The following is a 70,997-nucleotide window of genomic DNA, read 5'->3' as shown; positions in this document are numbered from 1 at the left end:
CACAGAATGAAACAGACCAGAAAACCCTACAACATTTTAAGGCTCTTAAAAAAAAAAAAGTTGAATGTCTGACAAATCATAATTCCAACAGCACAGGACAGGCTGGAAGGAAAATTGCATTTAGCAACTTCATAGAAATATTTAGAATGATAGAATAACTTGGGTTAGAAGGGACCTTAAAATTAATCTTGTTCCAACCCCCTGCCATGGTCAGGGTCACCTTTTTGCTAGACCACATCTCAGAGCCCCATCCCACCTGGCCTTGGGCACTGCCAGGGATCCACAGCTGCTCTGGGCGCCCTGTGCCAGGGCCTCACTCCCTCACAGAGAAGAATTTCCTCCTTTTATCTCATCTAAACCTACTCCTGTAGGAGCGCCTTACCAATTCCCATGTGAATAACAGCAGAGAGACAGGGATTGTAATTCTGACATGATGAGGGCTGAGTATTGCCTGCCTTAAGCCTCTGACCAGTCTGATGTACAGGAAAATGGCAAATGTTTCTCTGGTGTTTGTAGGAAATTAATTTACAGAATGTTCTAGGAAGCACATTTTGAGGTGTGGCATTTTGAGTTCTGCTTAGGCTGATCTGTAAACAGTATTAAGTGGAAGAAAGAATGTTGCAAATTAAATGTATTTATCATAAAGCTTTGCAATAACCAACAAATAAACAAATTTTCCTTTTCTGAGCAAGTGTGGACAGTATACATCCACCCTTCAAAATGCTGCACATAAAGAAAAGCACACTTTGCCTTCTGGCCTCTTGCTTTCTGACTGCATAACTTCTCTCTCTTTCTCTCTCTTTCTCTCTCTTTCTCTCTCTTTCTCTCTCTTTCTCTCTCTTTCTCTCTCTTTCTCTCTCTTTCTCTCTCTCTGTCATTTGCAGAGGGAGAAACTCTTCTGCAATATTTTTTCCATCAGTCTCTTTTGATGATTCATTTTCTTATCATTTAACTCTCTGTTGGTGCATCAGAGGTTGAGCTTGATGAAGGTTTTGGAAAGTGATTTTTTTTCTAGTAGCACGATGCTATCAGGATCACTTTCTCCTTTGTCATATAATTTCTCTGAAAAGGTCAGCATGACCCTATCTTCTGGGCAGAATTCATGAAATTATAAATATGTTCATCTAGTTTTAAAATCAAAATCTTGTTTGACAGAAAAAGCCTGACCTTAACAATCACCTTGTTGGGATCTGAACATGGGGGCTTATGTAAGTATGAATAATATGGGCATTAACTTTGAAAAATCCACATTTAGAAAGCCTCTTTCAAGTTACAGACAACTTTTGCATTTGTTTTTTATCATTTTTGGAAAATATTCTCCAGTAAACACAGAATGCCTGTGGATTTACTGGTAGCAAAATGAAGGAGTGAGTCAGGAATGTAAGCATCACAGTTCTTCTGGCTGCAAGCCACCCTCGTTTACACAGTCAAGGAACAGATTTCTGCTTTTAAATGAGCTGTGATTTTCCTTTCTTTTCAATATATTAATTTTTTTAAAATGCAAGGTTGCTAAATAGCACAACTTTTGCAACCTGATTCTGAGAGTGCTTACCTTATTTAGGTATTATTCTTTAAAATTACCACCAAAAGTGAGACACTGGAAAGTGTCCCTTGGTCTTTTCACATCCACAAACAAGCCTTTCTCCTCAAAAGTATTTTGACAAATAAATCTGCTATTTCATATGCTCCAGTATTTACTGTTGGACATTTGCTATGTTGACACAGCAAACACTGTTCTTTTCAGTGCAGAGAATAATAAGAGAATTGTGTGGCTTAAAGCAAAAGCAAAACACTTGTTGACTTTGTTGGGCACCCTAAGGCCCTTGCTTAATAATCACATTTTTCAGAGGAAGAAGTATTCACATTTTATAAAAGTTTCATCGCAGTTTAAGTACAGGTCAATTTAGAAATGTGATTTACCACAGCATACATTCACAGGAGTATTTTTGAAATAGTTTGTGTTAGAAAATAAACATATAGCATATTGTATAGCAATAAGCTGTATAGCCAGAGAGTGCTGCTGATAAATGAAATATGCTGATACTATTTGTGAACATTTGAAAAGTATTTTAAAAACCAATTAAAAATCCAATGATTGTTAATTGTTGACTGTATGGATTGGAGGCTTACAATCCCAGGTGTATCTTTGGTGAAAAAAGGTTACTCAAAGGTAACTGAAGATCAAACATCATAATAAATAATAAGTGATATTATCATTATAATAATACATTTTGTGATGAAAATTTCCTTGCTGTCCTGCAGCCCATTTGGTGCCTGAATCCTGCTCCGAATCTCAGGCAGGAAAGAGTTGATTTATTTACTATTTGCAGCAAGTGGCTGCAGTCTGTCAGAGTGATGGGTTGCAGGAGTGCTGATGCACCATGTAGATTTTTCATGGTTTTTGGGATAGAAAGAGGAAGCAGCACCTGCTAAAGCAGGAACAAGTCCAGAGGAGGCACCAAGAGAATCAGAAGGATGGACACTGCTCCTGTGAGGAAAGGCTGAGGAATGTGTATGCTGGGCCGTGGTAGAAATATTTCTGTTTATTTCCAAACCCTGGCTCACTGGAGTGGTGCTTGCACCATTTTTTTGTTTGTTTGTTTCCAGAGCTCAGTGTGAATGGATTTTTTTTTTGCCTTAGTTAATTGCTCATGAGTTTTCTGATTAGCACTTTCTTTATCCATTGAATGTCTTGTCCAGTTTAAATTTCTTGTCCTTGCTGTGGGTATTCAGGGTACAAAAACAGCCTCTGGAGTATCTTTCTGTTCTCCAGGTCGTGTGCTGAAGAACTAGATTACTGTTCTCAATTTCAGCCTGTTTTCCTTTTTCTTTTTTTCTCTCCTATATTAACTTCTCCTTTCTCTAGCTCACTTACTTTTCATATGATTTTCTTCTTTCTGCTAAGAGCTATATATAACTTCTGTTATCATTTCATTGCCCAGTGCTTTTTCTTCTTCTTTGCCTTCTTTTCCTATGCCTAATGTAAGCTCTGAACCTAAACAATATTAGGAGGTATTTTAATTCTTCACATGCCCCAGAAAGGATGCACATCACAGTATTGAGAACCCTTCAGCCCTTCCTCCTGTTTGATCTCAGTGGCACTTCAGGAGATTCTTGAGGGGCTGAGTAGCTGTTGTCTTCTCTTTTCTTTATTCTTTTATTTTTTCTTAATTTTTCTTTTTTTTTTTTTTTTCCTTTTTTTACCTTTTTTCCCTCTTCCTTTTTTTCCCCTCCCCCCCACCTTTTTTTACATTCACAGAGGCTTTTATTTTTGTTGTGATAGAATTTTGATTATTTCCTACCTCCTCTCCCCCAGCTCAGCCTTTCCGCTAATTGTGCTGGTTTGTGCTCCTTTGAAATCTGTAGCCATCAGATACAGAAATCTGTAGAGTTATTGTTTGCCCTGTATTTAATACAGCTTGACCCTTATTAATTGGTTATGTTGGCTCTCATTGCTGGTATTTAACTCAGGGAATCAGTCTGTTAACCTGTAGCAAATCTGTTATTAACTGGATTCTTAGTTCAGTAAGGAAACTTTATGATTCAATTTGCATACTCAAAAAATGGAAGAGTATCTCGGAGCCCTGCTGGATGAAGCACAAGCATGCTGAGAATTAAAGTGTGCTTCCCTCTCTGCTTTGTCCTCCACCTGGAGGTTTGTTCCCCTCAGCCAGAGGGTTCACAGTGTGGAGGTGTCCCTGCCTTTCACCTCACAGCCTCCAGCACTGCCAGCATCTGAGATTTTCAAGGGAACGTGCTGGGTAACCAGGCTTCTCTGACTCAGTTTTTCACACTTTAGGGGTGACCTCAGGAAAAAACCATTTTTGCTGCTCAACAAGTATTTAGCCCTCGTCTTCTCTGTTTTCCAAAAGTTTAATTCTGTAGAAATATACTCCTGCTGGCTTGCAGGAGTCACCTGTGGGTATTATTGTAAACGCACACATGTATGTATGGTCATGTTTTGTCTCTGAAACTTCCTTTAAGCCTTCTTTGCTGACCCTGTTGCTTATAGAAGCTGCCATTATATTCTGAGGAGGTTTCTGGCACTAAGTGAAACTCAGTTTGACTTTTACACACAGTGAGAGGGAACCCTGGCCCATGGGTGAGGTGTTTCCTCCTGGCAATGTGTGTGCCCTTAGGCTGGGGCTTCCTCTGCACGTGCTGAAAAAGCACAAAAGAAATGTACCTGAGGATTGCCACCCACCATGGTCTCTTGCTGCCCAGCCTGTGCAGCTTTTGACTAATGCAGAGGGGAGAGCAGGGTGGATTTATTTCCTCAGGAGTTCTCTGTGCATTTTGCCTTTCTCTGTGTGTGACCACCTCCTTTCAAGGGCAAACAAACTTGGCTGTCTTCCTGCCTCCCAGCTGCTTTTATTCCTAAGTTTTCTTTGAAAGAGAGATGAGCAGCTGGAGCACTGAGCTGCTCTGCTGGAGAGAGGGGACCTGGGTGTGGAGGGAGGGAGGAACTCGGGGCAGAGAGGGGGCTGTAGCCCTTCCTGAGCCAGTTCTGAGCCAGCTGGAGCAGGGGTGAGTGTGGGTGACCCATGCCTTGCACTGAGGAACTGCTGCTGTGGAGGTAGAAGGGGGGAAGGGGTCAGTTTTGGTCGTGGGGAGGTGAGAAGGGCACTGGGTTCCCACCAGAAGTGACTTTTCATGTTCCTGTCACAGCACAGGCTCAGGGCAATCATTCCCTGGGCAGCTCAGGCTGAGCCTCATCTGTGGAAATCGATGCAGGTCTGGGCTTCACTAGAAAAATGCTATTTTCCCTTTCCTTTGGGTCGTATTTCACTTGTGTGGGGATTCAGCTGTGTGAGTGTATTCAGGTGTGCAGCCAGTCTGGCCAGCTCTGTTTTCTGTGATTCCCTGGGCAGCAGCAGCTGCAGGATGCTGTTCCAGGAGGTCCTGATTTATGGATTTCAGGTGGTTTATGGATTTCAGGTGGTTTATGGATTTCAGGTGGCATGGCTGTGCTGAGATGCAGCAGAGCAGGACAGTGGCCATGGCTCTCTAGAAGGGTTTGGGGCAAGAGGCTGCGGGGCCCGTGTAGGAAAATGCTCTCTATTGGAGTAACTAAATTATTCTTTGTCTGCTTAAAAAGGCAAAAAAGCCCAAAAGTTTCTCTCCCAACTTAGTACAAAAACACCTCATAGGAGCTTTTAGACTTCACCTCAGACCTGAGGTGTCCAATTAGACATAGAACAAGAAGTCCCACCTAGGTAATTCACTAGAAAAAGAAAAGAACAAAAAAAAAATATTAATTTTATGGTGTGTTTTAGCAGGAGCAAAAAGCCTCTTGCCCATAACTAGTATAGTTACGTAGTTTAAAGGCCCATAAAATATAGTTTTTCTCTACAAGAACTTTATTATTTTATCTTTTATTAAATATTTTTCTGTTTGCAACACTACCTCAAAAGCCACCCTACTAATTTTATGCCATTCAGAGTGGCTGGGCTATCTGGGGTGTGAGAAGTTCTCAGAGCTCATAAGACCTAGCTCAAAAAGAAACCCATCAGGCCAGGAGAGCAGGGAAAATTCCAGCAGGAAAAGCTCTCTTACATCTATTTATTGCATATTTGGCACAGCATAGATAAGTGTAATGGCAGAGCTCTATGGTTGCAGCAATAGCATTGAAAAGTGCATAATAATAATAATGCAAAAATAATGCATTGAAAAGTAAAAGTGTTATAATTTTATTATATATGTATATTATAAAAGAAAGTGGGGGGAACAACAGAGCTTTAAAGAGTATATAAGTGACTGACACAAGCAGATTCAATAAAGGGTTAAACAGAGAATGATAATGGGTGATATTCTGTGATATATCCTTTGAGAAAACATACCTGCTTTATCTTTTGCTTGTGCACTCAGGCTTTGTTGGGACTGTCTTCATTTCCAAACATTGCCTGATATGTGGTGTGTGTGACTTTGCTACTCAGCTTTGCTTTGAAAAGTCTGAAGGCTGGTGCAGATTTCACTATCAAAGTTGCTGTTTTGCAGAGAAGAATTCCACAGCACTCTAAAAATCCAAGCTGGTAGTGACAGCAAAACATGTTACCCAAAGAAACTGGCTTTATAAACATATTCACAGCACCATTGTAACTTTTATGTCTACCTTCTTGCCTGCTTACAGCCGCAGTGAAATAGTTAAAAGTGTTTCTTTATTAACAGTATTTATTTAGCAGTGTTTAATAGGTTTGAGAGTGAAACACCGTGGAAAATGATGAGGCAGGTACACAATTTCTTTAAGTCTTTAGCTTATCTTTTTCAGTTTGAAACACCAGGCCATTTTCCAACAGATATTTCAGAGAGAGATTGTGAGGCACATGTAGCATGTAAACTGCAAAGTTCACAATCTGTGGCAACTCATTTGATGGATATTTTGATTCCAGTGATCAGATATTATGCAAACTTTGACGGGGGGGAAAGAGATTTTATGGGATATGGCAGACACAAGAAAAGCTAATGCCACAGAGATTAATTCTAGTTCTTTAATTCTGTGGAAATACAAGCCAACAAACTCAGGAGTCCTGCTTGGTGAGTGAACATGCACTGGATGCAGATATTTGGATTAAAAGCCATTGTTCAGCTCAGTTTTGATTAGAACTGCAGTTCATATTATCAGAATGTGACAGATGTGTTTGTGTGAGGAGGAAGTTCAGTTAGGTTTAGTTCTCTCCTCTCAGCAATTTATGCCCTAAGCATTAGTCACCCACCCAATCTCCAGTCCCTTCCAGCATATATCAATAAATATGGTCTAATATACAAGCAGTGACATTTATGGCCATTGGTTGATGTCACTTGTGTCTCTTTCTTGCCATGCTGAATTGAGGGTAAAGAAAACAATTTCTTTAAATGTGCACAGTCTTGATTCTTTCTGTAAATGTTTAGCAGCAGCAGGCTAAATCCTCCAGCCTTTACTTAAACTTATTGCCTACTATGATGATTGAATGAAGAAAATGAGATTTTCACCTCTAGAATGAAGCTAGTTCCTGTGTAGAAATCCTGTCCGAAGCTTATGCTCCTCTTTGAGTCCCGAGAGTCAGCCAAAAGTGTTATTGCTTGGGCTGGTGAGTCCCTGAGATGCATTTTGGTCTCAAAAATGTAAAAGTTAGCTCTACCACCTATAGACATCCTGTAGAACGTTAGCTGTTCTCTGTTTTCACTTACATCTCTGGCATATTTTCCAGGCTGCTGATTAGGCGCCTCCTGAGTTGAATCATGTTATCCTCCATTTTTTCCTACTTTACCTGCAAGGCCAGTGATCACAATAAATTAATAAATTATTCTTATCTCACTCTTCCCCACTTCCCAAAGCAGGCAATAATGTGTCCTGATTTAAAACTCTTTCGATATTCTTATTTTTTTGGCAATCATCATAGAAAATTTTGACAAAAAGAATTTGTCAAAAAGATATGAAATAAATTGTAATATTAGCTCTGGCAGGGTTTTATAAATTTATTATTTATAAGCAATACATTTTATTTTTATTAAATAATAATAAACAAAATAAGAAATTTCAATATTTATTATAAAATAATATTTTGCATTTATTATTTATAAATAATAAAATGTTGGGTTAGTCAGCTGAGGCCCAGCAGAACCTGGGAACTTCAGTGTGTTTTCCCACAAATGAAATGCAAAGAGGGAATTCCTATTTACCTGAAGCTGCAGGGTTTTGTGCTGTGCTGTGTTTAACCCTGTGCATGCACACGGATGTACACAGGTTCTGCTGGAAATGTCCTGAGTGCCAAGGCCCTTTTGCTGCAGAACTCCCACAAACGTCAGGTTTGCTTTTATTAGTGATGCAAGTGATCTGAAATAACTCTGCTTTGGGGCTTTAAATTGACTCAAGTTCTTTCCTGGTTTACTAATGTTTTATTCTAGACAGGTTTTGTAGAAAGAAGCATTTGGAAAATGCTCTGGGATTCTTGGAGCTGTCCTGTGCAGGTCCAGGAGTTGGAATTCAGTGATCCCTGTGGGTCCCTTCCAGCTCAGGATAACCCATGATTCTGATTTGTGCTGCATGGCTTGATAGTGATCTTAACATAATTACTACTTTTCTGAGAAATCACACCAGAAATACGTGCCCTCCAGTTTGTTAAAGGAATTATGAAATCCCTGCCTGAATGTGGTAGAATGCTTTTGTAGGAGAATAAAGATTCCTTAAGGTTGAAAATTCTGATACAAGCCTGAAAGTCTCTGACTTTTGGCTAAAATTTTTTTTTTAAGCAACAAAATTGTGTTCACCCTCTTCTTCAAAATGTTGGGTTTGGCCTCAGTGTTGGAAAACAAAATTTTGTGGGATGTTGCCATGTGCTCACTAGATGAATCCACATTTGTGCATGATGCTTGAGTTGTACACTCAGGTCAGGCTTTTGTTGTGACTGGGTCTGTGTGAAGCTGGCTCTGTGTGCAGATTTGGAAAACATTCTGTTATCTCTTCCTGTCTGTGCTCTGCGCTTTTCACAGCAATGTTTAGTTCACCGATTCTCTCCTCCCTTCAAACTTTCCCAAAACAAGAAGGGGAGAGGAAAAAAAGGAAAAAATCTTTCCTCTGAAGGTCCTCTTGACCATCCCCTGCTGCCTCAGGCTGCTTCAGATTTGTATTTTCTCTGAGACAAAGAATACTCTGCCCCACAATCTTGGTTTTTCCTCTCTCCTTCCTGTACCATAGCACAGCAGGCAATTTAGAAATAAAAAACTGGCTGCCAGTTGCTTACTGATCATGGGAAAGAAATTATGTGTCTTGCAACTTTAACATTATGTATCCCCACCTCCACTTTCATGACCCCTTTCTTTCTTCCTTCTGTAAAAGAAACAAATGGACAAATTACAAAAAATCCTTTTCTCTGTTACATGGCTAGTTTGACATGCAACACAGAATGATATTTAAAATGAATGATCTTTAAAAATGCCCCATATTCTGAGAGCTAACAGCTCAGCTTCCTCAGTGCTGCACTGACAATCAATCACAGGCTGCTGAAATTTTAGCACAATTCCCCCAGTGGAAGCAAGTCCCACTTTGGCTCCTTCCAAAGGGGCTGCTCAATGAATAAGGACTGGTTCTGTTTGAAAAAACCTGATCTGCCTCTGTTGGGAGTGTAAATAATAATGAGTATGTTCTGGGTTTAATGCTATTATAATCCTATTGAGGAGCACTTCATTTAAAATTAATTTCAGCTATTTAAATTTGCTTGGGTAATGACTTATTTATTACAACTCCAATTATTTTGATGCATTCGAGTATATTAATCCCTTTTGAAAAGCAAAATGATAAATGTTCCTAGCTGTTCTGCAGCAGATCTCAGGTTACCTGTGCTATAATTATTTACATTAAGGATATTGTAAAAGAGCCTGTAAGAAACAGTTTCATTGTTTCTAATGCAGGATCAAAGAGAGTCTTTTAAGGTGGAGAGGAAAAAAGTTATTACAGTAGGGGCAGATCTAAGTGTCTTAATTTGAGTAATTAAACCTATTTTGTATTTTTAAAAGCATTTCTAGGAAATAGTGACTTTATGGCATGATTGTTACTCAAGTCAGCCCTATTGTTAGGATTAAAATGCATTTGAGTTTTTGCTTTTTATTCAGGTATTTTAGCATTCAAGGAGATAATGTTTTGCACAATGAACAGCAATTTTAACTATTGTTTTATCATCACTGACTTGTTCTTTAGTGAGCTCTTGATGACATGACTTTTAGCATTCGTGGCATGTATGATTGCTAGATTGAGACTTTTTTTGTTAACATTTTGATTTTAAGGTAGGTTTTTAGTCAGAGTAAGAATTCTTAACTGAATCTAATAAAGGATCAATAGTTTTCATAGCAATTGCAGCTGGAAACCAATTTGTCTAAAGTTTTCAGGAAAACTAGAGAATCCAGATTTGTGTGCCTAACCTGAAGCTGAGTTTAAATGGTGAATTTCAGCTCTGAGTTTGAGCCTGGCTCTGGAACCTTACACAGCTCCACAAAAATATTTTGTTTTTTTCAGTGTGGGATTTTTTCTGAGTGTGGGAAAACAGAAAATAGAGATAACAGAAAGAGATAACAGAAAAACAGAGCAGGATGATTGGGACAGAAATTGTCACATCCCATAGAGAGATTCAGTTTCGTGCGACTTCAGCCCTTATTCTGTATAGGACAGGGAGATGTGCCATTCCCAAACCCAGCTTTTTGCTCTTTGCACAGCAGGAGGATGCAGAGCTGTCCCTGTTTTGTGGGATAACCAACTCAGACTACAAAACTGTAAAATTTTAAAATTGTAAATGTAAAATCATAAAAATTGTAAAAAAACCTTGTAACTGGGAACAAGGAGTCCACCACACCTGCCAAGCTGTACTTGTAAATGAGCTCCTTGGCTCAAAGCCAGTACAAATCTGGAGGCTGAAGATGGCAGCTGCTGAAGATATTCAGTACAGGAAAAGGATTTTATTCAGGGTACCAATACATTACCTTTCAAATAGTGAAAGCCATTCAGTAAAATTCATACTTTCTAATAACTAATTCCATTAAATTAAAGCTTCCCAGTAAATGGAAGCTTTGGCAGCCTGGTGTTTAAAAGTCTCATCAAGAGACTTATTTATTTGAAAAATAGCCAATTTCTTTAATAGAAATTGAAACTATTAATTCCAAATTTGCTGTTCAGGAAAATACATTTTATGTTTCATGAATACTGTGTGCTTTCTTAGTTTTAGCCTAAGCTTTTACAAGTGAAATCAATTTCTTTCCTCAACTCTATTAATCATGAGAAAATATAAATCCTGTCTTTTATGAAGCTGTCATAGTTCCTAAGAAATATTAGACCCTTGGGCCCACTACTCCATTTAAAACATTCTTCATGTTCCTACAATCCTTTTTTTTTCTAACAATCCTTTTGCTTGTTTGATGACTTTTACTCTTCCCCTTCTCATTCAATGAAATTCAATCTTATGTCCTTATTCTGTTTTTTTTTTTTTAACACAACTTCATAGAACATACTAAAAAGCAGAGGTTTAGCATTTTTAGTTTTTTAAAGGGAATATAGCCACTTTTATCACATTGCCTGTATTCTTAATTTTCTTCTTTTTGTATTTTTTGTCTGCTTGCATGTTCTCTGAAAGATGAATTGAAAAAGAACCCAAGCTATGTAAGGCTGGATTCCCAAGTAATATTTACATCCCTAAAGAAGCTGAGAAATACATACTGGGATTTTAAAAAATGCACAGAGGCATTTTTTTTTTCTTAAGTATTCTGAAAATTCTGGTTATGCTGTTTGCAGAGCTGATGAAGCAGTGCTTAAATGCTTACTATTAATTAAATATCCATGTTAAAAATATTTTATTTTTAATTATTTATTTAATAAATATTATTAGAATTGTTTTTTATAAATTAATTATTAATTTATATTTTTTCAATCCCTTCTCAGGCTTGTTATGGCTAGATCCTTCTTCTCAGAGGAAGGGGAGCAGAGCTGTGTTCTCCAGGAAAGCTGGGGGAGTTTCTCAAGCTGCTCTGACTGATGAATTTACTAACATAGGTCAGAGTAAAAGGTGGTTTGGAGTCTGAAGTGTTGGTGGTGTGGGGTTTTTTTTACCAATTTTTTTCCCTTTGATTTTAGTTTGAGCAGTTGATGCCGAATGCAGGTGAGATTCCTGTCACTAACTCCAGTTATCTGAAAGTTAAGTGCTCGTTTTCAGCTAATTGTCTAGACACTCTCTATCAGCAAGGAAGAAATAGAGGCACTTCAGGAGTGATTAATCCCATCCTAAAATAGATGTCTAAGCTGGGATGAGTTGGAAGAAGCTTCTTCCTCCACCGAATAGTTGGAGAGCACTGACAGCTGGCTAGACACAGGAGCTGGGGACAGGTGAGATGGTCCCGTCTTCTCTCTCTCTGTGCTTTCACTGAATTTGGGATAGAGTTCCATCTTTCAGTGTTTCTGGAATAGTTTGGCCACATGAAACAGATGCTGGTATCAAACCCAGCAGATTCAGGAGTGCAGAAGGCAGAAATGGATGTCCCCAGTTGCGCTGGCCCTGTGCATGGGCAGCCTGAGCTTTGCTGGGTTTGTCAAATGGTGGCTGAAAATACAAAAGCTTTGCTCAAATTCCAGGCTGGGATCAGCCGGGGATCAGCACGACCCCCAGGAAAGGCTTCACTTTGTGGCTCCTCTGCACAAACAGCATCACAGTGGCGCTTCAGAGCCCTCCTCTCACTTAGTTTGTGTTCTGGAACATAACTATTCTAAGTGAAACACAAATTAAGCACAGAGTGTGTGTGCAGCATAACTCAAAATTAACTGGGATGGAAAGCATCTCAAGCTGGCAGAAACATTAGACAACTTTAATACCTAAAATGCTTACATTTTACTGATATCATCTTTACATAAGAACTGCAAATTCTTAAAGCAGGCACAGAAGTCTGTGCTGCAAGACCAGTTTCTTTGCTTATGGCATGCTATAGTGAACATAGAGCAGTCAGGAAACTGCATAATTGCATAATCATGGTGCACAATGCAGCATCTTTTCTCATCTAGCTGTTCCTGCAGCTGTACAAAACAAGATGCTGTAGATGTTTCAGAACCAGAAGACTCCTCTGTTTTACTTTCATTAGGACATCACTTTTGCCAGCATTCTGATACTTGTTGTTCTCCATTAAGAACATATTTGTTCTTGTTAATTTGTTCTTGTTTAATTAAGAAGAATCGCTGTTCTTTAATTAGGAACTTTATAAAGACATACACATCATGGTTTATTTTTTCATCCTTTTAATAATAATAATAATAATGATTAAAAAAACCTCGTTGCAATTACTTTTCCATTTATTATCATGGTGGATTTTTACAAATGGATTTCCCAAGCAGATTTCTGGAGCTCCAATGGAGTTGAAAGAGCAGCCTATGCATGTCATGGCACCTGCACAGCAGAATGGTGAACATAAACCACACACACAGAGAAAACAAGGCACTGCTAAGACTGTACAAGTAACAAACCACCAAGAGGTTGTTGACACATTAAAAATGAACTTCTCAGCAGCCCCTAGAGCAGTGCGTGGCTGTGGGGCTGTGTGCCTGGCAGCCCTGGCGTGTCCCTCTTGCCGTAGGTGTTGGAGCCCACGTTGGTGGGGGGGTACAGGGCCCCCGCGCTGCCGCTGGAGCGCACCAGGAAATCGGCCAGGCGCTGGGTCACACACGTGGCCGTGTTGCACTTCCTCTTCTCCAGCTGGTGGCTGCCAGGGTGGGCACAGAGAGCCAGGGTTAAGCCAAGAAATGAACAATGGAGTGGTGGATTTGTGTTCCCCCCAGATGAAGGAAGGAATGATGAATCTGACTCTATCGCCAGCCAGGGGCTGTGTACAAATCACAAATGGGATGGGACTGCTGGGAACATGTCTTGAGCTGTTTTGTTTTCCAGAAACAGCCTCATTCCATGGTTATGACAATGGGAAGATGCTAGCAGCTCACATCCCAAGCAGCAGACCGAGAACTCGATGATACAACTTACTTTATACTTTTTTTGACCAATCACACAAAGCAAAAGCACATTGACAGTAGTTCTATCCAACCACTGTAGGCACACGTCCCTTTGGTTAAAAAAATGCTGGCTTATTTAGAATACAATACCTGCTTGTAAGCCTTAAAACACAATGCACAGAGCTCCATTATTAAGCTTAGAACTTCCTAATATCTTGCTAGATAAACTTTTCTGTAGCTTAAGGAGTTACTCCTGACAAGCATTAATACACAGACAATTGTTCTATTTGTCTTTACTTTTCTACATTCTGCATAATGTTTCTGCTGACAAATCTCATGGCTACTGCTTAGCTCTAATCACAGTTCTGCTGTCTTTGAGGCCTGTTTTTTGCAGCTTTCCCCAAACCCTCTGATTTTATGGATTCCTACATGACTCCATGTTCTCAGAAGGGTAATTTATTGTTTATGATACTATATTATATTAAAGAATGCTATACTAAAGAATACAGAAAGGATACTTACTGAAGGCTAAAAAGACAATAATGAAAACTCGTAAATCTTTCCAGAACCCTGACACACCTTGACCCTGATTGGCCATTGAGTCAAAACAATTCACATGAAACCAATGAAACAATGACCAGTTGGATAAACAATCTCCAAACACATTCCAAAGCAGCAAAAGACAGGAGAAGCAAATCAGATAATTATTGTTTTTCTTTTTTTCTCTGAGGCTTCGCAGCTTCCCAGCAGGAAAATCCTGGGTGAAGGGATTTTTTAAGAAAATACGAATGTGATAATCAAGTGTGCTGCTTCTCACAGCCACTTCAGCTCTGCTAATGTGGGAGTTCTTTTAATGTGTGCACAAATACAGAACATTAGAATCTTCCCACCACCTACTTTGTGCCTGAAAAAAATCCTTGTGCTGGGTGCTATTATCACTTTTAATGATGGGGGTTATTCAAATGCAGAGACCTGAACAGTCATATGTCGTTTTTATTGATATCCTGCACAGCAGTTTATGACAGCCAGAAAACCTGTAATGATAGTATAGGTAAGACACTAAGTGAAAGCTCTGACTAAATGTTTAACTTGCAGCTGAACTTCTAAATCTATTTAGAGCTCTTGCTGATATCATGAGGATTACTAACATAATGATGATCACTAACATTCATTTAGTTCTCGTGTTTCCACAGAATCATATCCTGCTCTACCTGAAGGGACTGGTAATATTCCAGTCCACACAAGTGGGCTAAACCCCAAGGCTTTCTCCCATCTGCCCCACATCTCATGAGAGGTAGCTGTGGCGTTTGTGAGGGTCCCCAGGACGAGGTGAGAGATGACAATCTGACTCCAAATTCTCAGAAGGCTCATTTATTATTTTATGATATGATATGATATTATATTAAAGAATGCTGTACTAAAATTATACTAAAGAAAGAGAAAGAATACGTCAGAAGGCTTCACAAGAATGAATAATGAAAACCCATGACTCCTCAGAACCTCGATACAGCTGGACCATGATTGGTCATTAAATGAAAACCATTCACATGCTGGATAAACAATCTCCAAATCACCTGCCAAAGCAGCAAAACAGGGAGAAGCTGAAACTTCCCAGCTTCCCAGGAGAAGAAATCCTGGTGAAGGGATTTTTCAGACAATATCATGGTGCCAGGTAGCAGTACCACTAAGGAGGGTTTTTAGCTCTGTCTCTAGCACTTAGCTCTGACTAAACTGCCACATCTTTTTTGGAACAAAAAAGCAACTTGGAAGTTCTGTTGTGGTGAGAGAGAATCCTTTGCCGAATGATATTTTAAAAGAGTGTCCAAGGAGTAATCTATATCTAAAAAAATTTCTATGATCTGAGCCAACAGGCCATTTACAGAACTCCATGTAAAATTTATGTAGCATGAGGGTTTTTTTAAAATTGTAATAAAATGGTTAGCTTGAGAAAGCTTGGGTTTTTTAATTTGTTCCTTAGACTGCTGTGTTGTTCCTTCAGACAGAAATACTTGCTTGCTGAGATTGCCTACTGAATTATTGCTTATTTTCTTGGGTTTCTTCATGCTGATATGGCATGCATTAGGCACCAGTTTGTGGCTAAAATTTACTGTGAAGAGCAACAATATCCCAGTTTCAAGCTCTGAGCAGTTACCAATATGTTCCTTTGCTTACTGATTACGAAATCTATCCTCTAAAATGTCATATAACCTTTGAAGTTATTTGTGTTGATCTGAGAATCCAAGTGGAATAGCAGCTGTGAAAGGAATGTCTGTATTATACTGGTTATTCATTAGTAGATTTGCAGCGATTTTTAAGCAATTAATATTTTAAATGTGTAATTGCATTAAAAGAAAATTGTTGTACAGGGCTTTATATAACCTCTCATTGCCTTTCATGGGTATTTCTACTGGTTTTAATCAAGCCTTTAACATCCAAGATTCAAACAGCAGCTGGTTCTCCCAGAGGTCCTGCTTTGTTTGCGGAGCCAGAATTCTCCTTTCCATTAAAGCTACAAAACCAAGTTGAAAACTCCAGCCCTTCCTGGAGCTGCTGGGTTCCTATGTCATGTCCAGCCTGGCTGAACCCACCAGCCCTTTAGCTTTAAATGAATATTTGCTGCCAGGAGAAAATTCACCGAGTGAGACGTGGTTCCAGGCCCCAGAAAAGCAGATAAGGCATACCACACTCCTCACAGTGATGCCTTATGTTTGAATATTACAATTATTTTGGAGGGATTTGTATGGTTTTTTTAAGTGATATCCATAAAAATGTGAGAACTTCATCTCTGTAATAAAAATACTTCTGAAGGTATAAAATTTTTCATATAATAGTATTTTTTAAATATATATTCAAAGAGAGAGGAACAGGAAACATATATATATATGTATTTACTGAATTCATTTATAACAGAATTGTCATTGAAAGAAATTCACTCAAAAGCCTGACAAAACTAGATGAACTTGAAGCTCCCTTCCTACCTTGATGATTCTGTGAAAAGTGGAATAGTTCAGTGCTGTTTATCTTTTAGTACAAATAGCTAATAAATCTTGAATTGTTTTTTATTTGTTAAAAAGTTGCCTGAAATTGAATTTATTAATATATAAATGAGAATCTTTTTCAGACAAGTGAAATTCTTTCAGAACCAATTTCTTCTTTTCCTTCTTCCCGAGATTAAATTAATATTTAATTCTGTGATTTAAAAATTGCTTAATTACTGAAAGCATTTATACTATAAAAAAATTCCATTGTAGCAGAGCAGTAGTATTATTAAGAAGGGTATGTTTTCTTTTTTTTTCCTTCCTCAGGCTTGGAAATCTGACAATTTTTTTAAAAAGGAAGGCACTTGCAAAATACACCTTTCTTCTCAAGGTAATGTAGTATTTGCAGCCTTTGGAATTTATGAAAGTGTTATAATTGCAAGGTGATTAAATGATTTGTAACTTTGTCCCTGGATTTCACTTTCTACCCTGAATGCTTTGATCTTTATGTTAAAGAAAAGCTGATCTTTATGCTTACAGGCAAACTCTATTTAGCAGAAGTATTTTAGTATCAGTAAACTCTATCTAGTTAGAAATATTTAGTATTTGAATAATAAAATAATAAATATAAACATTAATAAATAAAATAAAACCAATAAATAAATAATAATACATAAAATAGATAATAATAATATTATTAATAGAAATAGTTTTTTGAGAAAAAACAACTGAAGTCTCTCAAGTAGCAGGGTACTACTGGAACAAAGTTTGCTCCATGGTTCAATCTGATATGGTTGGAAGAAAGAAGGGAAAATCAATACCTTCTAGTCTTTGCTGCTGGTTGTTCTGGCATCTCCTCACTGAGTCCGGGGAGTGTATTCTGTGACATTACAGGCAGCATCCATCCTTGTCTCTTGGAAGTACCATCAGATAGATCATCAGCCACAGACAGTAATCTTTGAGCAACAATAAAACAGTGAGCTTGAATAACTCTATTTTTATAACATTTGAGACATGAAAGCAAAAGCAACTCATGGAATTATGTGAACCCCCTTTTCCCTAAAGAGAAATAAACATGATTATTTGTTACTCACCTCTCAATAGGTGTAGCTTCCAAACAGCTCAGAGTGACAGAAAGTGCAATGAAGAAAACTGACAGCTTTAGGTTGCACATCTTTCCTGCCAAACTTTCTGCAAAGAACAATGATTCAAAACTGAAAGCTGACCCAAATACTCCTCAGCATGTCCTGTTATTGATGCCCATTCTGTCCTAAATCAAGAGCAGCTAGTCTTTTTCACAGGCTGGAGTGAGAAAAATGATCCCCTCAAGTTTAGTGGCACAACTCAGTCTCAGAAATACAGATCTCAGGAATAAATGCTCATTTTCCATCCCGCAGTTTCAATCCTATCCCTTACCTCTGGTTTGCATTTCCTGACACATCCCCGTCTCAAATCCTGGTCCCCAGTGCAGTTTACTTTAAAGTTGTCTTAGTTGCCTTTTCCTGAAAAATCCTCTTTATTAATAATATTGTGCTTTTTAAAGCACATCTATTGCACTGCAGGTGAAGTAAGAGAAAAAGGAAGTTATTTACCTTTTTTGTGGCCACAGATGCAACTGGAGAAGCCAGCGAGCCCTCTGGGTTAGCAAGAAGTGTGCATGCAACAATTCCACGCTTGCACCTAGCTCTGGAGAATCCTTTTCCCTCTTCCTTTCTGCCTCTTATATATCCCTGACACCTTTCTCAGCTCTGACATCAGGCAGCACAGAGAGACTGTCGTTAGTTCCAGTGCCTGTAGACAGAGAGTGCCCCAGAGAGGAGCAGAGGCAGGTGGGTCATTATTGCACTAGAGCATCGGGAAATATTCACCTGGGCTGCGCAGAATGCCCTGCTGAAGGTGCTGCAGCAGCATCCTGTGCATCACAAATGGAGCCTCAGTTTTACAGCTCTGATGAGCTGCTGAGGTAATATTCCCTGTGGGTGTTTTCAAGGGCTAAATAAGGTAACAAAAGTTACAGAGCAAATGAAACTCCAGGCCACTGGTAATTGAAATGCAGGAAAACATATCTCAGGAAAAGATGGAAGAGTTAAAATTGTGGAGGTTTGCTGCAGAATATAGATCAGGAGGAAAAGGTGTCTGAAGGGAGAGAAGCTGTATGATGAATAAGAAAAGAGTGAAAGTTGTTTAAATTGACAGCTAGAGTTCTCATTCAGGGTAACATGGTAGAAATCATGTACATTTTACAGTCAAGTCTAAATGTGAATGAAAATTCTGTCACTATGAATGTAAAATCTCATGTTTTACTAACACAGGTGGATTCTTTGTCGTGTGTGAAAATTGAGTCAATTAATACTCTTCAGGAGGCAAAGACTAGGATTGAAAAGCCAGGAAATGTCAGAATAAAACTACCTGTGGAAATTTATTTCTCTAGCATGCATTGAGTATGGTTCAGGGAAAAATGTACAGCTTTTAATAGACTAAATCTAGTGTCAATGGATTATTTAATTGCAGATTTCCAAGGATACAGATTACATGATACAATGGATTACTTAATTGCAGATTTTCAAGATTAGAACCATCTATCTCTGATTTCAGTGGAAATTAGGCAAATCAATTTTTTCCCCCCTCTGTTTCCTTAACTTTGCTAGGTACCCCAATGCCTTTGAAAAACAGGTCTTTAATTATTTATAAAGGACAAGGTTCTGGCACAAAAGCTGAGCAAAAGTTCTGTGTGATGAGAAGTTACCATGTGCATCTTTTCTATCCCCAAGAACAGGAATTCAGAGTTCAGGAGTGCTTCAGTGCCAAGAGCATTGCCTGAGCTGCAAACCCCCTTCTTTGTTGGTTTAGTCTGTAGTAGCAGCTTTCCCTTGCAATGGCTCAAGTTCCAGTCCTGGCTCACTTCAGGCTTCTCGAGGTGAATACAGAAGGACTATTTAGCTGGGATAGTAACTTCTCAATTTGATTACAACAGTCTGCAAATGAGGCTCTAGAAAGTGACAAAATATTTTCTTGATTGTTGTAGATGTTGCTTTGGAGTTTTTTGGTGTGTTGTGGTTGGTTTTTTTAATTTATTTTTTAAGGGTGTTACTGCTGGATATTTTTTCTCTGTGTTTATATGATCATATATTTCTTTTCACCAGGTTCCTGATATTCCCTCTCTGGATGGACAGTCCCAGTGTAAGAGAAGTAAGTGCAGTATTTTATCTTCACCAAGACAGTAAGTTCTGTGCAACATCTCAAACAAGTTTATCTCTCCAAAGACTCACTGTAGAATTTGACTGTGATGAAATAACATTCTGGTGTTAATTTCACTGTGGCAGTTTCACTCCTCTGAAATGAAGGCATGATTAAACCCCTTTTACAGAGATAGTATTGTGCTGAAAAACAATTATACAGGGACTTTGCCTGGGGATTGACATCAGCCAATCTTCCCTGCTTGGATGTTGAACTCGAAAATGCCTTATTGTGCTTTTTCCTGGGTGGAAAGAGGTCTGTGCGCCACTGACACACAGCAGAGGTCTTTATGCTCAGCCTGGGTGAGAGATGTTTCAAATCCTGAAAAACAATGGATAGATAAGTTTGTGTTTAAGATTTTAAAAGACTTCGCTTAATCCTCAGAATCTCTTCTGTTTTAAGGCATTTAAGTGAATGGCTTCTGTATCAAACTTGAATCAAGCTATGGCTCGAGAGAAATAAAATGAAATACCAATTTTCAAATAAATATTGATCCCACATTCTAATTGCAGCTGTCCTGCAAAGTAGACTGGGGAGGAGCCACTAATGCTTTGAGAGAAGAACAGAAAGGCTGCTTCTTGAGTGCATTGTGGAAATGAAAGTGGGCTCATGATGTCCCAGGAGCATTGCCAGCCTCCTGGGCTGCACAGCATCTTGGCAGGGTCAGCAAGGAGTCTATCCAGCAATTAGTCACATGTAAAGTTAACACAAGTAAGGTTTTGCTGCTCCTTACAAAAGTAAGGTTTTGCAAGTTCTTATAAGCAGGAGTAGTGTTTTCCTGCACAAACAGGAATGGAATATTGAATTGTCAAATTTCTTTGACAGCTGAACAGTTCATAACTCGAATTTCAAGATGCTGGCACTAAATACTTTCCAGTCAGTGCCATTCACTAAGTGGCTGGAAAGCTATTTTTACCACTGAGGTGGTAAAAATAAGTGGTTCCTTAACCTTGATCTTAGAAAAAAACCCTTTATTCCTGTGCATGGCAACATTCACCTGTTGACAACACAGAGTTCTCTGACCTGTGTTGTATCAGCCTAAGGAAAAAGAAAATCAAGTGTTCTCATTAAAGAAATCTGTGATCACTTCTATTCTGAGCAGTAATGGTAATGTTAGATATTTTTATGGGTGTTTAAGTCTTTATGCAAAGATTTGTCTAAAGAATTATGCCTATAAGAGGGTGACACCAGAGCTGAGGCTCAGAAACAACCCAGCAGATGTTTTCCCAGTTCCCTGATTCCTTCTGGAAGCTGCCTACACAGTGTCTGGAGCTGCAAAATGCTGCCCATGCTGTGCACTGGCAGCAGAGGAACAGGGAACAGCCTTGTCTCAAGGTTCTGCTGCTCTCCTGTCCCCCCCAGGACACGTGGGACCTGTGTCACCCAATGCCAGGTGAGCAGAGACCATCCCAGTGCCTGTTCCCATGCAGGAGTCTAAACCAGCTTAGATGTCTGTGCCTGTTTCTCCTTCCTGCCTACAAAAGCAGCCTTGGGTGACTCAGGTGCAGATGTTTGCATTGTGGGTGCCTAAATGCAAATTAAATTAATTCCACCAGGGGTGCTTCAACTCTCTTATTGAGAGAGATTGAAGGCTGTCTCCCTTTTACTGACATCTTTTTCTTAGGCTGCTCTTGGCACCTGCTGGGCAGCTGGTTCCCACTTTTAATGGCTGAGTTCTACATTTGCTTAATAACATTAATAAGACACGTTAAGACTCTTGCTAATGGGTGCATCTCCCCCATTTGGGAGTGTCAGAGCCACGTTCCCTGGTGCAGGCACTTCCCCAGCTGCTGCACAGCTGTGTGAGGCAGAGGGCTCCAGTAAATTCCCCTGCTGCTCAGTTACCAGGAGCTGGAAGTGTGGGAATAACTCGTGGATGAGTTGGCCTGTTGTACCAAAATGGAAAAAGGAAAGGTTTAGTCATTAACTTACAATTTCAACAATTTCAATACTTATTTCAGTTTTTGGAATAAACCAGCAATCAGAACAGCAGCAGCATTACCATCCATCAGTGTAAATATTCCCAGTAATGACACAGAGCTGTGCCTGTGTCACAGCTTGTAGCTGTTACGTGAGTGAGCACAATGGTTAATGCAATTGTTTATAGCAATTTCAGTAGCCTTTCAATCTTTTTTTAATTAAGGTGCAAAAGTCAAGCAAATCAACCCCAAAAAACCAAAAGTAAAGCATAAAAAGGAGGTTTCACTGATAGTGCCAGCACCTCTGAAAAAGTCGAAGTACCCTATATGGCGAAATCTGAAATAGTAAGAGTAAATCAGGTTTCTGCTGTCATTTTATAAGTCCTAAAATATCCAGGATTGTCCTGACTATCAGGACACTATTGCAGCACTATTGTGACTAGTTGGTCTCTTCCAACCTAGTTATTCTGTGAATTCTGTGAGCTAAAAAACTATGTGGAACATCAGAGGGAGTGTAAAATCACTCTAGACTAGTGATAATGATAGGAACCTTGATTGTTCCCTAAATTTTTACATTTGGACGGCAAAGTCTGAAAATTCTGACTATAATGTTCTCTTCCCAGTATTTCTTGTTTGCAAACCACAATGCTTGCACTTTCTGGTGTGTGTGAGTTTTGATTTTTCTACTGTTAGCACTTTCTGCTGTGTGTAACTGCTTTGTTCAAATAGTGTTTTATTAAATATGCTTTTAGCACAACTTTCTTTGTTACCCCTGTTGCATGTGGGCTATTCCAGTGCTGATAAAAATACAAAGAGCTGTTCCTGTTGATCCCAAAAGTGATGTTAAACCTGAGGAAGAAATATGTAAGAAGCAGCTGAGAGGTAAGAAGTGGAAAGTTACTCATTTCTCCCCCAGAGGAAAAAAAGATGATTCAGAAATAAACAGTGTCCATCCATGGGATTGATGAGCAAATGAAAAGGAGTAATTTGGGTAGTCAGGAGTATTTTAAACCAACTTTTATGATGTATTTTGTTACTCAGCTCACGCCATTGACAGAGCAATGATGTAGCCTGCAAGGACTCTGGCTAATGATTGCTGTGAGAATGAGCTCAGCAGCCTGTGCTGAATCAGTGCCTGTAGCTGGGAATCCCTCAAACAGGGGAAATAAACTCCATGTTTAGATCAGAAAAGGCAGAACTGACATCCCAGTGCTTGGGGAATTGTAGTTCCTAGTGCCATTCTTACTTACAGTTTATAGAGTTTTAATTGCATCCAAAAATTTACCTTTGAATACAAAAGAAGGTTTAACTTTTGATTTTCTTTTCCCCTGTCTCTCCTGCAACCTGTTTACAGAAGTTAAAAGCAAAAGCAGGACTCCCTTTTGGTTACCAATATCACTCTCAGGGCTCTAAACAGTGCTGATGGTAAATGGGAATATGGAATGGAAAACTGTTCTTCCTTTCTGGTAAACCAAGTCAGCCATTGCTTCCTGCTGTGCTAATTCTCTTCAGTCATTTTCTATAGCAATTAATGTAGAAAAAGGTGTTCAGGTTCCCAAGATCCTGCTGGAATGTACACCTGCCACTTCTGCCATAGTGCAGGGAGTTCTCTAACGTGTTGGATTCATGTGTTCTTCAAAGCAGAACAAAAAGCCTTGCTGAAAGGAAGGACAGTGTAAATATATTGAATTATAGAATCATAGAATGGCCTGAGTTGGAAGAGACATTAAAATTAATCCAATTCGAACTCCCTGCCATCTTCCACTATCTCAGGGTGCTCAGAGCCCCATCCAGCCAGGTCTTGGACACTTCCAGGAATGGAGCATCCATAACTTCTCTGGGCAGCCTGTGCCAGGGCATCACCACCCTCACAGGGAAGAATTTCTCCCCAGTATCCCACCTGAACCCACTCTCTGTCAGTGTGAAGCCATTCCCCCATGTCCTGTTATTCCATACTTTTGTCAATAGTCTCTCTCCATCTTTCTTGTGGGCTCCCTCCAGGTCCTGGAAGGCCTCAATTTGGCCATCCCATCTCTATAAAATGACAGAATGAAGTCTCCCTAAATGCTCCTGTTAGGGGAAAAAAGAGGAATTAGGCATGTGTGGAAGTGCAGCTTCTGATTTAGTAACTGTGAGAACTCTCCATCCCTTTGTCCCCACCCCAGCAGCTGTGATAAAGAGCACAGGCATCTGCAAAGGTGCAGTGAGACCAGGAGCCACCCTCTGTGCTGCCCAGATTTGTTCCATTGCAGGTGAATCGCTGGGAAATGCAAAGCAAAGGAAATCAGTCACCTCTTAGAGAAACTGCTGGTTTCCAAAAGAATTCCACGCAGGTTCATGCCAGCCCTCCACACCTGAGGCAGTGCCTAACTTTTAACTAAGTTTTCTTTTAAACTATCCCACTTTTAAAAAATCAGATTTTTTTTTCTCTTCTCTGCAAACTGCTGCAAGAGGATGACAATGTGGCTTTGTCTTGAAACACTCTGAGCCTTTTAGATGATGCTGTCTTGACAGCTCTGCTATTAATAGTGGCATTTTCCCTGCTGTGTAAAAAGGGAGGCTTGTGCTGAACTGAGGATCAGTCATGTTCATAATAATTTTTCACCAAGGGTAGATGCAGTCTGTGAGCTGACGTAGGAGAATTTACGTTGCCAATACCATGAAACATTAATTAATTTATTTATGGCACGCCAGCACACCTAGCTGCAAAATAACATAGCCGTTCTTCAAGAAGAAGTGCAGCAGGGCTGGATTTACAGCATGCCTGAATCATTGTGTGTGTGAGTGCAAGACCTGACCTTTTCATTCTGCTTGGAGATGAGAAAAACCTTTGATAAGCGCAAGGAACATGAAGAGGTACATGGAAGTGTCTGTAAGAAATCCCTAAAAATTCATTAGAAGTTTAGCATATGCATCTGAAAACATGTAGTGGATTTTTGGTCTGTTTTTGGGAATTTCTTTTACACCAAATATTGCTGTTTCCTTCCATTTAGCAGCAAATCCACTTTTGGCTGAGCTCATCCTTGATAATAGAATTCAGGAATGGTGTAAAAAGTCAGTACTTAAATGTGAGCTCTCACAAATAATTTAGGAGCTACAAGTGACATGGCTAGGCCAAAAGGTGGTGTTTTTTTACAATAAATGGTTATTGAGCCAAACACTCAGTGGAAAATTGAAAGCATGGCATTATTGTGAAGGGGGGAAAAATGAGGCTCTGGATCCTTTCAGTCATTAACATCTTGAAATAATTTCATATTAACTCATTGTGCCTATGAATGATAACATTTCAATGGGAAAAAGCTGAAAAGTCACCTTGGGAAAGGCATTTGATTGAGAAAAGAGCCTTGTGCAGAGCAAGAGAGAGGCACAGATCTCAGGAGAAGTGTCTAAAATCCACAGGTGTTGGATACCTACTGTTCATTTAGAGTGGGTATCTTGAATTCTGCTTTTGATTTCAGAGTATTTTCTGCTCCATAAACTACTGTCTGCATAGGTAGTCTTTTTTATTATTATTGTTTTTCTTGATTTGCAGGATTCCTACATGTTTCCACTCTGGATAGTGACCATGATTCTAGTGACTGTAGGCTTGATTTTGTTAGTTTTCACTAACAAAAGTGAAAGTTTTGGGGAGTTTTTCTAACTAGTTTTTGTTAGTTTTAACTAACTTTCATTTTGTTAGAGTTCCCATGGGCTGCAAACGGCTCTTTTCATTTTAGGCAGCTCTCACATCCCCACATTCTTATTGCAATTGTGTTCTTTTGTGCTTAGGATATTGTGTTGAAAAATGAGCAGTGTTGACAATGTCATATATCATTTCATGTCAACAGTACATTTCATGCTTCATGTAAACGAGAGGCTAACACTTTCTTAAACTATTTTTTAGGATGTTGTCATAAGCAGGCATCATCTTCATGGTGCTGTGGATCGCTACAGCCCACTGCTTTAAGTCATACATCATCCTGCTGCCTTTTATCACACTCATAACAATTTGTAGAAGCTAAAAAAGCCACTGTTGAAAGAACTGTAGAAATTATCACCATAGAGGTGAGGTATTTTTTATCAGAAACTCTTAAAGCTACACTGTTATTTGAAGCACTTTAATTTTTGTTGCCAAAAGGGGATGTATATTTCATGCAACTTTAACCTTGCTGAGGAAGAGTATCTATTTCAGGGGATCCTAGGAAAATTTCCCATGCTTCAAAAATGAGATGTTTGTAGAAAAGCTGTGCTCACAGGTGCCTGGTTCCCAAAAGATCCTGCATCTTCCCCTCAGATGTTTCACACCCTTTAGGACTGAGCTGAGTCCAGAGTGCCCAGAAAGGCCAGGAGTGTCACCTTTACCCATCTCTGCACACAAAGCACATTGTCACACCCCAAATCCTCCTGGAGTGATGGATAGGGAAGTGAAATGCTATCAGGTTACATAAACCACTGATGGATGAATCACAGGTAATGTCATTTTTTCCAGAGGAAAAGGCTCCAGGGAGACTTTGAAGCTTTGAGCTGCCAGTCAACCTGCAGTTTGTTCCTTCAGCTTTTCTCAGAGTATGTTCCTGAGACAATTTGCCTCTAAGCTGATCACACAACAAATCCCTTTGTACTTCAACAAGGAAGCACTGCCCAAAAGTATATAATTAGGTTTTCAACGTTCTGAAAAGCTGTTTTGACAATTGAAGAATTTATGTTTCCTAACATTTAAAACCAGAGGTTTGTGCAACAGAATATCTTCCAGACTTGCAGCAAACTTTATGAAGAATAAGGAATTTTATGTCCTCATAAATTTTGCTGCAAAGCTAGAAGACATGAATATGCTTTGCCAAAACAAAAGCAAAGCCCCCAAATACATACAAATGCAAATCAATGAGCTAAACTGCTTTCTAAAGGCAGAAAATGTTATGGCAGTATCACTGGTTTAAATAAATAACTAGTTATGAAGCCAGACAGCAATAATGCTTTGCACCTATGCAGTATTATCTCCAAGGAATGGGTCTGAATGCTTTTTAGAAAAGTCTGTTTGTTGTTTTTATTTTTATTTTGGTTTTATTTTTTTTATTTTTTTATTGTGTTACATGGTAAAAATTTGAGGCAACCATGCATTGAAAGGGATGAGTAGAGTGGATGACAGAGTTGAGGACAGAAGACAGATCTGAATTTTTATGTACTCTGTAGCTGACATGAGTTCCACTGAGGTGAAAGGGAAGGAAATCTTACTGGGTGGTCAAAGTAAATCTGAGTTCAGGCTCAAACTGGGCAGAAAGTTTTGTGCCTGTCTGTGTTTGTGCATATACAGGGGTAAATATCACCCTTCTTTTTTTACTAAATGCAGATGGATGCTTTTCTACCTAGTTTGAGTAGATCAAGGTCTTACCTCTGAGTCTCTTCACTAGTCACTACAATGAGACCTTGTGGCTCCTCTTGATTAGTTTGGTATAAACACTGCCTATATAAATGCATTTTTGATTGATGGAGAATCAGTTAAATTATTATATCTCTCCTTATTTTGCATCCTTCTTCTATTTCTTTTGAGGAAGTAGGCTCCCAAAATATCTTGAGCAGGGTTTTTTTCATTTATGCAGATGCTGGGACCCCTATGAGAGGGTGAAAGGAGTGAAAATGCTGTAAAAGAGTCTTTGTTGTGAGGTTCCTATGCTCAGTTCTGCTGGTCTGTTCAAAGGCTGAAGTTTGCAGTGAAGTTTTTGAGTGTGGACCCAGATCAGGGCACAACCCTGAGAAGCAAATCCTGTGTTGTCCTTGTAAGAAACTCTCCCTGTTATCCTGCATTTGGCTGGGAGGTGCATGGACTGCCAGAGAAGCAGATCTCAGCAGAAACTTCTGAGAAATAAAATGGTTTTAAACATTATCCTGAATCTGAACTCATGGGGAAAATGATGGTGAACCTGCTCTGTGTCATGACATCCTCAGCCCCTGGGTGCTGTGGTTCTGTGCAGATGCAGTTCACATTCCCAGCTTTTCATGGATTAGAAGTGGCTGCTTACAGCTGCAGTGCTGGGAGAGAGCTATTGGACCTTAGAGGTTTCAAAATAAGGTGTTGTGTTTAGAGTGAGGGCAGAAATGTCCTTTTTTGGTAGGTAAATTATCATGACATATAACACTGAGACTAGGACCAATAATGGATTGTACTCTGCATCTTTCACTGAGGACTTGAAGGTGTATCTACTGATTGTTAGATGAGATGTCTGATGGACTTAATTGAAGTCAAATGATCTCTTCTTGTCGTGTTAACCAGAACTATTTGTGCTTGGTCAAATTATTCTCTGATTTTGCAATGTAAATCAGTAATGAATAATCTCATTCCCCTCTTCCCTTCTGACCTTGTGTCACCCTTTCCTAAAGTCCACCCAGCCTGTAAATTTACACACTTAGGTGCACTCCTAAAGTTCCTTTCTTGCTTGTGGGTGCTCTCTGGATGTCTTCAGTGGACAGGAGTGTCAGCACCTCACACTCAGAGATCTGACACAGGTGTAGCCCTTTGGCCTTTTTGTTTTTGCAGGGAAGAGAGAGAGATGGGCTTAATTTTCCTTCTGAGAACTCAGTCCATGTCTGTCACATCTGAGTACTCCAAAATGCACAACTGAAATTTGGCAAAAACACAAGTTGCCCCATACTTGGTTAATTTTCAACAATGTAGATTTAATGTCAAAGTTCAAGTGTGCCATAACAGTTATTTCTTGCAGAAACCTTTTCAGAACTGTAAGTACCTCATTGTTTTGCCGTGAGGAGATTTTCCGTTGTCTCAGTCTAACATTCGTGTAATTGCATTTGAGTAACAGTTTGAACTGTACCTGGTAAAACAAGATTTCAAAAAGCTTTTTGCAGCCAGAAAAATAAATTAGTTAAAAAATCCTGCCACCATAATTGCTTTCTGAATCATTATGTTTTGTGATTTTTGACCCTGTAAACAAAATAAAGATGTGGCAGTTTATCTGTATGACTAAGCTGAGCTAAATGGAAGATGAATTGTACTTTGAAAGTAGCAAATCCTCTTGGGACTTAGGCAAGGCAACTTGCAAAACATTGCATCATCAACTTTAAATCCAGATATTTGGGTGCTTTTTTCCTTTTTATTAGTTAGGTAGAGCGATGATGCCTTGTGAAGGCTGAGCTAGGGCAGAGACTGGGCAGGGTTAAAGAATAAAGCAGGGATTGATTCAAAGGATCTCCTCCATGGATGCACCTTGGGCAGCACAAGAGCCCAGCCAGGGCTGCACCCAAGATGAACCAAAATGGCCCCAAAATGCACGAGCGCTCCCGGGGTCTCTCCCTGGGATCAGTTCTGCTCCATTTGCATCTTGCAGTTCATTGTCCCATTCCAGCTTTAGCCCCTGCAGTCCCACCCTGCTTGTTTTTCTCTCTGCAGCCCACGGTGTTTGTGCTCCTGGGCTGAGATTTGGATCATTTGTCCTTGGTGCCCAGCTGGAGCAGGAATTGTTTTGTCTCCCTGCTCTGTGCACAGAGCTCACCATGCCCTGATGTGAAGCTCAGCCCCACACACTAAAGCAGCACAGAATCTGAAAATATAAAAGCTGAGCCGGAGGCATCAGTGAAATGTGATTTAATGTGATGGGTCTGTGTGGGACAAGTGGGTCCAAAGCAATGTCTCAGTGCTTGCCCGCCTGCTGCTGGCAGCTGCACCAAACCAGCCTCTTTTGGTCCTCACTGGAAGGCTCAGCTTTGGTTTTAAGCCAGCTTTGTTCAGCCCAGGTCACCCTGGGTGCTCTGTGTCCTCCAGCTGCTTTGAGCCGCCCCCACAGTGAGAAATCTCTGTGCATGTGCAGGGTGGGTGTCTTCTGATCACCTGTCTGTCCTTCTGGCTGCCCCTGCAGGTTCACTCAGACAGTGGAGAGGACTGGAAGAGGCAGTTCTGGGGCATTGCCACCCTCCTAGCCTGCCATAAATATGTCACCTGCTCAGTGCAGAAGTGGAGGGAGGAGTTTTACTGCCCTGTTCCCTGAAATGAGCATTGCAGGCTCATGACTGGGATTCAGGTGCAGGTGCTCACATGAGTGGATTCGGGTGCTGGTAGGTCACTAAGAACCCAAGGACAAACTTTTGCATACCCATTTTAATACAACTGTATTTTAATAGAGCTATATTTTGGTCTGTTTAATGAGCTAAAGAGGTTTGCAGGTGAGTCTGAAGAGCCCAAGAGCGTAACCAAGGTACCCAAGAGGAATGTACAATGGAGACAGGTAGATGGAGAAGGGAGTGGGAGCACACTTGGTTCATCTCGAGGCACAGAAATGAGAATTTAAATTCTAACCTGGACTTAAAGTGTGGTGTGAGTGCACCTGAGCTGAGTGAGTTATGCACCTGTGTCTATCTGATAATTCAGGCTTTTAGTCTGTGCTGGCATCAGTAACATTTGATGAAGTGTGACCACAAAATATTATAAAGCTGGGGAAAGCAATTTCAGAAACAGAGCTGGAAATAATGAATCTGTCTACTTGGTTATTCAATTAATAATCTTAATAATCTTCCCAGTAAAAAATTGGTTGAAATGCTTTTTTTCCTGGATCGTAATTTGTGCTCGGAGGGAAGGTATGAATAATTAAAGGCAAACAATGCTGTTTTGACTGCTGAAATTGCATGAGGAGCAGTGTGATGTGTCTGATTCCCCAAGTCAGGTAACAGGTTGCTGTCTGGTATCTTATAGCACCAGGAGGGAAAACCTGCAATTAGCCAGATGATGTTCCCTGTGTGTGATGGTGAAATGCAGGGAAATAGAGTGAAACTGGTACAGAAAGGGAAAGAATCCCTTTGCCAGCTCCTAGAGGAGGACAAATATAGGGTATTGCTGTCATGTTTTGGTATTGCTCGTGGGCTTCAGAGAAAAGCAGTATTTAGATAAGACATAAATGATTCCCTGGGATATAAATTTTATTTCAAATTGAAAAAAAAAAAAAAGAAAAAAAAAGAAGCTGTGTGAGCACAGTTTAGTCCTGTGATTGTACACAGTTTGTAGAAGTATCTGTGAGCAAAGCAGAGATAAAATCTCTGTATCTATCACAGATAATTGTCTGAGTGCTGAGCACCTACAGCTAATTGTAAGGTATTTCCAGGAATGCTGTAATAATGCATTATGCTTTTAAAAACTGCAAGTGAGAAGGTAGCTACAGAAGGAGTTAATGCCTGTGAACTAGCTAGGAATCAAGTTAGTTAGGAAACACATTTGAGAGGATTAACATTGTTGTAGAAATGAATGTTTGGAGAGATTGGCCAGGAGGGTGCTGAGGTGAAGAATTTGAAAGGCAGCTGAGTCCTGTTGGTGGGCTGGTCAAGCTTCTCCCCATCCCTGGACCCATGAGGGGGAAAGCACAGAGCAGAGCAGGTGCTGCAGGATCCCTTGGGAAGTGTACCCCAGGCCAAAAAGAGGAAATTCACCTGTATCCATCCTGCCTATCAGGTAGGGCTCTGCCTTGCCCTGGTTTTTTCACATTCCTCCATCAGGCCCCTGGCAATTGTATTGCATAACTTTATTTAATGGAGTCTCTGTAGGAGCCCTTGGAATGAATAGAATAAAATTTTGATTCATTGTGCAAATCCTCAGATGTCTTGGGGCTTTTACAGGTCAGTATATCCAATCCCTGGAATATATTGCTCCTTCTCTGAACACACTTTTGGAATATACGTAAAATTTCAACAGAGCAGGCAGCTTAGCATTGTGAGACACTCTAATCAAGTTGAGATGAGCAAAAGTAGGCAGATGAATAAAGAGGAATGTTTTTGAAAATCTTGGGAGGGGAAGGAGAATGGAGTCTGTTTTGTGTCCATTTAGAGCTTGAGTTGGTCTGGTGGTTTTGGTTTGATTTTGTTTTCCTCTAATTTTAATTCCAAGAGCTTAATGTCTCTACTCTAACCAAGTTATTTAATTTAGAATAAAATTCATCAGCTGGAAGGCTTTGTTGCAATCCAGTTTGCAATTATTGAAGGAAAATGCTAAAATATCAAATCTTCTAGAAGGAATATCATATTTTTGCAAACATGGGACAAAACCTTTTGTTCTTTTCTCTCACCTTTTTTCAACACTGTAATGGGATGGCTGACAGACTCAGAAACAGACACCAGTGTCGATTAAAAAAGGCAACATGAAGGAGCCTGAGAAGCCACATGCAGAGGACAAATTCTGCTGCATTTCCAAGCTGAAGGTACAGCAATATTTTAGCAATTTTGTAGGAACACACAATTGTAATTACTTGCATTTACAGTATTTTTGGTAGAAATTGCAGCCTTGATAAAATGAATGGGTAAGCTGTTCTTTTTTACCCTTAATGCCCTTATAAAAGTTTGTAAACAGCTGTGCTGGTTTTTGCTCTCCCTGAACTTTTCACTCTGTGATATGCTGGAGGTATTGATCGATTGCTGCTTTGAAGCTTCACCACTGACTTTGTGTAATCCCTCCAGTTTAACATATTTACCCTTCCTTAAAGCTGTGAAATTAGCTTTATTGGCTGGGATGTGGCAGTAAAAACTGCCTGTTGATCTTGAATGGTAATTCAAATTGTCAAGAAATGCTAGAAAATCTTGTGAAGTAGCTTTTTAAAGAATAGTAATTAAAAACGCAAATGCATTTCTTTTGATTTTTAGCTTTTGCAGCAGGTGTATTTAAAAATAATATTGATTTCATTTCATAAATATTGATTATAAAGAAGCCTGAAGTTAAAAGGATTTGAATACTGCTGCACTCATTATTTTAACTTTTTAGCTGTCAGTTGCTACTAATTGTCTTGCAAAAAGGACATATTGTTTACTCCTTTTGGTTGAAATTACTTTTTCTGGCCATATGACCTCTGCTGAGATGGGAGAGCAGATCCTGGATGGAATAATTCCACCAAAGGAAAGGATCTCAGTTCTGCAAGCAATTTGTCATTTGGGTGAACAGGGGATGGGAAGGTCCTGCAGGTGGCAACCTTGCAGCAGGCACTGCAGCCTTGGCTGGCTAAATGGGACCTGGGGTTTCTGAAGGCAGTCTTGGTCAATTGGAGAAGATGAAGAACAAAGTTTGTTTGGTTTGGGGTTTTTTTGGTTTCTTTTTTTGTGTTTTGGTTTTGGTTGTTTTTTTGTTGTTGTTGTTTTTTTTGTTTAGAGAAGCCATAACTCTAGAAAGGAATAGGTGATGGGATTTACGCACACATCAGTGGAGCAGAGCTGCTCACTTTTTTAACTGGAAGCACACCTTCACTGGAGGAAATGACCAAGGAATATTCATAAATATGTAATTTTTTATGCATTCTTCCCTTCCCTTCCTAGGTATTTCTGCTGGCACTGTCGCTTGCCTTCCTTGGGAAAACCATGTCTGGTGCTTACATGAACAGCATGTACACACAGATAGAGAAGCAGTTTAATATCCCAGCTTCTTTAGTGGGCATCATTAATGGAAGCTTTGAAATTGGTAATCTCTCATTTTGATATTCCTGATTCTTTGAAAATGTAATATGTGGTCTGAGCATGTCTTAGTGACTCTCATCTGCTCTCAATTACTCTGTGTGACAATAGTGGCCAGCTCTGTCATTCTTTTGAGCTGATATGTAACCATTTCATGTCTTAGAAATGAGTAGGACCACTTGAATGGGCAAATTTAGGTTTAAAAACTGGTTCAGCAAATTTCTGCATTATCATAAGATATGACAGAGCAACCAACAAAACAGAACTAGCTTATGAGATGTTTTCTTCAGAAATATTCAATACACAAAAAAAACCAACTATGTAAACTTTGTCTAAATTTAAGGTCATATTTAGCATTTTGCAGTTCCTTTAATTAAACTTGGTTGGAGTGGATTGTGAATTCTTATCTAAACTCAATAATATTTTAAGTTTTTGTACCTGTACAACTGTCCTTGCAAAGAAAGTTTCCAGTTCTACTTTTAGTGCCCCTTACCTTGCCTGTCAGTAAGTTTTATTGTCCAGTGATAAACTTAAATGTGCATCTTTAAGTGTCATCCCAGCCACTGATCCAGCACAGCCTGTTTAGAAATGATACATAAAAAAGGCATTATTTTCTTTCAGAGCATGACGCTCGTCACTCAGAGACATGATTTTGTTCTTCTGACAAAAAGATCATAAAATTAGTAGGTGTAAAATTGTTAAATTGCTATTTTTATAGGGCCTGATTCATAACATGAAGCTTGATTCTTTTCTTAGTTGCATAGCAATAAGTGGAGAAAATCAACTGCTTCTAAGTGAAAGTGGAGGTGAGGAAAATGAAGATTTTTAGTACATTTTTGTTTTTAAATGGTACTAGGTATAAAAACCTGTGTGTTTTTATTATTAAGTAATTAATAAAATTAATATTAAATTATTATTCCTTTTTTTTGGTATGATGGTCATCTTGTGTTTATTATTTTCAGCACAAAAACACTATGATATACACTTCTGTATTTTTCTACACATTACCAAACAAAGTATCCTAGGGGAATATTACTAATAATATTCCTATATTATTCTGCAGTCCCTGGGCCTGATCTCTATGCCAAGTAGTGGGAAATTTCTCCTCTATAAAGGTGCACTCAAAAATCTCTCTCACTGTGATCTCTTTTCCATCCTGCCTTTTATTCTCATGTTCTTTTCATGTGATGTAACTCTTCCAAAAAAAGACCATAGCAGGAATTACTGCACCATGTAGGCAGTTCCCTGTCTAGTGACACTTTTTAAAGACAAAAAAAGAAACAGTAGCTGAGCTCACAAGACATGCTCAGGTTTGTAACTATTATAGGATGCCTTGGTTTGCAGATGGTGACCCAGGTTCTCTTTGCAGGTAACTTGCTGCTGATAGCATTTGTGAGTTACTTTGGAGCAAAGCTTCACAGACCCAGGATAATTGCTTTGGGCTGCACAGTTCTGTCCTTCGGATGTCTTTTGATATCACTTCCTCATTTTCTGTTTGGGAGGTGAGTGTTGTGCTTAGCTCACAGCCGCTTCTGTGATCCTTGCTGGCATTAACCCTTTCATCCTCCCACTGAGGGTGCTGCCCATGGGGAGAGATACTGCCGAGCATGGATTCAGTCTGACCATTGCAGATTCTTTGGGTTTTCTCCTGAGATGGCTCCAAAAGTCAGTCACCACCTCCTGAGGAGAGTCACCGTGTGGCTGGGCACCTGCCTTTGCCTTTGCCTTCATCCTTTTGCTCCCCCTTGCATGGGCTCTCCCAACTAACAGCTGTGATGCTGTCACTTTTAGCTCTTATCTGCTTGGATGGCCAATAGAAATTGTGATTTTTAAAGACCTCTTGGTTTGGAACCTGGATGAGAGGTCATACCTGGTCACTGTGTTGGCAAGAATGAAATTGGGTATTATGAATCATCACAAACTGGCACAACAAAATGACAACATTGTGTAAATCTTTTTTAACCTGAACAATGCAGAGTGAAAACTGGGACTCTGTCTTCTTCACACTTCTAGGAATTTATTCAGAGGAAGAGACCTCCCAGAGGATAAGGAATAGATGTTTCTCAAGCTATTTTTACTGCCAAATTAATTTCTTATATCCACAGTACAGAGATGTTGTCTACCTGTTCTGACTAAAAGAGTAGCTAGAAGCAAATTTAGTACTGACCATAATGATCCTTCAACTTCTTTTGAATTATTTTTTCTTGGCTTAAAAAAAATAGTAATGTAAGCTTGGGTAGGCTTTAATCAGCAAGGTATTTTTTAGTCCTTCAATCTTGTTGTGTCCAGTGTGGAATGACTCTGGCAGCCTTGGCACCACTCTCTGTTAACTTTTGACATGGATTCCCTTCCTGCTACAGCTGCACACTCTTATAGGTAGCTCCCTGACACCAGCACAGACAAATGAGAATGGTTTTCATGAATATCTTCTTGACCTGTACATGCTTTCTTTCCTTTGTTTCCAACAGGTATCACATTGAAAGCAGCATTTCACAAAGGGAAAATGTTTCAGTGATGCCTCTGTGCCTTGTTAATCACAACTTGTCCTCTTTGCCTACAGAGGAACCATCAACAGGTAGGACTTTTCCTGTGTCTGTTAATGTTTTTTTCTATGTCTATAGTGTATAAATAAATGGAATTTTGTTTTTATTAGCAATCACTCATTTATTAAATAATGGTGTTTGTTTATTAAATAATTTTCATCTAAATTATGTACAGCCACACAATATGCACATAGAATCCAAATTTCCTCATGCCTGTGACTATACTTGGGTAAGGTGATTGTTTATTAAATAATTTTCATCTAAATGATGTACAGGCACATAGATGCCATAGACCCTCATGCCTGTGAATATACTTGGGTAAGATCATTGTTTTTTTATTAAATAATTTTCAATTAAATGACGTACAGCCACTCAATATGCACATAGAACCCAAAAATCTTCATGTCTTTGAATATACTTGGGTAAGATGATTGTTTCTTTATTGGTTTATGGACAAGCAAGACTGTGATATTCATATATCTGAGTCCATTTCCTGTGTAAAGGGAAAACTGGGCTGAATGTGACCAGATCTGCACATGGATTGCTTCACCTGTGCTTGGTGGCAGCAATTTAGCATTTAAAACAGGAGATCTGGGTTTCATTTGTGGTCAGTCACCCAGAAAGGCAGCAGCTGCTGCTAACAAAGCTGGTTTTTATTGGTTAATGAATTTGCACTGAGAAATCTCAGCATGACAAAGCGGGAGAGAGTACTGGAATCCTGAAGCAGACTATGGGATGGAGAAATCCCAGTTCAAGGAGAGAAAGGAAGTAAAAAAGTATTGTGACTAGGTGTTTTTTTTTTTTTTGGAGGACAGGCTTACCCACCAAAACTTAAGATATTGGTCATTTCTTCGTCTCCAGATTTTCATTAATAATTGGGACTACAACATTCATTCTTATTTTTTTGTTTCATCCACAGAATGTGAACAAGAGCCTGGGTCCCTGCTGTGGATTTTTGTGATGGTTGGAAACATCGTGAGAGGAATGGGTGAAACTCCCATCATGCCTTTGGGAATTTCCTATTTGGAGGATTTTGCCAAAGCAGAGAATTCACCTTTCTACCTGGGTAAATCCACCCTGTTGTGGTAATTCCCCTTCTCCAAGCCTACACACATAAACAAAAGCAAAAGAAAGGATTATTGTGATGTCCTTCAGCACAATAAAGGAATGCAGAAAACATTAATTATTGCCTTATAAAAACAATAATATTTTACAACTTGTAATTTAACCAGAGAGAAACTTGTTGGAATCAGGCCATTTTTAGGTGCAAATGCTTTTCCAGTAGAGCTGTCCTAGCCATATGTAACAATTCCAAGAAGATAATCGTGGCTGGGTTCTAATTTAGAATGTTTTCTCTTTTCCCGACTCTAGCGTGTCTACATACAGCAACTGTAATTGGCCCCTTCCTTGGTTTGTTGTTGGCTTCATTCTGTGCAGAGCTGTTTGTTGACATTGGATCAGTAGGTGCAGGTAATGGCTGAACATATAAAACCTTAGTTTTAAGTCTGTAGTTGGTGTATTTTTCAGAGCTAAAAGATGTTTCCTTGCTAATATGAGTTAATCCCACCTGAGTTTGTTGGTGTTTATTTGAGAATGGAAGATCTGGGTATAATATTAAACTCATATATGCGCAAATCAATCTGCTTGTAAATTATTTGATGAAAAATTGTGTTATCTGGCTTAACAGAGGAAAGGACTAGAATTAATTTAATACAAGCCACTGAAGTTTGCCAGAAAATTAGCAACATTAGAAAAGAAAACTGGAGAATATGTTTTTTCATAAGCCTCATTTTAACAATCATTGAAATGCTTTTGTGTCAGAGGTGACTGGGAAAGCCCAAAATGACAGCAAAGAATGTTTCTGAAGTGATCAAGAGGTCTGTTTTTGTGTTTTATTCCAGATGAGATAACGATAGCAGCCACTGATGCCCGCTGGGTTGGGGCATGGTGGCTGGGCATTTTGATCTGTGCACTGCTCAATCTCCTGGTGGCAATTCCATTCTGGTTCTTGCCCAAGTCCCTCGTGAAGGAAGGTGAAGCCAGTGAACCTGAGGAGACAAGTGAAAAAACTGCAACACCATTGCAAGAAAATGATAAGAATGAAACCAAACAGACCATGTATGAAATTGCTAAAGGCAAGTTGTGTTGCATTTTATTTAGTCCTGAGATGTGAACTCAGTGTACTTTGTAATTAAAGGTGGGTCCAGGATGTGCAGCGCCTGCTCTGTTTTGATGTCTCTGCAGTTCAAGGGATTTGTGCAGGAATTTAGAATGGCTCCTTGCAGAGGAAGAAAGCGGATTTCCTAGATCTGGGATCTGGGTCCTTCCTTTTCCCCTCCTGCAATTCAGGCGTACATAGATCTCTTCTTCCCAAGAGAGGGCTGAAGCTCTGAAATCTGGGTAGGAATGTTACAGCTCAGTGAGCTGGGGATGAGGTGCAGATATTGATTGCTTGTACCCCACATTCACTGTGCAGAAAAGCAGAAACCCAACAAAAATCTTGTGCATTTCTTGAGTCCAGCTGAAAGCCCTAAAAGGGAATTGACAGGTGCTTAAGTGCCTCATAAACATTTAATTACTGCTCAACAAAGATGTATTCCACTCACATTTAGTCACCTGGCAGCTTTCACATCTGTGGTCTTTCAAATCTATGTTGTTGTAGGAGGATATTTTTTTTCTTCCTTATTTAAAGGAAAAATCCTCCCTACATATCCTGGTTGAAGATGTAAGTGAATAAACTGTGTCAAAGGCTATGATCCTCAGGGCAGCCTGTCCTGCTCAGGGCCCTCTGGCAGGACCTCAGAAATTTTCAGCAAGTAAATTCCAAGTGGAAGTTCCCTCTCTGTGCTGTTCCCAGCTGGTGTCTGCAGATTCACCACACCCAGAGTGAGTCCTTAGGTCCTGGCTGATATTGCAGCTTCATTTTGATAACCAGAGCATCTCTTTCTGCTGTCACCTAGCCTCAAATGAATCAATGAATAAAATACTGTTCTCCCAGCTCAGGTGTGGCTCCTTAGTTCTCCAGGGTTACAGGAATGTGCTCTTTGTTGACAAAGTGAAAAAACTATCTTTTGTCTCTTGAAAAATGTAATAAGTCTAAAAGTTTCTCTTCTCGATCAAGTAAAAAAGGCATCTCATAGGACTTGGAAGACTTCACTTCAAACTTAGAGATAGCTAATTGGATAAGAGCTAAGAAGTCTTGCTTAGGCAATTTACCAGGGGCAGGAGGGCCTCTTGCACATACATCAGGTTTTCTCTGTAAAGAGTTTGTTATTTTGCCTTTTATTAAAACCTTTTTGTTTCCAACACTGCCACAGAAGCCATCCTGCTGAATTTATGCCTTCTAAGGTAGCTGAGCTACCTTGGGTGTGAAATAGATCTCCAAGAACTTATGAGGCCTGGCTCAAGGAAACTCCTATTTCACAGGGTCCCTTCAGAGCTGATGCTTTCATGGTCATTCCCTGCCTGTCTTCGTGGCAATGTTCACTGTCCCTGAATATCCTGAATGTAGAAGCTTTTCATTCCACAGGATAGTTGTGGCTGCAACTTGTAGAGGTCACTTGGTCCAACCCCTGTTCAACCACTCACAGCCTATTGACCAGGACATATTCAGACAACTTTTTAAGGGATTTCAAGTCAAAACTTGATGTTTTTATAGTTAAAAATAGCCTAAAAGGAAATTAATTTAATAAGAATAAAATTTCATTAAGAAGCTCTGATTAAAAATGCCACTGCATCTGTAAATAATGCAGCCTATTCATAGTATTTCTAATACTTGACTAATTTTTGAGAGATCTGCATACAGATCTACTTCTAATAAGGTACTTGCTTAGCTCTGGAAGATATACACTCATCTTAAGTGGTGCCCACTTTCAGTCAGACCCAGTCATTGTTTTGTAGATGCCTAAATTTATCTGCAGAGTTTCTTGACAATAGCTCAGCACATTGATTAACAGAGAACATTAGACAAAGGGGAATTGTGGGGCTGTGTTTATGGTTCAAATCCTGACTTAATGGGCATTACTCAGAGGAACGACCTGTGTGAATCATTTTCTCAGATGCTTACCTGGCTGAAAACTGGTTGATGCAGATTTTGAGAGGATGGTGGGAATAACTGTGCTCACAGCTCTCTTCAGGCCTCTTCTGCCCCAGCAGGAAACCCCAAAATCAGAGTTCAGCTCTCTGGGGTAGCTTGCCAGAGCTCTAGAGTGCATTTTAACCCCTGTGGATGCCAGCTGCAGGACAGGGGTTTTGCTGAGTGCTCTGGGGGCATGAGATGAGGGAAAAGGGAGAGAAGATGGGGCACTAGCTGCTGTCGCTGTGATTTATTACTTTTTAATAAGGAACAGCTGCACTGGTGTGTGTGTGTGTGTGTGTGAGGGTATCTTTGGGTAGAGGAGACCCTGGGCTAAGCAAGGAATCTTTGGCCTGTGGTGTCTGGCAAAGCACAAGGTTTATCCTGATCCAGTTCAGGACCATTTCTGTTCCCCCCTTTCCCCCACAGCCACATTGTTTTCATAAAGCATCACACTAACTCAAGGCATTATTTCCTTGCAGATTTCATCCCCTTCCTCAAGGCTCTGTTCCACAACCCTGTGTATATGTTATTTATATGCATAACTGTGCTACAGTTCAGTGCCTTTGATGGCATGATATCCTTCATGCCCAAGTACCTGGAACAGCAGTTTGGGAAATCTGCATCAGATGCCATATTTTTGATTGGTATGTTTGCGTTTTGCTTTGTTCTATCCATTAGTGATGTCTCTATTCAAATCATCCATATTTTCACATATATACATATGTTCATGTGTATTTATATATACATACTAAAGTTAAATGCTTCTACAGGTGAGGGATATCACATTACACAGCATATCTAAATGCCAATACATTTTCTGCTAAACATCTAGTTTTTTGTGCACAATTTTATAATCTAATTCCTATCTTTTGCATTGGCTCAGAAAATTCAGCTGATATGAAACTAAGCCATGTGATGTTTGTTCAAAACCACTTCCAACGTGTCTTTCAGTCAGAATTTGCTTCTTTTAAGCATCAATCATCAAAGAATGATGTGAGAGCACATTTAGTAATCTCATCTCAAAACTGAAAGCCTGTTCCTCCTTTCTGTCATGCTTATAGTGCATTAAGATGTGCACTTAATTAAGATGTGCACTTAATTAAGATGTGCACAGATCTTTTTGTTGAGTTTCTCAGTCAGAAACTCAACTTTTGTTGAGTTTCCCAGCCAGAGGCTGGATTGAAACTATATAATTTTTTTCCTTCCTCTTTTTTTTTGTTTGTTTGTTTTTGTTTTGTTTTTGTTGTGTTTGTTTTTGAGTTGGACCTAGAGTGCAACTCTAGATTGCCATTTTCCATTTAATAATTTTAGCCCTACACTGTAGCTCACTCCCCAAGCAGTTCTCACCTGCTGTTGACTTTGGCAGAGGTTTTGGCTGTGAAAGGAAATTAACAGAGACCCATTTCTGATTGTAGTTAAATTATTCAGCCCCAGGCACTGTTTGAGTCTTTGCCAAACACAACCTTCCCTCACAGCAGCTGTAGTAGCTCCCTCTCTAGCTGCCCTGTAGTAGAGTAGCTTTGATGGTCTCCTTTATTTTAACATGGAAGTTTCACTTGTTTAACTAGGTGTTTACAACTTGCCAGTTCTATGCGTTGGGTATTTTTCTGGAGGCTTGTTCATGAAGAAATTCAAGATAAATATGTATCAGGCTGCGAGCATAGCATTTTGGGTATCTTTACTGGAATACCTTCTCTACTTTGCTGCCTATTGGACTGTCTGTGATACCTCACCAGTTGCTGGTCTAACCGTTTCCTATCAAGGGTATGTTCTTTGGGACTCAGCAGGACTTCAGTCTTAAGACACCAGGATGATTTTTCTTGTCAAAAATCAGCCAGGAGATCCATTGCAGTTCCCTGTTCTAAATTCTCAAAGCTTTCTGCTTGCATTAGACAGTAGGTCTCTTATCCCTGTTTCAAACAACAAAAGTGTATTAAAAAAGATATCCATGTCAAGGCTCATGCAATTGCATGTCCATATTAACTCTTTTACTAATACAATTAGTAAAGTCATATAACTGCAGGTGAAAATAAAAATTGTTGCTCAAATTAGGCATACGTCAGTGCAATTTCAGAATAAGAGAGAAAAAAAATCCCCTTCTTGATCTTACACTGGTTTACTCAAATTTGATGACTATCAAGTTATGAGAGGATATTTTATCTGCAGTTTCTTGATTTGAAGCCTGCCATTGATCACTGGGAATCTTAGAATGGTTTGGGTTGGAAGGGATCTTAAAGAGCCTCTATCTCCAACCCCCCTGCCCCATGGCAGGGACATTTCCACTAGGCCAGGTTGTGCTTTGTGTCTGTAAAATGGACATGGAGGTGCAGATACAACCCTTATGGACAATCAAGAACATACAGGCCATAGATGAGAAAAAAGCTGTGGGGTATTCATACCTAATTTCCAATATTAATGTAATACAATACAATTAGTGTCCTATAGTGAGATGGAAACGCATGACTTCAGGGCAGGAGCATGTAGGATTGGGTCCTGATTCAACACTTGAGCTAGAAGAGAATCTTAAGCATTGCAGAGGGTTACTGTGGGTATCTCATTACTGAAATATTTATTCATCTTCTGAATGTGTTTCAGAATAGAGCAAGTCTCATATGCAGAAAATACTCTCCTGGCTGGCTGCAACATGGATTGTGATTGCCCACTTAAAATCTGGGACCCAGTTTGTGGGAGCAATGGAATCACTTATGTGTCACCTTGCCTTGCTGGGTGTAAATCCTCAAGAGGAACTGGAAGGAGTTTGGTAAAGCATACATTTTATTGTACTCTAACTATGAAATAAAGTAGGTGGCAAATATTTATACCAATATAGGGTGGGGAATCATGTACATCATTCATGTACATTTAATATATATTAATATATTTTTACCTTATACCTTATATATTCATGTACATTGAATATATAAGGTAAAAGATTTTAACAAATTCATTGAATAGCACCAGAAATTTCAAACTGCATAGGAAAATCAGTTTAACCTTAAATTAAAAAATATAATGAAGGAGAATTCTTCTCTATTAAGAACTAAAGGAATAATAAATGCTTAACAAGGAGTGAGAAATTATTCTGAAGGTGCTGCCAACTGGAAACCTGAGTGCCCAAGAACATTTTAGCCAAAATGAAAGTCTATAGCATGGACTTAATAATCTCTTTTACCCTGTAGATTTAAACAGGTAACCAGGCATTATAGAATTTTATCCCCAAAGACAGGGGATGGCTGGACCTGTGCCTGGCAGACTGGGAGGGAGGCTCAGTGCAGTGCTGCTCATGAGTAACAGGTTTGAGGGCAGGAGACAGTGAGATGGGTGCCAACAGTGTGGGTTTGCCACTCAGAGTGTGAGTTTGGACAATCTGTGTGATAAAAATACTCTTTTGATAGGTATTTGAAAACTGCACCTGTGTTGCAGCCTCAGGGTTTTCATCTCAAAACATCTCTGCAACTCTGGGCCACTGTGATGGACATGAAAGCTGTGACAAGATGCTCCATTATTTTTTAATCTTGACATTAGTCTGCAGCTTCATTTTTTCCTTAGCAGCCATGCCTGGATACATGGTCTTAATAAGGTACAGTAAAATTTCCTTGTCTTATGAAATCTACCAGACTTTTTATTGTGAGGTTTTAATTCTCCAGGGAATTAAAAGGTGTTTAGTTTGCATATGGAAGGAGGAAGAGCAGAGAAATCTAATGTCATTTCTGTGCTGTTAAGGTTCAGTGTCATGTCACCTTTGTAATCTGATGTATCTTCTGGCTGTCAGCTTTATCCTGAATGAATGCAGGAGCCCTGAGTCGGGGCACTGGGATATTGAGTGGTGTGTGATACCTGTGAATTTATCAATCATTTTAATCAAATCATAATTTATGATGTTGATTAAGGCACAACTGCCCTGCACTTTGTGTTGGCCCTGGTACCATACCTTGACAGTAGCTTTTCCTTTTGTGATTTGGCAGTCCTAGATAAGGAACTTTTCAGCAAACATCACCTTATGAGCATAATGAGCTCATTGTCAGAATGGTTTGGGCCTAATGTGATGAAGAACTTGATTTTAAAAAAAGGTTAAACATCTCTTATTAATGTCACCTCTACCAATAAATGTACAATGCAATTATCATACAGGTCTCTAAAGCCTGAAGAGAAGTCATTTGGAGTGGGTATCCATGGGCTGGCTTCAAGAGTATTTGGTAAGAAAATACCTCACACACTTCAGAAGAGCAGTTAGGGCTGACCTAGAGCTAGAGAAGGATCCCATCAGGGCTATGGACATGGCACAGGAGTCACTGCTTCTGCGGAGTGCCTTTGATCAGGAAGCATTTAGGATTTTTTTTACAGCTCTCAGAGCATGGCAAAGTAGAACTGCTTGCAATTTGAATTTTTTTTATACTGAGTAATAGGCTGGTATCTTGATTTAACCCCAGTCAGGATCTAAGTACCAGGCATCCACTTATTCTCCTCCCACATGGAATAGGGAGGAGAGCAGGAAAAAAGGTAGAGCATGCAGGTTAAGTAAAGAATAGTTTAGAATGAAAGAAAGTAAAATAATAATAATAGGAAAAATAGAGAGAGGAATAAAACAAAAGGAAGAAAAGTGTGCAGAATAGAATTGTCTGTGAGCTGTTGACCAATAGCCCTCCCACCCCCAAGCAGCAGTCAGTCCCTCCCTGCCACTTCTCTCCACTCTTGTGTACTAAACATGACACTGCAGGTTGTGGAATCCCCCTTTGGCCAGTTTGGGTCAGCTGTCTTGGCCATGCTGCCCCCTGGTTTCCCTTGCAGTTCCTCACAAACAGAGCATGAGACACAGAGAACTCCCTGATGTCAGCCCTCCTTAGCAGCAACTAAAACATCAATGTGTCATCAACATTATTCTGATATTAAATCCCAACCACAGCACTGTACCAGCTGCTCAGAAGAAAATTAACTGTATTAACTGTATATTGCAGAAAGCAGGACAGAGGGATACATCTGCTGCTCGCTGGAAAGCCATTTGGCATTCCTTCACTATTATTGTGTATGTTTATTGAAGGCAGCATTGCCTCTCACTGATGAGAGAAAACCTTGAGTTCTGAATAGGAAACACTGTCCATGCTGCTGCATGTGGATGTTGTTTAACAGGCTGCAGGGAAGAAAATCTTTGGCTGAGGGTAGGAAGAAAAGAGAGCACAAGATAAATAGAGAATGAGGCTATGAGCTGCAAGAGGACAGAACAGATGGAGTGGGTGACAAACAGCATAGGTTCTATGGTGGATCTGATAACCAGAGGGAAATTGCCCGTCACAAAAACTTTGCTCATGTTCTTTTTAGCTGGAATTCCATCTCCCATTTATTTTGGAGCTTTGATAGACACCACTTGCTTGAAGTGGGGTACTATGACTTGCGGTGGAGAAGGAGCATGTAGGATGTATGATGTTGTCACATACAGGTATGTTTTCTACTTTATTTTAATTTCTCCTTCTTACTCTATTATTGTATGCATCGAGATGTAATTTTATGCACTTTGTGTCTCCCTAGCAGACAAACTGCTCCTGTGTTAGAGATGTGATACAACTTTATTTGGCACTGGCTTTATTTGCAAAGTGCAACCTTTGACACAGACATTGGAAAAACCTTTGAACAGAAATGTTCTGGTGCCATAATATTCACTAATAACCTCTCACAAGAACAAGCTTTGAAAACTCTGAATTATGAAGAAATACTGAAAAGCAGTTAGCTTATGTGTGAAAAAGGTTCAATGGGTGCAATCTTTGAACAGGAAATGGTTGAAACAGTACTTGAATTTAAAAAAGAAGAATTTTATGGAGAAGTTACAGTTATTTAAGTTGGAATTGGCCCAGAATACTGCACTCCATGTTTTTGTAGTCCTTCAATGATTGATGTGCAATTTTTAAAGAAAAATCTTGTCGAACTTGTGGCCTCATGCTAATTCCTTGTAGTAATGTATTGAGGTTGGTTTGGAAGAATATTCTTATGAATACTTAGCAACTTTAACCAGGTAGTCTGAACCCTTTCAGGACTCTCCCTTTTCCCTATGGATAAAACCATAGGAGTACCAGGTGCCTAACTTCACTTGCTAAATCATTTGCCTGAAACTGGGAGGTGCGAAAGGCCATTTTACCTTTTCATACTCTCTATTCTAACATTCTCACCTTCTGTGAGACCCAAAAGCATCAGGGCACAAGCTTTAGACTGGCTGTGTAACCTTCACAAAGCAGTGTGTGCTGAACAGTTCTGCCCCTTTTTTACAAATGCATATATTTAATGACACTCATTGTTTATTTCAGGTGGCTCTATCTTGGCCTGCCAGCAGTGTTACGTGGAGTGTCCTACATCCCAAGCACACTTGTTCTCCTCATTTTAAGGAAGAAACTGAAATCTGAAAAGCCAGTCTTATTAAATGAACCAATAGAAATGCAGGATAAAGGACAAGAAGCAGTGAAATAGCATTTCACAGAAGGACATGCTGGGAAAAAACCATTGCGGTGTAAATATTGGATATATCCTTGTGAAAAATTTTTTACTTTAAGTAAGGAACACTTGGACAGAGATGACTAGAATTACACATAGTTGTATCCTACTTACATTACAGAAATATCAGTTTATAAACACAAGGCATGGGAAAAATATGTTTGGTGCAAAAGAACAAGGACTAGAAATAAGAAAACTTATGAAATGCCAGGTTTGAGTTGTCTGAGCAAAGGGCTCTGAAGCAGGAACATATGTGTTCAGTCCTGTTTCACTGAAATTAGAGAGAATTTTGCATTTGACTACAAGAGATGCTAGATTTCATCTAGGAATTCTCACATGGTTTCTGTCAGAGTGTCACTGACTGTAGACAGCATTTGTGGCTTCTTTGGCCCCCAGTTTTCCATAAATTTATTTAATGATATTATTAGCTTTTTCAGACTGGGATTGTTTGTTATTCTGCATAGTATAGGTGGTAAATATATTGGTTTATGACATGGTCTGGGTGTTGTGGTAATAACAATAAATTTTAAAAACTACATTTTTAAAAAATGCTGTGTTATGGTGATGTTTTAAGATTTGAATTGAGCATTGACAAGGAAATGTCATCAGGAATGATTACTTCAGTTACGTGCTGCCCTAGGATGTCTTAAATAGCTAAGGAAATAAAACCCTAAATGTCTCAGGTAACAAAAATGAAAGAAAACCCTGCTGATATGAGTTATACAAGGTGGCTCTGTGGTTTGATGCACCCACGTTGAGCATCTAATTTGGCACTGCCTCATGTTTGGCCCCAGTGCAGAGCACCCTTAGGTCTGTCTGCCAGTGCCCATGCAATAACTTCTTGAGGCTTTTTATTACAGGTCCTTGCTATTTTATTTTATTTATTTTATTACAGGTCCTGGTTATCCTACTGCATAAGGCATGGAGGGAGTCTGTGGAGCTACCACAGACCTGCAAATATTTCCTACTATTTTCCTACAGGTGCTCCAGCACCTGCAAATATTTCCTACTAATTTATTCTATATGGCACAGACCTGCTCCCATTTAAACCACCTGGGACCTTCTGCAGCCACCAAGAAGTGGGAAGGATGTTTTGCCACAGTAGTTCATTAGTTCGGTTACAATCTGATTACTTTTAGGTGTCTTGCTGACATCATATGTGTGTGTGCTTGGAATTGCTTCCTGTCTTTGTGGGGTCAGTGAGAAAAGATCAATTTCTTCCCCAAAGCAGGAAATCAGCTCCGAAATTTAAAGTTTCTTCAAATACAAGTGATCCTTAAAGCTGGTTCTTTTGAAAAGATCTGTCCTTTCCCCTGGCTCCCTTTGTATTGGATGATGGAGCTGAACATGAGGAAGGGGAATGGAAGAATTTCAAATATGATGCAGCCAGGAGCAGAGCAGAGAATGCAGCTTCCTGTTAAACCACAGATTGTCACTCTAGGAATGAAACAGAAAGATGCGGACATTGGATTTTTTAAAGTAAAAAAGAGGGAAGTTTAATTCTGACTCTAACATTTATAGATTTCCAAAAGTGATAGTGGATTGGAGGGTGACAGGGCCACCTCTCCAATGACACTGGACAAACTGACAGTCTATTACATTTCTCTTCTTCCATAAAAAATGCAAACCAATAAGTTATTTACGTAAAGTGTGTGAGAAAATTTGTTACAAAAATGCAAACATCAAAAAACTTAAAAAAACTTTAAAAAATCAAAGCAACACACAGATATCCCAGAGGTTTTGTGGACATTTGAAGCTGATTTTGAGCATTGCTCTTGCTAGCATGGGGCACTCACTGGGAGCCATCGTTCTCCCTTGTAGTCATATTCCTCCAAAGCTGGAGCTAAAAACCCTTTGCAGACATTTAGTCACAGCTTGGTGCCAGGGTAACCTGGGAAACAGGAAAAGTTACAGGGCAGCAGAATTTCACAGCTGTGAGAAACAAAAGGGCTTTGTCAAGTAGGCAATTCTGTGCCACTCACAAGGAGCACTGCCAAAGGGTCAGACCTAGAGAACTCCCCGTGTGTTGAAGTGAGAGGAAGCAGATAGGAATGTTTCCAAGTTCTAAAATTAGCGTTTCTGCAGGAAAGTCTTAAATTTAGCATTTCAGTGGATATATTAATGTTGTGTTTAATTGTTCTGCTTCACCTGCCTGAGAATGTAGCAGGGAAAAGCCCCAGGCTGTGTGTCCAGGTAGGCAGTGCTGGGTGGTGGTGCCTGCATATGGGAGCTATCAAACACTGAGAAACAAACACTTGAAGCTTTTCAGGCAATGTGATAAACTTGGAGGTATTTTAAAGGCAATGATACACAAACTGTGCACACAAGTGTTTATCTAGCATTTCTAACACGTATTTATCTAGCATTTTGTACTCAAGGTTTTTCGTAACGATCTTTGATGTTCCATTGGGGTTTTTTTGACTGTGACCAGCTGTTGAGCCATCGTTTTCAAAGAAATAACAAATCCTCAGTCTCACTGAAAAATGTCACTGCTTTGTAAAATGGACATCTCTGTGCATGAGCAGGCTATGTGGTTTTTTGTTTGTTTTCACTATTTTATCTGCATTTTAATTTCATCAGCTACTTAATTGCCAAGTGTCTCATTATTTTACAGTCTTATCTGTATCCTAAGAATTTCTGTGTCTGGTATAAACTTCATTGTTGCCCTGCTGCTTCCAGCTTTAAAGAATTGAAACCTATTCTTGATGCACGTGATAAACACTTCTGATTATGCATATTGCCCAAGCTATGATCATGTTGGTTTGGTTGGGTTTTTTCTTTTGGTTTTTTTTTTTTGGTTTTTTTTTTTGAGAGAGAAAATTACTAATTTGGGAGGAAAATATGTTACCTGACAAGCTGATTTTAATTAGTGGACAGAAGGGAGGTGTGATGACCAAAGCTGCATCCTTACACTGTAATTTGGTCGAGGTCGTGTCAGATTGTGATGCGATGCTGGCTTTGTGTTTGTGATACAAACCCATTAAATTAACATCAACAGTTTGGGGTAAGTATTACTGGCAGCTCAAGTTTACTTCCTTTTTCTGTAATTTCATTTATGGTGAACAGTGTTTTACAGGCTTTGTAACCTTTCTGTCTCAAGTGGAGTTGTAGCAGCTGACTCTTCCCTGCAGACTTTTCTCATCCCAGCAAACCATAGTACCAGAAGTTAATTCAACCTATGGCTGTGAGAGAAACACCCTAGGAATACCTGGGATGGGATCTGGCATGCAAAGAAGCCAAATCACTTTTTAGTTTATGTAAGTCTGGTCATGTGACACAAACTGGATATATCCAGCAACCACTTCTTGGCTGGATACTTCTGCTTTTACTTTTTTTTTTTTTTTCCCACACCAAATTGTTGTTAGTCTTTTCCTTTCTTAACAAGGCATGAAGTGTTCCCAGTTATGATGCTTGGGATTTTGAACTTTCTTTGTTTAGGACTTTCTCTGAGAATGTAGAAAATTACCTGGTAATCGCCCCTTTCTTGCTTTGTCCAGGGAATCAAGGGCATACATTTCTTAAATCATAGCAGGCTAAAATCACACAGGATCCCTTTGGGAGGTGAAATTTAAGGTATTGCAATGCCTGACTTCCCTTCTAGAAGAGACCATGCTGTAGCTCCAGGCCAGAAGTTTGACTATTCTAAAAGTAGTAAACTAACTAAAATGTGAAGTTTTGTTTCTTTACATTATCATTAAGAAAGAAAAAATGGTAAGAAAAAGAGAACTATCCTAAAAGTTTTATTCTAATTCTTATTACTCTCTCTTTTAGTTACTGTTAATACATTTTTCTTTATTCCATTTTAAAGTTTTAAACCTTTCTCCTAATCCTATATCACAACAACAACAACAACAAAAAAGTAAATGCATTCTAATAAGTTCACTGGTAATTAGCCAACACTAAACCCACCACACTCATTAGTACATTAACCCAAAAAATCTCACATTAGCAAACCAAAACCACTACATTTGTGCCTATAAATTTCCAGGAGAGGTGCTCAGGGCTTTTGCCCAGGTGTGTGACCTTGGGTGGCAGATGCTTGCGGGATCCTTACAGGGCAGAGCAAGAGGAAGGGCAGAAATCCCCGCTACAGGTGAGACATGGGGGTTTAAAAGAAGGAGATCATTCCAGAGGTTTTGCCTATTAAAAGGCCTTGCCCCCCTGTGCTGGTGGAAAGGCTGCCTGGCTTTGTGAGGCTGAATGGTTCCAAAAGCAGCTTTGGGAACACAAACTCCTCAGGTGAGGTTAATGAGACACAGAGGGGGCAGTTCATGCTGTACCTTGGCTGTTCCATTGTTCCAGGGCAGCCCTCTGCATGGCACAGCTGCAGGCTGCTGGCACACCGTGGCTGCTCCTTCTGCTCCAGGAAACTTCCTGATATAAACATACAATCAGGTGTAAAACCAGCTTCAGGTTCTGCAGAAATGTTCAGAATTAAAAAAAATCCCTAGAGAGCACAAGACTTGTGGTTTTTTGTTTGGTTTTTTTTGTTTGTTTGTTTTTGTTTGTTTGTTTGTTTTGTGGTTTTTTTGTTATTCTTTTTGTTTTGTTGGATTTTTTGTTTGTTTTGCTTTACTTTTGGTGGTGGTGGTGATGTAGTTTTTTACCTCCCTTAGTAACTCTGAATGTTCTTCCTGGTCAGTCTGTATAATAGGCCAGTAGCATTTGCAATGCTGCTGCTGCTGCTGCTTTTAGTTCTACTTCCGTGAGCAGGATCTTGCAGGAATATTCCTTTCAGATATGTATGTGTATATAAATATGTATATTTATATATAAAAATAGTTATAGGTATGTATACATATATTAACATATACTTATATAAATATAAAAATTATATATATTATCTATATATATAATGTATATATTATATATATTTATATATATTTGTATATGTATGTGCACACAGACAACCTGTTTCAGACATAGACAACTTTTTTATGCTCTCTGTCAATTTTCCAGCATTTCAATTTAACAGATGGACTAAAGGACTTAAGGACTTCCCCTTTCATTTGGATTCCTTTTCTGAAGGAATCAGGAGACTTTCTGAGCCCTTTCTGAAGGAATCAGAAGCTTTTTTAGAAGCCTGTGTCTGAGATCCCATCCTGGGTGCTGGAGAATTTATTTCTAAGTTCAAATATAGGAAAGACAAAACTGTTCATTGTTTCCAAGTTCCTCTGTTAATTTATCCTGTTAGATTTTCAGGTGAGGAAGGCCTAAGCAGCAGGGGCTGGATTCACTTATTCACTGTTCTCAGAGACCTTAAGAGCCACTATGGGATTTTCTTGTGTTTATCAGACAAGTCTATGTAGGGAAGAGAAGAGCTGGTATTTCTCCAAATCTTATTTCTCTATGAACACCATGAACTCAGTATTATACACACACAGAGTCAGCCAGTGGTATTGTTTAAAAAAAGAATTTTGACTTCAGTAAACACCTGGAGACATAAAGAGTGGTGGGTGTGGGAAAGCTGCTTTCCTTCAGTACTGCAGGCTGATAAATCCCAAAGAAATCCATTCCACACAGAAACCTCTCTGGTTCTGGGGGTGAGCCATTGCAATCATTCAGTGTAGGTGGTGTAATTGGTACCTTCCCCCCTCCTCCCCTTTTCTGGTATGTGAATTTTTCACAGGAGCCAAGACAGGGCTGCAGTTCAGTCTTCAGGTGCAGAGATCACTGGTGGGGAATCACTCTGTGAAATTCAAAGGCCTGAGTGCCCTAAATGACAGCTGAGCTGAGCTCTCAGTGCTCATTTGCATGATTTGATCACAAACTCACAATAATAGATTTAAATCAAGAGACAGGAAGGGAGAGTACCAAGATTGGGGTTAGCCTGAATGTGCCTTTAGTGTAAAAAAAAAAGAGTAATCAGGTAGGAGAAGAGGTACCAAGAGGATCCATTGGGTTGTGTTTGCATGGAAAGGGATCTGGATAACTCCCTGATGCACAGGGATGAAAAACTGTTCCCCCAGAGTTTTGGGCTGGTGTCAGTGTGATATTTTATGAAAAATCCCTTCATAAGGATTTCCTCTCCTGGGAAGCTGGGAAGCTTCAGCTTCTCCCTGTCAGTCATGGTCCAGCTGTGTTGGACTCTCTGAGTCTGTCACAGGTTTTTATTATCATTCTTGTCTAGCCTTCTGTCTATATCCTTTCTCTATAGTTTTAGTATATAATTTGCTTTTACTATAATATCATAAAATAATAAATCAGCCTTCTAAGAATATGGAGTCAAATTCTCATCTCTCACCTCATCCTGGGGACCCAAAACCACAAGAGGCTGTCTGGAAATGCTCTGGGATAAAAGATGGTGCCTCTGGTCCCTGGGAAAGGAGCACAATTAGCAGAGGGTGCTGTGGCTGACACCCCTGGCACTGACACCACAGCAGCAGAAAAAACATCTGGTGCATCTGCCTTGGCACAACAATTGCACTGAGAGCTGCAAATGGGAGCTCAGGAACTGTCAAAGGGGATTCAAAAATCCCTTTATGAAGTCCCTTTATATAGTGCTCCTGCTGGAGAATGCAGGCAGGGATGGTAATGAGCAGATGGGAACAATTCAATGTCCCAGGCCTTTCTTTCTAGTCCTGACTGAGTTGGTTTAACACTTTTGACTTTATAAATTGAGTACAGTAAATAAATCCCATTCTTTACCATCAGTAAAAGATTATTTCTTGGCACATATTTATTGATGTTTGCCAAGTCAAATTTAAAAATATAGGCGCCATGACTTCTATTACTTCTCTAGAGATTGTTTTATACCCTGTTAATTTTGCTCCCTTGGAACCTTTCCCAGTGTGTCACAGGCACCCTGTTGTGTTCATATTTTTTATTTTAATTCAATGTTTCTCATCCAGTGTAACATTATTTTTTTCTCTTTGATATTTTTACATTCTTCAGGTATTTACTAGTGTCAATCTCCCTGAAGTAAGGCTGTACCTTCCCTGTGTGTACTAGGTGCATTATGATTTGTCTCAAGAATGCATGAAATTTGTGTCATGCCCTGAAAACTGCTGCTTGGTGGCATTTTATTTTGCTTCCTTGAGAGATGTCTGTATATACTGTTTATTGCTTTAACATTTTGATACTGTGTGAACTTTTTACCTTTGAGATTATTTTTATTGATTATTTTTCAAGAATTTGGGACATTAACAAAACAAAAAGGAAAGAACTATTTTTGGCAAATTGAGTTGTCACTGCTCCTGTGTAGCTGAGCGTCAGAAACTTGTCTCAGGGAATTTTTTTGCTTTACAGAACTCCTGTAACAAAGAAACATGAGTGAAAAAGAGCCATGCTGCTTCCTGGAGTGGAAGAGCTCTAGCTGTATCAGTGATACCTCTGACTTTTCTTCCAGATCATAGAGGGTGATCTGTTTGCATTCCTCAGAAAGAAATTCTCATGGGATGTTTGCCTGAGTTTATGCTGCTCAACAATGTTAATGATAGCTCACAATATGTTTGCTTCAGATATTTCTCATGTAAAAACCCAGCTTGCTCAAAACCAATTACTGAAACTAATGCTTAAAAAATTCCTAATGCATAGTTTTATTGAAAAAAACCCAAAACTCTAACTAAAATGTTGGGGTTTTTTTTCCAAAAAGTGACTGAAAGAAAAGCAGCCTTCTTTGGAACTGTAAAGGGAAGAATTGATCTGAGAATAATTTAGGAAATGTTTTCCTTAAAGCTTCCCACATCCATCTCTTTTTAAGTGAAAGCACAAAGTTTCAAGTTTTCTTTAATGACTTTTGAAACACCATTTAGTAGAAAAACAGCTCTTGGTTGCATAAGTAATAATAGTCTTGCATGTAAAAGTGCTTTAGCATTTCTTCATATTAAAAAAAGCAGAGATAAGTCTATAATATCCAAATATCCAAGCAAATTGGTATTGAGATGTTCCTTCTATGTTTCCCATGAAGGACATGATGAAAACTTTTTGAGAATTATTTAATAATTGTACTTTTTAATACAAGAGCTGGCCAGCACTTAGACATTCACCACCTTCACAAACCACAGCTGTGTGGGCCCATCCTAATGCTCACAAGCATTCTTCCTGTGGCTTTGGCCAAATTTACTGGAATCCAGGGGGTTTGCACTCCTCTAGCAGCAGGGAATTCCTTCTGTGCCCTTAGGTTACCATCCAGAGGGAGATGAGATTGCAAGTGCCCTCCTTGCACAGGTGTGCCACAGAGCCAGCTGTTCCCAGCTCTCCACTGCTGCTCTGCTCAGGAGGGCACTGCCCCACTCTGTGATCAGCTCCCTGCTCCTTTCCCCCGGCTCAGGCACAATTCCCATTCCCACAGGGCTGGCACAGGCAGTGGGCAGCTCCCACTCAGGGCTGGAGCTTGCAGAGGTCATCAGAGATCTTGTTACTATCAGCAGTAACACGTTGAAGATGATTTCCTTTGGGTTGCACTCCACTTGTTTATTTAGACTTTTATTTTCTTTTGATACAAACATTCTGTGGCAAAAAAGAGCTGTGATCTTTGGAAGGTAAATTTCTCCAGAGCTAATTAGGTTCATTGTTCATTCAGCTTGCATATAAGACACTTGTAAAAAAAGGTGATTTCCAAAGGCATACATTGAAGTGGGCATCCCTTTTCCAAAGGTTGTCAGTGGCAGTTTAATCTCTTCTTTTCAGCTTTGAAAGCATCCCCTCTTTGGGCTGTTTTCTATTTGTAAGACTAGGATGTATCTAAACAATAATTCCTTTATTCAGGTGAAGGCATTGTTCCAGCATGTGCTGGAAATTCAGACTGGAAGTCTTACATCAATTCTGACAAAAACTTGATTTTTTGCAGATATCCTTTTCTTTTTCAGAAGCCTAATTAATTCAAGCACAAATTATATCTAAATGCAAAGGCACAACTTGCTGAGAAATGGTATGGGTTGGAATAATTTTTAATGTCTATTTCTCCAAGGTTAATAGTATTGTTTCCCATATAATCATGCATGTTATACCTGCCTTACAGTTTGAAGAGATCATAACACTTCTCATCTATTACTATTATTGCTGGAGGTTTTTACACAAAAGTACTCAGTATGGTCCCATCCTTGGGGGGAAAATTCCCTTACTGCAGAGTTAGATGGCATCAATTTTTCAGGATGCCTGTGAAGAGTTGCCATATTAAGTTTTACAGGAGAATACTCTAATAGAAGAGCACTTTGGAATTATTTTTGCCACTTGTATCTTTGTCTTTAGTGAGCTTTCTTTGGGACCTAAAGAGGCTGGAATGAGTAAAATAAGATCAAATGATTGCTTGGCTTAGCAACCCCAAATCCTCTGTGCACTTTTCCAGAGGTGAAAAATTGGTGTCAGGGAAAAGACTGAACAACTCATGTACAAATCATACCTCTAAGAACTCTTTTTGTATTGAAGCAGAGGATTCACTGGTTTTATCCCCTCTTTTTGCACGTGTTGTCCTTCAGTGTTTCAGCAGGGGCAGGGTACAATCTGTCAGAATTCATGTTCCTCCTCCCTGTGTGACTGGGAAATCGTTGCGTGCCTTGCAGACCGAGCTCCCTGAGCCTTGCCCTTGCAGCCCCACAGCACACAGGGTGTTCTGGCTGCCAGCCTGGCACTTGGGCTTGTGCTGCTGCAGGCTGGGGCTGTGCTTGGCAGGAAAGCTCCATCAGTGCAGCCAAGCACAGCTGAAGCAGTGACAAGTGGGTCTCCTCGTGCAGAGCTTTCTGTGTCGATGAACAAGGGGCAGCTCCAGAGTGGACGCTGCCATCTGCTTCACCTCAGCGTGGCAGGAGGCCAGAGCTAAAAATTCTGCAGTTTCTGAGGTGTCTGCCACACAAAATAATCTCTTGGAGGAAGGAGATGGCTGAGCACTCTCTCCCTGGGTGTCCCTGGCTGCAGAGCATCCTGCACCCTTTAGATGAGGTTCAGCACACATGGGTGCTGCCTGCAGCCAGCCAGGCACATCCCAGCAGGGACACCCCTTCCTGCTCTGGGGAGGTGGAAGGTGGTGCTGCACAGCCTGGCTGGCAGGGGGCAGCTCCTGGGGCTGTTTGCAGGGGGCTCTTGCAGCCCCCTGGGCACACAGCCTGTCACAGCCAGCCCTGGTGATGCTGGAAGCAGCAGCAGCAGCAGCAAACACTTCCTCATTGCTAACCTGCTGTCCTGATTTTGAGTTTCTGGGCTGCCATGGGCCTTGCAGAACAGGTTCCCAGTACAGCCACTTGTCAGGCTGGTGGCTGACACAACAGCCCACAGTGTGGCATGTCAGATATCCTTTTCTTTCTCTCATTCTTTTTTTTTTTTTTTAATTTAATTGTTGGCTCTGGTGTGTGCTGCTGGTGCTGTGCTCCTCCAGCACGCTCCCCTGGCCTGGCCAGCACCTGCAGATGTGCCTTGCCCCTCCAGGACTGCCCTTCCATAGCAAGGAAGGAAGATCCTCACCTGCCAGCAGCTGCTGCATCACAACTGATCTGGACAAGGCATGATGGCAAAAGCTGCCACAGGCACTGCAGCTCAGCTTGCAAAAGCTGCAGAAGACTGTTTTTATGAAGTCTTTTACAGTGGGATTCATCTCTCCTGACTTTCTGTTGCCAAAAGCTGATCTTGGCCTTCCACAGACAAATCTGGAGCTCATCCCATCTCCTACCTAAAGTAAGTATCTAGAACAGATCCAAGGACCCATTTCTTTGGAAATGCTTCTTTTCCCTCCTCTGACTATAGGGTGAGCCTGGTTGAGTGGCTCATCTGGATGTGTCTACACTGAATCCATGTGGGGCTGCCTTGTGAGTGGATATTGCCATCTGTGTGCCAGGATCACAGGAATCACATCCCCTAGAGACAAACCTCTGTGTATTCAGCTTTAAAACACATTTCTTGTGAGTGTCTTATCTTGGGAGCTGTGTTTCAGAGCCTGCTCTCCTGCCAGACAATGGGCTTGCAGGGGCCTTTCCAACAGATTCCACTTTTTCCACCTGGTTGCAGACTGACAAGAAGAAATAGGGAGCCCATTGCTAATGTTCATACGTTTTTTTTCCTGCTAGCTTTGCAATATTGTAATAGTTAAAAGCAGTCCAAATACGGGTTGCAGTATGTATAAATTTGACATTATCAGATGATGCAAAATCTGCTTCATTCTAATGATATTCCGGTAAATGAATCTAAGCTTTTTAAAGATTAAAAAAATTAAAATAATTAAGGCATTAAGAAGTAGGCAAAGATAAATGTTCTTCACCTGAGTAAAAGTATGCAAATGAGAATCAATTTATCTGAAGAATAGGTTTGATGAATTTCCCATATTCTGAACTCTTTTAAGAGAAAGCGAGTTTCAACATGAACATTGTTCCCTTGCATTAAAACTAAATTAATTAAACAAGAAATCAGCATTTAAATAGTAATGCAGGAACACTACATTAAAATGATCATAGAAAACAACACTTTGTTCTCTTGCAAATATTCTTATGAAATGGTGGAAATAAGCTGTGTTTTCATTTGCTCATTGAGGGCAAATATAGAGAGCATATAGTTATGCTGGTAAAACAGAAAAATTGAAGCTTTAAATTAAGACCCATATATATATATATATATATCACAAAATGTGTAAAATTCTATCAAACAAAAGACAATAACAAATGCAAACATGGCAGATAAAATGACTGTCTGCAGTTAACCTGCAAGCATCAGGGGGCAATGAGAGAGAGCTTGCATATATATGTACTTAGCAAATTTATAACTTCTTTTAGCTTTAACAATGGTTTTTTTAGTTCTGCCTAAATGTTATGATTCCATAACTCATAAATAATTGAGTTCATTAAGTCTTTAGCAAATCCCTTAGTGTATTTTTGTACAGAAGAAGATAATCAAGGCTGTGCATGCAAATCACTGGACTGGGGTGAATTGCATGTCACTGCATTGGAGTTGCGGCACAGAGGGCTCATCCCCAAAACTGGCAGATGTCCATGAGCTGTTCATGCCCTCCCAGGAGCTCAGCCACCCCTTGGTGTCTCTGTGACCCTCCTCCAAGGCACCAAGGAGTGAGAGCTGGGAGGCTCCAGGTGCTTGGAGAAGCTGAGCCTGCACTCCCAGGGCTCTTGTGCCTGAGCTGAGCCACTCCATGCTTGTTGGGTGGATGGCAGGGAGCTCCCTTTGAGCGGTGGTTGATGCAGCTCCAATGTTTAGAGACCAGGAAAAAAAAAAGGAAGAAAGAGTGAAGAAAACAAGTTGTTCCAGCAGCTGGGAGAGGCTGGCACTGCTGCAGGTAGGCTGCCAGAGCCGTGGCAGCGCCAGACCTGCCTCCTGCACAGCTCCGGCACCGCTGACTGGGGGAAAGTTTTGCAATCACCATAAGAAGGAAATCCAAGGTTTAAGAGCCATGTGGTGAGGTGCTCCACTTGTGGGAGCAGGCTGTGTCACAGCTTTGCAGCTTTGGCTGTGACGCTGCGCTGGCTCCGAGCCTGGAGCCCGGGGCACGGGAGAGAACCGGCCTGACACCGCTCTGACACCAAGTAAGTGACTGCTCTGTCCCTCCTCCCTGCTCCCTTCCATTTGCTGGTTACCCTGTTTGTTTGTTCAGTTGTGAGCTCCCAGCGCAGCCTTCCTGCACATCTTGTCACTAAACTTGAAAGGTTTCAAGGTACAATCCTGCAAATTCAATTTTTATTTTTTTAAGGATAAGTGCTGTCGCTCCCATCAGGAGCAGCGTAATTTATCCCTCTGTAGAAAAAACTATCCATTACCCCTAATTCATTAATTAAATCTTTGATCATTTTTCTTGCTTAATTTTAAATACCACTGGTGTCAATGATTCACTGGTTTGCCGAAGTTCAGATTCTCATAGAGTGGTTATGGAAAATGTGATTGCTCGATCAGGTGTAACAGAAGTGTTTCTACAATTTAACATTTTCTATGAGTTTCAGGTAGATTATCAGTCTGGCACCACAAATAAAATTTTATATTTAAAATTTGATATATTGAAAAGAAAACCACATCACTGATTTAGATACTGTTTATTTACCAATGTTTCACAAAGTTAATCATCAGCAAAATACAAATCAATAAAGAATGTACTTGCTTTAGAGAACTCTGTCTTTCAGCTCCTATCCTATAAAGACTGGGGTAAGTCTGACTTCACCATATTTTAATTATCTGTAGCTTACTTTTGAAATGTTTTTTTGTTTGTTTGTTTGTTTTAATTTAGAAGCTGCTGAAGGTGGTCTAAGGTAGCTTAGATCCCTTTAGAAATTTAATATGGGCCTTAGTCTGAAATATACATGCTTGCTTTTCACAGTCTCCTCCTACTGGAGTAGGATTTGGAACTAAAATTTACAAAAATCAAGTTAGAGTCCTTATGAAGCTTTTTATCTTTTTATGAGACATTAGTGCCTATTTTCAGTGGTTAGGAGGAACTTCTAGGGGACTGTTGGGTTTCTAGGCTTGTTGTCCTTTCTGGCATAGGTGGGCATTTCCCAGGGAGCCCAGGTAGCCCTGGGCATCTTGCTTGGGAGCGAGGAACTCCTCAGAGGAACCCAGTGATGTTTGTGGGGTGTCCTGGGACCCTGCCACATCTCTGTGGGATGTCCTGGGACTCTGCCACATCCCCACAACCCCGGTGCCAAAAATCCCCCACGACACTTGGGTGGGCTCCACTCAGGGGTCAGTTGGCCTCAGGGGTGAAACCTGGAAAGTTCCCATGTGGCTGAAACAGCGTGGCATGTTTGAGATTCCAGTGTCTTGGGGGGAAAATGTTACAGGCCAATTTCTTTATATACTCTATACTCCTTTAATATATGTGCATATGTGTATATAGGAGCTAACTGGTTGATTTTGGTACTGTTACACCAGTTTTCCAATAGACAAACTTGGAACTTGTTTTTCTTTTTAACTTATTATCATTCCAGCTGTCTCAGTATTAGCTGCTTTCCCCTGATCGGCTTAATCAAGACCAGCCAACATAGCTGACTCCTTGAATCAGAGCCAACTTTTACACTTAAAACTTTATCAGTCTTATTAAAATATCTACATTTATCATCTGTCCTGCAGGAACTTGTGAAGGCTTGTGAGCTTACAGATAGTCATTATTTGTTTCTTTTAATCAGTGCTTTCCTTCCCCTTAACACATCTTTACCTACCATACTACTTACCCTATTTTCTCCTCTGTAATCATTTGTGGTCTGATTCTACAAAGATTTATCCAATAAATAATGTTATTCATTCAAATGCTGACAGAATGGTAGTGTTCACTAAGAAAATCCTCAGAAATATAATAGCAGGAGCCTAGTGGATCACACCAAAGGTCCATTTATTCTGGAACAGTGATCAAAAATGCATATCTCAGAAAGGATTGGCTCAATTGTGGTGAAGGTGTTTTTCTGACAAACTGTCCCAGCCTCCAGCTGCCTGGGAACTTTACTTTTCCACAGAGATTTCAAAAGATCTTCAGTGACTTATCTGTAACTTTTCCATCTGTCCGAGAAAGTCCTGGAGCCTTTTAGAAAGCAGGTGTCACAAATCAGGTGCATCAGTCCTTAATTAGTTGCAGTAGTTATTTTGAGCACTCTTTAATGAGTGTTCAAAGATGAGAAAGGATGTCACTGTGCAGATATCTCACTACTGAGTATGTCTGAAAAACATTGGAACATGAAATTCTTATGCCAATAATAGTTAAACATAGCAATATTTTTCGAACAGGAAGACCTGGAGAAGGAAACCATGGACAGACCAGTCACTGCTGGCCAGCTTAAAGAAAAATCCCTGTTCCAGGACAGCGATGGCAGTGCAGCTCCTGCCAAGACTCTGTGCCATAACTGTTCAAAGCTAAAGGTATGGAAGAGCCCCCACCACGTCTTTTCTCTGGAACACTGAATTTTCATTTGCAGTCCTATCAAAATTCAGTTAGTTATGTATGACCATCTTTGGTGCTATATGTGGTGGGGAAAATGCTCTGGGCTGCATCCATAGGGGGATGGAAGGGATTTGGGCAACAGGGGAGGGAGGGGATTCTGCCCTGCTCTGCTGAAATTCCACCTGCAGAGCTGCATCCAGCTCTGGGGTCCCAGCACAGAGAGGATGTGGAGCTGCTGGAGCCGGCCCAGAGGAGGGACACAGAGGGAAAGGCTGGAGAATTGGGACTGGAGAGGACAAAGCTCAGGGCTCACCTCCTTGTGGCCTTCCAGTATCTGAAGGAGCCAACAAGAAAGATGAAGAGAGAATATTGACAACGGGGAATGGCTTCAAACTGACAGAGAGTGGGTTTAGATGGGATATTAGGGAGAAATTCTTCATTGTGAGGGTGGTGATGCCCTGGCACAGGCTGCCCACAGAATTTGTGGATGCCCCATCCCTGGAAGAGTCCAAGGCCAGGCTGGATGGGGCTCTGAGCTACCTGGTCTGGTAGAAGGTGTCTCTGCCCATGGCAGGGGGTGATCTTTAAGATGATCTAAAGGTCTAAAGATGATCTAAAGATGATCTTAAAGATGATCTAAAGATGTTCTTTAAGGTCCCTTCCAATCCAAACCATTCTTATTCTATAGTTGTGATTCCAAGCTCACAGAAGTCAATAAATGTGTTCAGAAGTTGAAAAATTAGGTCCTATTTTGCTAACAATTCATTTAGAGGTGTGCTATAGTCACAGTGGTAGTTGCAGATATATCTTTTTGTTAATGTGTTTTAGAACAGAAGAAGGAGAAGTAAAAAGATATAAGTACCAGATATGAGAATGTGATATAAGTACCAGAAATAAGCAACAAGTTTTTCCTAAGGAAGAAGTTTTTCCTATGGAAAACTTCAAGTTTTTTCTAAGGAAGGAAACAGCTGAACCAATATGTACTAGAAAGTTAGAAGATGCATACCATCAATGTCAATTTTCCTTTTCTTTGAAGTAGCAGAGGTTTTGGAGGCCACCCTAAAAAAAGAAAGTAAAATCTGTTTTAATGATAACAATAGGCAGATTATTCTCACAGAGAATTAGAAAGCAAAGCATGTGATTTTTGTGCTTCTTGACTGGGTTGCTGAGGCATCCAGCCGTAAAGCAAAAACTGTTACTTTGCAAACTCAATTATTTTCTCTCTTCAGATATTTCTAGGAGCTTTGGCATTTTCCTTTTTTGCCAAAGGATTGTCTGGAAGCTACATGAAGAGCATGTCCAGTCAAATTGAAAGGAGATTTGAAATCTCATCATCAATTGTTGGCATTATTGATGGCAGCTTTGAGATAGGTATATGTGCTTCAAAAGTGGATCAGTGCTTCTTAGTACTCTTTCACTCCCAAAAAACCCATTTTTTGTGCTTGCTCTTTCTCCTGTTGATGCAGGTAACTTGATGGTGATGGTGTTGGTGAGCTACCTTGGACCAAGAGTTCATAGGCCAAAAATAATTGCTGTTGGGTGTCTCATCATGTCTGTGGGAGCTTTTTTGTCAGTGATGCCTCAGTTCCTAATGGGACGGTAAATACGGAGACTTTTCATGTTGTGCACTAATGAAACTTGGTCATACAAAGTGGTTTTTAAAGCATACTGAGTTAAAAGCCTGGCAGTAGTAGTTTCTTCCAGCTATTCCAACAGGAAAATGGGTGGATTTTAAAATATTGGCTTTCTGGTTTCCTCTCTGAAAGCTTACCTCTTGCTACAGGTAAGCAGGAGAGAAACATCAGATTTCTACAGAACTTATGCATAAGTAAGGATAAAGTGGGTTGAATTTTTCACCTGGGATGGATATAAATATAAATATAAATATAAATATAAATATAATTTTTAAACTGTGTTTCCTTTTTTATATTTAAGTGAATTGTAATTAGATTTTAGTGGAAAAGGTTTCTTTCTCCACGGTGGCTATTCATGATAACCCCTTTAAAATGCTGAAGGTTTTAATCTGAACTTGGGAAGAATTAAATGTCTAAATACCCCGTTCCCATTTAAGCTATAACACATAGTTGTCAGATGCAGGTCCTACCTTCCCAATCCTTTGGCATGCTTGCATCTCTCACAAAGGTAAGAAAGAAGTGCCATTATGGAAAAACACAGATGTGGATGAACTCTGCCTCTGTCCTGCTGTCTAAAGAATGATCTCTGGGAGCAGATTTGTTGCTCTTTATCTCAGGAAAATATTAGGGTTAGAATAATCGGAACATTTGAAAATGGTATGGAGATATCCATTTTTTTAAGCAAAGCACTGGGAATGGGCTCCCCTTCACTTTGTGTGTATGAGACAGGAATGAACACATGTGAACAGGGCTCAGACACACTTCCTGCAGAGCAAAGTCCTTCATGTGTCAGTTGTATTTCACACAGTTGTTTTCCAGTTACAATTATGAAAGGATAACTGTTAGTGTGGACAACTCCTCCACGAGTGTGTCAGCTTGCTCCCCAGGGTCTGAGGGCCCTCCAGCCACAGATGCTCCAGAAACACTCAGCACAGTCATAAACGCTGGTAAGGTAAAGCTCTGATGATGGATTCTCCTTTGCTTGTCCCTGTTGTGAACCCTTTTTTACTGGAAAGCAGTAAAACCCCTGCTAGAAAACATAATGTATATAAACCCACCCTATAATGATTGTTAATCCCCATATTTTATCTTATTTTACTGCTGCTGTAAAGCATTGTCAGAATTATGTTCACAGAAACATAAATATTTATGGCCTGCAGGATGTGAGAAAACAACAAATTCCTATCTGTGGCTTTTTGTGCTGGTGGGGAATCTCCTACGTGGAATTGGGGAAGCACCAATTATGCCTCTGGGAGTTTCATATATTGATGATTTTTCTAAAGAAGAAAACTCAGCATTTTACATAGGTAATGTACAAATGAACCATTTTTATGCTAGACATTATGTTCTTTAACCTTTTTATAGTCAAGCAAATACTCAACAAAAGTTTATCTGGGTAACTTTGAGCTGTGCAGAGGCAAAAAACCCCAAGCAGTGCAAAAGAGGTCTCTCATTTATTTTCTAGGGATAACTCCAGGATGGCCTTTTTGCTTTCCCAGAGAAGCTTCTGTGATGAAGAGAAGCATAATCAAATACTCATTTCCCCAAAGTGCAAAGTCATATCTGTCTTATCTGGCATATCAACTTCAGTACCACATCTTCAGAGAACCAGATTCTTCCTAATCACTATTTCACAGATAAGGGAGTGATCCTTAACGTGAGGATCTCTAATGAAGTCACAATTAACTACAGCAATGTGAATGTGTTTCAGGAGCTCTTACCTGGCTTATTGAATTCCACATTTCACTTCCAGTTGAAAGCTTTTTAAAGTCACTCTTTGCTGAAGGAAAAACAGCACCTTGCCCGTGTGTTGTAACAAATCCTTTCTAATTGGGGTTTTGATCATGTTTTGACGGCACATAACCTATTGCCCAAGACAGAGAGACTTACACCCAACCTAATTAATTTGTTGGCAAACTGATTTCTTAGCATGGGATGTTTGTGTGGGCTGAAGTCAAGTTGGTGAAACTGAGCTGGTCAGAAAGACATTAAGACACAGTTTCAGGAAGAGCTCAGCATGTGATGCTACAGGGTAAGGCCATAGCCAATGTCTTCATTTGGGAATGAGGAAATCTGCAGGGTGAAGAAAATTGTGTCAAAAGCAAGCATTCCACTCAGCAGTTATCCAGAATATTTGTAATGACCTCTGAGCTTCTGATTGAAGGTATTTGTAAAAGTTTAGCTGAATTTTGTCCTTGTCAGAATTTAATGTGGGAGAGATTGAGACAGGTTGGGGACTACTGGGCAAGTGGGATCAAAAAGATAAAGTAAGCATGGATTCAACCAAAATGGACATTCATTTACACCAGAGAAATAAAGTATTTAGTTTACAGCTTATAAAACATTTCATTTTTACATTTAGAATAGCAGTTTTCAGTCACTTATTCCATTTTGGTGGGCTGAACCACTTTGTTAAAAAAGTGAAAGTTGAAACAGTCTTTTCTATGGAACAGGAATTCCTTTTCTTGGCTAACTTTAATTCTTTTCTATATCTTGTTTTTTGTCATCTGGCTGAATCAATTTATACTCAGTGTTTTTGTAAAACACAAACAAGAACAACAACAACAAAAAAGTCCTATAATAAAAAAGTCAGTCAAGCCTTGCTGATGAATTTTGAGCATTAATCTCATTGTTTTACCTTGAACAAGAAGTCTCAGCTTTGTCTCTCCTTTTTTCTTTGCCCTTTAATGTTTTGTTGAGTAAGTACATAAGTTATTTTGAGGCAGAGACAGCATTTTCTTAATAGAATGAACTAAAATAATTTTGGTAGACAGCAATAATACTAGAGTTGCCATGGGAAGGAACAGAAAATTTAGCATATTTGTTAAGATGTAACAGTTTATTACAGAAGTTCTGGGTGATAAACTGAGCAATCAGTACATTCAGAAGAGAGTTTGCAAAACCAACTCTCTCAGGAGGAAAATCTCTGCAGTAGAACACAAAAGGATTTACAGAGCACAGTGCTGGATGTAGGCAAGAACTTACAGGCATTTGGTAAAGAATTCCTTCTTTTCCAATGGAATGAATCCTTCTGCAACTTCAAGGTGTCAGTTCTGCACTGGAATTCAGGAATCCAAATGACTGAGTTGTAGTTTGGTCCTGTTACCTGCTCACAACTAAATTTCAACAGAACAACACAGAGTGGCAAGGGAGTGTGAGAACCTATGCTTGAATTATTTAGAAGATATTTTATTTTAATTTTTGTTGATTACTAGTAGTGGTAACCAAAATCAAATTGTGCTTTATTTACACATCAGGTCAGCAAAATGCAGTGTGAGTTTCTGGCAGCCTTCATTTCCTCCTAGGGGCATCCCAGCTTCTGATCTCCCTCCCCAGCTGTGGTCAGGGCAGCTCACTCCTCAGGACATTCTGCAATGCCCTGCTCCTTCCTCTCTCATTTCCTTGCCCTCAGAGAGGAAGGCTTGCCTTGTCCAAGCAGTCTTTTTGCTGTCTCCCTTCTCCTGCAGGCCTGGTGAGATCCTCAGGCATGTTTGGGCCAACGCTGGGCTTCCTGCTGGGCTCCTTCTGTGCCAGCCTCTGGGTTGACGTCGGCATTGTGGACATTGGTGAGGGACCATGGTCACCACCATGGAGTGGCACATGAAGCCAGAAGATGTCTGGTTGTAGGAATCTCCACACCTTCCCAGCTCACTGCCCCAAAAACAGGAGTTCTCTAGAGAGTTTTTCCTGCTCAAAAATTGGGGGTTTAAAATCAGGCATTGTAGCATGGTTGGAATAGCCCTTGAGAAACCCCCACTGTTGTTTTTTTTAAAGCTTGCACACACACTTGTTACACCCTTGCTGTGCAGCTGAGAACAAATGATTGGTTGAATAAAAGGCCATCCCCCTGTTGAGGGAACAGTGAAAGGCTCATGGACACTTTCAACACCTAGCAAAAAGTACATTCTCTTAAAAAGCGTGCAGCAAAGATTAATCTCAAAATTCTTGTTGTTCAAATCACTTAGAAGTCTCTAATCCCAGGGAAAAATTGAGGAAATTTGGGGAAAAAACTGTACCGTTTGGGGATGGAGAAGGAGGGCACTCTGGAATATTGAGAAAGAGAAGGGGTTTTTTTTGTGGTACAGGTCCTTTGTGCTCACTCCCCTAGAGAGTATTGGAGGATTGTGGCAGGGAAATGCCACCATGGGCCTGAATGGACACATCTATTTTTGACTGCATGGGCTGATTCCCTTCCAGGGATGGATCATTCACAACTTATCCAGAGCAGCTGTGGTTGCCCCATCCCTGGAAGTGTCCAAGGCCAGATGGGATGGGGCTCTGAGCAACCTGGGATAGTGGAAGGTGTCCCTGCCCAAAGCAGGGAGGTTGGAGTGAGATGATCATAAAGGTTCCTTCCAACATAAACTATTTTATGATTCTATGATTTGAATCAAACTGCATTTAAATTCTTAATATGGGACATAGATAACCTCTGTTCTCTTTTTTTTTATTATATATATGAGGATATACAGTAATGTATAATAATCTATAATAGCTGCTCTGCATAATATTTACCCTATTTTCATGTCTTTCTGTATTTTATAGATGGCATCAGCATAAATCCTAAGGACAGCCGTTGGGTTGGTGCCTGGTGGCTTGGATTGCTTATCTGTGGAGCTGTCAACTTCATTGCTTCATTGCCTTTTTGGTTTTTGCCCTATTCATTACCAAAAGAAGGAGAGAATGAAAACTTGAAGATTAGTCACTTGTCTGTTCAAGGAGATCCCTGTAAAATAGAACCCCCAGCTCAGCCACAATTAAAGTTCTCAGATGCAGTAAAAGGTGAAATGTTATTGCCCAAATATTTGCATATGAATTCTGTCTCATAGATTCATTGTGAGCTGAGCATGGACTCACAAAACTTTCAGCAAATGCAGGTTTCTGCAGTGCAAACTATCGACAAAAATGTCTTTAATTTGTGCCATTATAATTACATGTTAAAGGTGAGTTTCAGTCCTCTCCTGATGTCAGACAGCTGGGAAAAACCTGTGCTGTTTCTCTGAGCACCAGAGATGCTCAGTTGGTGGTTGTGAGGTGATGTATGACAGCTACAATCCCATGGTTATGAGGAGAGAGTGGGGAAAACATCCCGTCCCTCATTAGTGACCAATCCATAGTGGGCAAGCTAGGATTGGCAAGTGTTTGGCAAGGAACTGAGGCAAATGTTTGGGAAGGAAACATGGAGCTCATTATGACTACCTTGGATGTTGGAGACTCCCTGGATTTGTAGCTCCTGTGTTTGAGCTCAGGGAAGCCGAATTCATCTCATACAGGAACCACCAGATCCAACCATCCATTGCTTTTATTTTTATATTTTTATTATTAGATCCAAGGTTTTGTTTGTATATATGTGCACACCTACAGCAGATGTGTTTTAGGCAGCTGTGCCAAGAGCCAGACTACAGTCTAAACGCACATGTTTATACTCACTTTATTTTAATGGATTTTAATATTCTAACCAAGGGTCCCAGAAATGATTCCAGCCTTTTCTGGGGGCCAGGTGCTTCTGTTTTCTAAACATCACTCTCTTGTGGGGTCCTTGTGTGGTTGGTGAAGGCTCCTGCTTTGGGAACCACATTTTACTCTTGGTGGAGGGTGTTGATGCTCTGTGCAGGCATTGAGGAGCTGTGCTGTGAGTGAGGAGCCCTGTGGCACACACATAATAATATAATAAAATAATCCAGGATCCTGATTCCCAGCTCAGCACCCTCTGTGCTGCTCCTCCTTTCACATCAGGCATGTGTTGGCAATGACAACTCTCACCTGAGCAATCAGGTGCTGTGATAAGCACAGAATTACAACCTGCAACGCAGCCAGCAATTAAATCCAAGTTAATTTCACTATCTAAAGGATGTCAAAACAACTCCTCTGTGTGTTTAGCAGGGTGTTCAGTATTTCCTCTCCATTGCAGATTTCTTGCCAGCACTCAGGAAGCTGTTTGGAAATCCAATTTTTGCGGTGTTCATCTTCCTCACTATCCTGCAGTACAACTCCCTTGTTGGGATAATAACCTATGAGACGAAGTTTATGGAGCAGCAATTTAATGTGTCAGTGGCAAAAGCCATCTTCCTAATTGGTAGGTACCTGATTTATTTTCAAATTCCAGTGTCAAAAAGGAAGCTTTTATTTATTATCTTGCCTTCTGTTTTAGAAGGAGCTTATGTGAACTTTTTTTGGTTAAAAAGAAAGCATGTAGTGGTTTCCTAATTTTCTTGCTGTATTTTGAAAATGGATGTTAATTTTAGTGTTAATTTTCCTAGGGCTCCTAATTCACTGAGCTAGAGGATTATTAAAACTGGGTGGAAGGTTTTTTCATAGTGAGATTTAGGCTGTGTCTGTTTTCATGAGTAAAAACCACACATCAGACATCAGCTGCAACTTAGTAAAAACTAATAGAAAAGAAATTTTAAAATGTTTAATGAAATGTGTGATTTTTTTTTCTTTTCAAAGTAACATATTTCCTTTTGATTACAAATTCAAATTTTATAAGCAATAAGAGGCCAAAATATAAAAGTTTGAGTCACTTCATTAATTTCAAAGCTGTTTTCTATTTGCCAGTTCCTTCAGAAATAAGTACTTAACAGTGTTGTACAAAAAAAGAATGTTGAAATTATATTAATCTTACAGTGATTGATATGGTCTCATAATCTGAAAGGAAAACCAGGCTAAGTGACATCATTGCAGAACTGATATTGAATTACTTTAATCTGAAGACACAATGTCTTAGTCAGCTACAAATGTGGGGAGAACTTTCTTTTTCCTATCTTTTTCTGAATGCTGAGAAAATTTTACAGAAATGACCAAGAAAACCAATCAACAATAAAACCAGAGAAAGGCAAACCCCTGCCAGTAACACCTTGTCAAACCTCTCTGTTTAGCAAGTGAGGGCTGGTGTTTGTGAAATACTGAACAGATTAAATCTAAATGCAAATAATCTCATTATTCAGTCTCAGGTCAAAATGGAATCCAGTGCAGAACCAGATGCATCTTCCTTTTATGTTCCATTTTGGAGACATTTTTGTAGCTTTCATAAAGTTTTATGTTTTATTTTATATGAAGTGTGTATGAGCTAAGACATTTACTCCATTTTCTACCAGGAACCTGTACAGGTTTTGTTATATCTACATACAAACAAACACATAGTAAAAATGAATTTTGAGCTTTCTGAAATCATAATATGATTTGCAAAAGAAAATAGGGATGTGAAATTACTCAAAGGTAATATAAATACTAGAACTTCAAAAAATCAGCCCAAAAATAGGTATCTGATGTCTATTTCTTCTAGAAATAGAGTGAAATATACCTATTTATTTTAGAAATGTATTCTAAAAGAGTCAATGCAAATGAGAGCAGTTAACATTTTTTTTACTGTCTCTTTGCAGGTGTGATACTTCTACCTGTCACAATCCTGGGCATGTTTCTAGGAGGCTTCCTGATCAAGAAATTCAAGCTTCACATAACAGAAATGGCCAAGTTTGCCTGCATCACCTTCCTGGTGGCGTATTTGGTGAACCTCCTGTACTTCACGTGCAGCTGTGAGGTGCTGCAGGTGGCCGGGCTGACAGCGCCCTACTCTGGGTTTGTACCCCTCACCTCGGGCTGCCAGGGTCACTTGGCACAGCTGCTGCTTTGGGGGGATGCACAGAAAAAAAATCCAAGGTTTTGAGACAGAATTGGCAGTCTGAAGCCATGCCTAAAGCTGGGGATGGGGAAAATATACCAATTTTATTTTCCGAATTTGTTTAAACAGGACACTTCTTTTTTTCTAAATTCTCTGTTCCTGACAATATACCTACATATTCTGGCAAATTTCTAAAAAAAGATGAATTTATTACAGGCAAATTAAATTTCTTTCTTCTCTTTCAAAGCTTTAATTTAAGGTAGGAAATGTAGGACTCTTGTACGATTGACTCATATGATTAAGTAGAAGTTGTTAATTGTTTACACTATATATATTTTTATTGATTTTATAAACTATTAAGTACATTTTGAAATTTTTTCTTTTTTTGTTTATTCTTTACATTATACATATTTTTATATATTTTATAAACTAATAAGTATATACTTTTTGATTGGTGTTTTTTGTTTTTGTTTTTTTTTGTTTTGTTTTGTTTCCATTTCCTAGCGTTGTGATTGGTTACAGTTCAGGTGTGTTATATTTTTTTGTTATTTAGGTCAAATTAAATTTCTTTCTTCAATTTCAAAGCTTCAGTTTAAGGTGTTGTGGGAAATGTAGGACTCTTGTAGAATTGACTAATATGATTAAGTAGAAGTTGTTTATTGTTTACATTATATGAAAATAAATAAATATACTATAGAAATATAATCTATATATTTTTATAGATTTTATAAGCTGGTTGAGTGCAACATCTGATGCCACAGAGTGAATTAAAAATAAGCATCAACAGCAAGAGAGAATATATAAAGAGCATTTACATTTTCTCCAGGAGAACTGAGTCTGGAGGATTTGGCACATGCCAGGGTTGT

At 39.7% G+C, this 70,997-nt stretch overlaps 3 protein-coding genes across 4 annotated transcripts in view; 2 read left to right on the top strand and 1 right to left on the bottom strand.

Annotated features, from left to right (window-relative positions):
- Positions 1-13,013: 13,013 nt before the first annotated feature.
- Positions 13,014-17,604, bottom strand: IAPP (islet amyloid polypeptide). The gene is made up of 3 exons (XM_031064416.1): positions 17,520-17,604; positions 17,247-17,381; positions 13,014-13,203 (listed from the first exon to the last, which is right to left on the bottom strand). Exons 1-3 carry the CDS (start codon positions 17,597-17,599, stop codon positions 13,014-13,016), a joined length of 405 nt encoding a protein of 134 aa, XP_030920276.1. The 5' UTR covers positions 17,600-17,604.
- Positions 17,605-28,235: 10,631 nt separating this feature from the next.
- LOC102041190 (solute carrier organic anion transporter family member 1A2) lies at positions 28,236-46,519 on the top strand. 2 transcript variants are annotated; one of them, XM_005429949.3, is made up of 15 exons: positions 28,236-28,292; positions 31,649-31,747; positions 32,850-32,991; positions 34,354-34,486; positions 35,453-35,559; positions 36,447-36,593; positions 36,899-36,997; positions 37,429-37,662; positions 40,085-40,249; positions 41,174-41,369; positions 42,201-42,366; positions 43,001-43,185; positions 43,737-43,801; positions 44,922-45,039; positions 45,899-46,519. In XM_005429949.3, exons 1-15 carry the CDS (start codon positions 28,236-28,238, stop codon positions 46,056-46,058), a joined length of 2,073 nt encoding a protein of 690 aa, XP_005430006.2. In that variant the 3' UTR covers positions 46,059-46,519. The 2 variants fall into 2 exon arrangements, with proteins under 2 accessions (XP_005430006.2, XP_030920273.1); XM_031064413.1 differs by lacking the exon at positions 28,236-28,292 and adding an exon at positions 31,243-31,297 and having other exon boundaries at positions 45,899-46,119.
- Positions 46,520-60,743: 14,224 nt separating this feature from the next.
- Positions 60,744-70,997, top strand: part of LOC102041025 (solute carrier organic anion transporter family member 1C1) — a 16,369-nt gene continuing 6,115 nt past the window's right edge. The window contains exons 1-9 of the mRNA XM_005429948.1: positions 60,744-60,854; positions 62,106-62,247; positions 62,343-62,475; positions 63,330-63,457; positions 63,671-63,817; positions 65,978-66,076; positions 67,056-67,292; positions 68,422-68,586; positions 69,893-70,088. Coding sequence (XP_005430005.1) covers positions 60,744-60,854; positions 62,106-62,247; positions 62,343-62,475; positions 63,330-63,457; positions 63,671-63,817; positions 65,978-66,076; positions 67,056-67,292; positions 68,422-68,586; positions 69,893-70,088 — 1,358 coding nt within the window. The remainder of the gene's footprint in view (positions 60,855-62,105; positions 62,248-62,342; positions 62,476-63,329; positions 63,458-63,670; positions 63,818-65,977; positions 66,077-67,055; positions 67,293-68,421; positions 68,587-69,892; positions 70,089-70,997) is intronic.

The sequence above is a fragment of the Geospiza fortis genome, unplaced genomic scaffold (assembly GCF_000277835.1).
Source record: "Geospiza fortis unplaced genomic scaffold, GeoFor_1.0 scaffold583, whole genome shotgun sequence".
NCBI classification, from domain to species: domain Eukaryota; kingdom Metazoa; phylum Chordata; class Aves; order Passeriformes; family Thraupidae; genus Geospiza; species Geospiza fortis.
Note: the sequence above shows the minus strand (reverse complement) of the source record. Positions and strands in the feature narration are given on the sequence as shown.

Bases quoted from the DNA above. Each gene is read 5' to 3' on its own strand.
- IAPP (XM_031064416.1), bottom strand. From the start codon at position 17,599: ATGTGCAACCTAAAGCTGTCAGTTTTCTTCATTGCACTTTCTGTCACT. The intron at 17,382-17,519 runs GTGAGTAACAAA...TGTTGCTCAAAG, and splicing joins GAAGCTACACCTATTGAGAG to ATTACTGTCTGTGGCTGATG. The intron at 13,204-17,246 runs GTATTGATTTTC...CCACCCTGGCAG, and splicing joins CCAGCAGCAAAGACTAGAAG to CCACCAGCTGGAGAAGAGGA.
- LOC102041190 (XM_005429949.3), top strand. From the start codon at position 28,236: ATGTCAAAGTTCAAGTGTGCCATAACAGTTATTTCTTGCAGAAACCTT. The intron at 28,293-31,648 runs GTAAGTACCTCA...GATGGCTGACAG, and splicing joins GCAGAAACCTTTTCAGAACT to ACTCAGAAACAGACACCAGT. The intron at 40,250-41,173 runs GTATGTTTGCGT...TTGTTTAACTAG, and splicing joins AGATGCCATATTTTTGATTG to GTGTTTACAACTTGCCAGTT.